The sequence below is a fragment of the Pagrus major genome, chromosome 5 (genome assembly GCF_040436345.1).
Source record: "Pagrus major chromosome 5, Pma_NU_1.0".
NCBI classification, from domain to species: domain Eukaryota; kingdom Metazoa; phylum Chordata; class Actinopteri; order Spariformes; family Sparidae; genus Pagrus; species Pagrus major.
Window position 1 is genome coordinate 15943080 of NC_133219.1, and position 60378 is coordinate 16003457.

The 60378-nt window shown below is 40.9% G+C and overlaps 2 protein-coding genes across 2 annotated transcripts; one reads left to right on the forward strand and one right to left on the reverse strand.

The window, feature by feature from the left end:
- Nucleotides 1-900: 900 nt before the first annotated feature.
- On the reverse strand, nucleotides 901-5326 carry rnf214 (ring finger protein 214). Its single transcript, XM_073466227.1, has 6 exons — nucleotides 4968-5326; nucleotides 3289-3518; nucleotides 3071-3204; nucleotides 2328-2556; nucleotides 2025-2234; nucleotides 901-1888 (listed from the first exon to the last, which is right to left on the reverse strand). Exons 1-6 carry the CDS (start codon nucleotides 5086-5088, stop codon nucleotides 1067-1069), a joined length of 1746 nt encoding a protein of 581 aa, XP_073322328.1. The 5' UTR covers nucleotides 5089-5326; the 3' UTR covers nucleotides 901-1066.
- Nucleotides 5327-6445: 1119 nt separating this feature from the next.
- snx2 (sorting nexin 2) lies at nucleotides 6446-31651 on the forward strand. The gene is made up of 15 exons (XM_073466301.1): nucleotides 6446-6658; nucleotides 13940-14039; nucleotides 14726-14886; nucleotides 15111-15177; nucleotides 16114-16157; nucleotides 17522-17663; nucleotides 17960-18038; nucleotides 19001-19076; nucleotides 21175-21288; nucleotides 21761-21854; nucleotides 22174-22379; nucleotides 22766-22909; nucleotides 27948-28028; nucleotides 28243-28314; nucleotides 28927-31651. Exons 1-15 carry the CDS (start codon nucleotides 6560-6562, stop codon nucleotides 28975-28977), a joined length of 1530 nt encoding a protein of 509 aa, XP_073322402.1. The 5' UTR covers nucleotides 6446-6559; the 3' UTR covers nucleotides 28978-31651.
- Nucleotides 31652-60378: the final 28727 nt, after the last annotated feature.

The window sequence follows — 60378 nt, forward strand, 5'->3', positions numbered from 1 at the left end:
ACACATTTTCAGCTCTCTGCACTGTGTGTGTTCTGATATTTATTGGGAAGCGACGGCTCCTTTAACCTCGCCCATCGACCGCCCAGCGCTCCCATTAAGGCTGACTGGGATGTCCACAGGGAGAGAGAATGTGAGAGTGTGTTTATCTTGGAGGGGAATCTTTAAAAGGCAATAGGTTGTTTCTTTGAGTGTTTATGGGCAGATCTCGATGTCTGAATGTTTGGAGGTGTGACACTAGTGTGTATGTATTTATAGTGAAGTATACTTCATACTCTAAGTGCAAGGGTGAGCAGCCACAGACTTAATTAAGCTCATCATAAGAGAAAAACTGTTTATTTCAGTCTATTATTAAATATGTCTCCTTAGCTGTGAAGTCTGTTTTTATACATATAGTGCATCATATTTTAGTAAGAAGCCTCTTGTTTCCTGATGTTTACTGTTAATCTTCACACTTCACATGAAACAAACAGTTCAGCATTTGAAACAAATATGCTTATTTTCTGTATTTTGAAGAGTGAATTGAGTAGATCAACATCAATCTCATGTCTCTATGTTAAGTGCAGACCTGGAGTCAGGACTTGGCTAGCACGCTCTGTCAAGAGTGGAAAAAATACACCTCCAAAAGCCTGTAAAGCTCCTGAATCATATGTTGTTTGATTTGCAACACAAATTCAAATGTAAAAACATTTACGTTGTTTGATATTCTTATCTCGCTTTAAAAAAGAAAAAAGTTCTTGATTTCCATGCTGACTGTACAAAGTCATGATAGCAAATTGCGCTAACATGTACTCAGGTACTGTGCCAAGTATAATTTTGAGTAACTGGTATTTTACTTGAGTATTTCCATTCTCTGCTGCTTTATACTTCAACTTCACTTTATTCACCAGCCTTAACAACTGCATTACTTTTCTTCAGTGACCTTTATTATAGGTTGAATTTTACAAAAAAAATATCTATTGCAAAACCACATCTGTTGCAAACAAAGACATTCATTATTTAACATAAGGAAGAAACTTTTGGAAAGGCACAGAGTCGTGGCTGAAACTTCACCACCTGGTTTTGTCCGTCACTTCGCCGGGCAGAAGGGACAGGAGTTGTTCTTGCTGGACTGCAGCCACGTTCTGATGCAGTCTTTGTGGATGGTGTGGGAGCAGCTCAGTGGGTGGCGGCTCTCTGGATCCACGTGGTTTTGGCACATCAGGCAGAGTTTACGGGCCCCGAAAGCCTGCCCTCCACCTGCTGCTGCTGCTGCTCTCTGCGGGGGAGGTGTCGGCCTCTGGATGGGGCCAGGGGGCACGGGGCGGCTGATGGGCCCCGGGGCTGATCTCTCGCTCTGTGCCAGCTTAAAGCCGACCTGCTCGATGACTTCTTCCATGGACATGCCTGCGAGGGTACCACGTGAGCTCTTCACCTGCTGGAGCAGTGACATCAGCTGAGCCCTGTTGCATTGTGGGTACCGAGCCCCGAGCTTTTCCAGAACCTTGTCTAGTTTGCCGGCAGGGGCGGATGTGGCGGCAGCAGCAGCAGCGGGGGGAGGCGGAGATGGAACTACAGGGTGGATGGGCTGAACAGGAGGGGATGGGGAGAGACTGGGAGGTGGAGTGACCCTCAGTGGAGCTCTGATGTGGGGCTGGAATTGAGGTTGAGGCAGGTGGGCAGACTGTACGTACGGAGAATGGGGCTGGGGTGCGAGGGGGAGTTGGAAATGGTGGTGGGGTGGTGGGTGGTGGTAGCGGTGACGGAACTGTGGATGGTGAGGAGGCTGGAACTGTTGCTGGTACGTCAAGTGTGGGTGTCTCGGGAGATGGAGGGGTCGGTTCCCTGGGTGTGGAGGAGGAGGCATGAACCGAGGCAGAGACTGCATGATCTGACTGAATCTCAGGTCAGCCTGTGGGAGAAAACAAGCTTAGTTAAAGATGAGTTGAAGTTAAATAAGTTAAGTCCCTTGAGTCATGACATTCCTTCCAAAAAGGTTCCCTTAAGTAGCTTCAGCTTGAAAAATGATATATTTTTGGGGGTCTTACCATGGGGACCTGCGGCAGAGTCGGCACGTTGATCCTGGGGAGGGACTCTAACTCACGACCCTGCTGGAGCTGCTGCAGAACCTCCTGGAAACGGCTCTGGAGCTCGGCCTTGCTCCTCCGGACCACACCTTCCTTCTTCTCCCACTTCTGCCTCTCATGATGGTACTGCTGCGGAAACTCCACCCTGAGGGCGTTGAGGTACTGCCCCACCTGGGACGGGTAACCACAAATATTTTTAGGTTTACATATAAATTCTCATAGTTGCAGTCACTAAACCATGATCTATTGTTCTGATGTCTGTACCTCTCTCAGCCAGGCCTCGATGTGAGCCATGGCGACGTCTCTCTGCTTTTCCACAGCAGCGATCTCATCCTGTAAGGCCACCAGCTCGGCCTCCTGCGCCTCCTTCCTCACTCGCTCCATCTCCTGCCTCAGCTCGTCCAGCTCCTCCTGCCACCTCCGCTGCTCCTCGCTCTGCTCCTCCGTGAGAGCTGTTAGCTTCCTCTCACTCTCCTCCAGCTCCTTGGCCAGCCTTCGAGGGGGGAGGAAAGATGAAGAGAAGCGTGAGGCTGTGGACTGTATTTCGTTTTTAGATTTCACATTGTTATCTTCCCTCTCTCTATTTCAATCTCCTAATAATCGTGTTTACTTACTTATATAGCTGCAATGATTAGTTGATCAATTAATTAGTTGATCAACAGGTGAGAGGAAGGTGAGAAAATGTAAAGTACACAGAGGTGATGTTAGCTTATAGCCACCTACGGCTAACTTGTTGCGCGATATATTTTTTAAAAATGGTCTGGATATATATTTATTTTTCAGCTGATCCACTTCAATTATCTGATTTTATATTGGCTGTAAATGACTTGATCTAAATATACGCTGGTTTCAATTGCAGTCAACCCAATTGTTAAAAGTTTTGGGTCAACAGCAGCCAAATGTTTCAAAGGTTACACAAAAATACGCAGCTGAACTTCAAAAGATAATATTTGAACACCTTGTCTAGTCTTTTCATTCATTTATTTCCACCTTGTTTTCTTTTTTACCTGTTTTTGTCCTCCTCTGCTCTGTTCTTCTCTGCGGTCATTTCCTGTTTCTTGGCTAAGAAGTTCTTCCTGGTGGCCTTGGAGTTGTTCAGCTGCAATTTAACTCGCAGGGACTCCAGTTTCTCCATAAGAGCCTGAAAACACAGACACAGTTTCATAATAATACACACCTCTGTTTAGGACCACAGCACATTTAACAGTGAGTTTGTGTGTCTCACCTGGTGCTGGCGGGTGGCCTCCTCCTTCTTCTTCTGCCATTGTTGTTTGTCTTTTTCGTGCGCCACCTCCTCATCCTCCTGCTTCCTTGTCAGACTGTCGTACTGCTCCGTCAGGCTGGAGCTGTACTCCAACATGGCCGCCAGCTCTCTCTCCCAGTCCGGGTCCGTGTTGACGCCCAACTCTTCTGTCATGTTGTCCGTCTGCACGGCCTGCACCCTCTGCAGCAGGTCTGGGGAAGGAAAGAAGGAAAGGAAACAAAACCAGGAAATTAGAGGGAACTAAATTAGAAAACATTATAATGATGCCAAGGCTGATTGGAGACAAAAACAGGTTTCATCACATAATTCAATTTGTTAGTGAGATGATCATGTTATTGTCTGATTGGTCACGTACTGTCTCCCAGAAAGCATGTTTTTAAGTTTCTCCCCTCTTGCGTGAGAAATCATTTGCTCTTTCATGCCTCCCTTATGATGGGGACGATGGCAATGTTGTTTTATCTAGAGGTAGACTGATAATCGGCCCTGGGTGATTATCGGGGCTGATATTCAGCATTTTCCGATTATCAGTATCTGTGATTTTTCTGTGAGATTGCAGATAAAATAAACGGATTCAAAAATGTGCTACTTTGGCTCTGTCGCAAATTCCTCTCACACAATGTCCCACGAACAACATCTGCTTGGTAAAACATCACAATTAATAAATAATCTGAATCTGCAAAGTAACTAGTAACTAAATTTATCAAATAAATGCAGTGTGGAGGAAGTATAAAGTAGCAGAAAATGGTTATACTCAAGTGACGTACCTCACTAAACTGTACTTAGGTTTATTTTATCACTGGTTGTTTGACATTTTGACACAAAGAGTCGAATATGAATATCGGTCCCACATTTCCTGGATTTCTAATAATCGGTATGAAAAAGCGCCCATATCAGTCGACCCCTAGTTTTAACCACTGATGACTGAGTGTGATAATGTCCCTTAATGTATATTTTTATGTGACCTTGCATGATGAGTTTAAGCATTTATTTTCCATATTTTTGATTGTAATTCTATGTTAGATTATTTTTATCAATGCACAAAAGCAGACAAGCAGTAATTGGTGCAGCTAACTTTATATTATTTCAGACTTTGCATAGATGGAAATACACTGACTTCAATATTAGTACAGTAATTGATAGCTTTGTTAACTTTGTTTCAGCTAATTATTTACCTTATTTACCTTTAAATGGGCACTATTTAGTTTTGGAGAAGAAAATCAAAATCAAACATCAAAAAATCAAAATCAAACGAGATTTTTCATAGTTACACTATTAATAAGGTAATAATACGAACTCATAAATATTGATCTTTTCCACAACTGAATAAACAAGCGGTCCCAGAACACTGTTTGAAGCTAGAAAGGTGGCAGGGTCCGCCACATATAAACAAACAGTATGAAATTGTGTTGTCCTTTAAGGTCAATTTGTTTATTCGGATTATTCAGTCATAAAAAAAACAAAGAGTTTGTTTATTTAGTTTGTTTAAGCATAAAAAAAATCAGTCAATGAAGATCTCAAACTTTCTTCCCTAAAACTACAGAATGCACCTTTAATGACAAGAACGTGGCTAATTAGATCTCGTTGCTTGATGTAATGTTTAAATCTGCTGTTGTCAAACATCATGTGAACTTCACAGTTACCTTCCACTGTCATGTTTGCTAGCGCTAGCTCCAGGTCCTCCTCCTCCTCCGGTGTTACATACTGGACTTCGTGCTCGTCTTCTGAGGCCATGATGCTCGCTGTTCCTCCGCTAGCGTCCATGCTAACGGAAGCGCAAACATAAACATGAAACTAAACCCTGCTAAGTTGGGTTGTCGGAACACCGGTCCGAGCTGTCAGTACACAGCGTGTTAGCTACACAGCTCGTTGGTACGACAGCAGTGACTCTCTCAGCATATGAACCGTAATTTCAGATAAAAGTGTACCTACGTTTAGTTAGCGATATTAAACTCCAGTTTTACAGTTGCCGCCAGCTGTGATTCGCTTACTACGCGGAAGTGATTGTGTGTCACACAAAATGCGCCCGTCTGAAACGCCGAAACGGCACAAAGATCGTCTATGGCAACTTTTTTTTTTGTAATCAAAAACTTTATTGAACATTGTCGAGTAAAGGAAACGTCAACCGAGCACTCAATAAGATTTCAATTACAGATAAAAGTACAAGTAAAACAGTATTGTTGGAGCCATTTGTTTGTTGTTAGCTTTTTTTGGTAATGATTTTTTGTTTAATTATTCAAGATGTTTGCCTTATGAAGATCTCTTATCTTAACTCAGTATGATATGCTCAGATCAATACAAATCGATAGCATATCTTTTGCTAGCTATTTTTATAATTTAATTATTTCCTTGTTTTGCATGTTTAGCTTTGTCTAGTTAGTATTTTGTTTTGTTTTTGTTTTGTTTGGGAATTTGGGTGACACTGTGGGCCCCCTGGGTTATATAGGTAGAAGGATAGGTGTAGAACCATGATGCACCTGGGTGGGCCTATGTTTTTTAAAGTTTATTTAATTTTTTTACCAGAGTAGGAGCGGGATGCAGGACTCCTGTATTCTTTGTATTCTAGCTTAAAATGTATTAGAGCACAAAGTACAATATTTCCCTCTGAAATGTAGGAGCTTAATATGAAAATACTATAATATGATAATACAAGTCCTTCAAAATTGTACTGAAATAGGCATAAAGTACTTGAGTACATGTTGTGTCCAGGGATGCACATAAATCTTCCACATCAAGTGAGAACAGTTTTGAAGTTGGGAACACTATTAGCTCTTCTTGATTTGTGGATTGGATATTTCCCAAACAAAGAAGTTGAGACCGTCATCTTTTATTTTTCTTCTGTTTTTAGAATAAGCAGATAAACACAAAATCATAGTATCTACAAAATAAATGCGTTTACTGACTGAAAATGAACAGATCAGCATCACTGTTACTGCTCTAGCTCCATGTGTGAGCCCCAATCAGAGAGCGGAGATGTTTAGGTACCGTCAAACTAGCGCTACGACGAAAGAGCGACAGAGTGAGACCTCTTCTCTTTTCCTTCCTCGCTGGCTCCCATCAGGAGTCAGTCCAGTAAGTCACATGACGGAGCTGGGAATACCTCCTGACTCCCCGCTCCTCCTCTCCCTCCCTCGCCCTGTCAGTCGACTGTTTTCTCTGTTTGTCGGTGTGTATGTGTGTGTCTGTTAGCTAGCTGTTAGCTGCCATCACCATCAACCGCAGGAACGACGCGAACATGGCGGACACAGCCAGGGACCCTCCACCGGAGAGCACCGACTTCCAGGAGCTGGAGGACGGGGAGGACCTGTTCCCGGAGCCGGCCGCCACACAGGAGGTGAGGAAGAGGAGGAGGTGATAAAGGGAGGCCGAGGGGAGCTGTGGCAGGCAGGGCGTGATGCTTCTAGCTGACAAGAGATGGAAACTTAGAGGAGGGGGAGCAGGCAGGGAGAAGACCTTTAAAACGGATATTTTTTGAATGGGGTTTGGTGCGTGTGGGAGCTCCTGGTTTATTCATCCCTGCACTGTCATCACTGAGCAGAAGAGCCACTGAAACGCTTTAAACGCTCCGTATAACAACACCAACGGTGGCCTTCGAGGCGACAGTTACAGGAGCCGAGGAGGGTCATATTTGCGCAGAGAGCGACGCAAAATAGGTGTGTTTGCCTGCCGTCAGGTGACAGTCACACAGGTATAGGTGATGCATTCAGGGCGGCCTGGAAAAAACGGAGAAAGTGCAGATCAGCAGATGAAAGTTTCTTGTTTGTTGTGTTTATGCGTTTGTACATGTGGACATTGAAAGACAGTTGTATTGAAGTGAAGTTGCTGTGAGCCATTATATTTTTTGTGGTTTTGAATGATTCTTTCATGGTGGAAGCCACAGGGAAAAATCCAGCAGGTATCGAGATAGTTTGTTAACAGTTTGTGAGGATGACTCTCAAACTGTTACAAGTAAAAAGACTCAAAACAACAAAAGGTGGCCAAATATAAAGAGCAGATTACAGTTAAATTCAATCATTTATTCAATAAACAACAAAGTGACCTACAGCATCAAAAGTTTCTATGGAGCTGAATTACCTACCTTTATAAAACTGAACACTGAAGGCTTCACAAAGGTAGATTTTGTTGCAGGCCTGCTGTACTGGACTTGAGATACAGCTTATAGTCAGTACAGGATGAGTCCTTGGCTTTGTAGATCTATCTTTCATTATGATGATAATCAGTAAACAGAGTTTACAAAGTGCTTTGACAAACAAGCAAAAGCAGGAAACTCAGGACAAACAATATTACAGGACAAACACTCAACAGTCAAGACAAACACAAGGAAGTCGAGTCTAAGGTGAGTTAAGACAACAAGGCAGAACACAAAAGACAATATGAGTCATTACAAGTAAAAGGAATAAAAAACATAAAACAGGAAAAATCACAGGAAAAAGAAAGAGAGAAAAGGGAATAGTAACAGAGATAGCAGCAAAAATAGAGATAAATAAAAGAGTAAAATCATAAATGACTTCATTGCTTTGACAAAGGCAGAAAAACACCTGTTGTTTGACTGTTTTGCTCCGATTTTACTATCTAGCACCGTAGCAGATTGACGTATGTTTGAGGCACACTGTAAAACCTTAGGCACAACCTTCATTTTGTCAAAAACAACGATCAGACCTTGTATGAGTAAAATACATAAATCAGAAATTTGAAAGGATGATACAGATACAAACAGCTAAGCAAATATAAGCAAACTTAAACGTGGAGCTGTTACATACAGGCGAGAGCCAAACAACAAACAATATGCTGGTCAGATTGTTACTTTCCACTGTGTGTGCATGTAGTGTAATAGTGCATAACAGTGTAAGGGATGCTGAATCAAAAACAAGTATCTTTCCAGATGTAATTCACTGAGAGTTAATACATGCAGATAAGAACTTATAGAAATTGTAGTTGTGGATTACAGAGAAATCCTTTGCCAACAAAACCTACAGCTAAAAGTCTTTTCTGTTGATTGCAAGCAAATGGATCTGTGTCTGAAGCAGGATGAAAGGAGCAGCACCTGGTTTAATGCGTCAGCTCCCACATCAAATTTAGAAAGGATGTATTGTCATAGGTGTGATCGGATGTCACATTTGACAGCAGGTCAGTCAGTTCCCTCCAGAAAATATCCATCTGATTGTTCCACGAATGACTGATGTCAGCGTTTTATGCTCTGCTTCATAGTTAAAAGGAAATGAACAGTGGCTTCTGTAAGGAGATGAGACGCGGGCCATGGCTTCCTGTGTCACAGTCACAGACTTGTGTGTGGACATCCCTGTTGCTGCTGCCAGCCATGAAGTTAATGACACTACTTGTGTAACTTTGATCTCATAAGTGCTTTCTAACATGGCGTGCCAAATGTTTAGGTGTACCTATTATATAAATGGTGGTTCAGCTTTGGTAGCTTTACAAATGGTCAATGAGAGGGGAGACACAGAGGCTTTTGGCTTGATTTTTTTAAATCAGAATTTGATTAATTTAATACCAATGAACTGTCGTAAAGGCTGTTCCACTTTTTTGTGGAAAAAATCATTGGGGTTACAGAAGATTTTCCCTGTATGAGCATCATGTGCAGTATATTTTTAACTGATGTGGTATCTACTACAGTCATTTTGACTTTTCACTCATGCAAGCTTCCTTGAGCTACACATGCTTGTTGTAGGACTGAAGTAGGACTTTTGTCACCTGAGCACTGCTGCAGTTTCTGCTTTAAGTCAACGCTTCCTCTTTAAACACTGTTTCCAGCTGAGCTTTATTGATTAGACATTTCAGACTTTGTTAATTTCTTTCACCAACATCTTTATGTCTGAATAGGAATAAACAGTTACAGAAAAATACCTCAACAACAGTGTGTGTGTGTGTGTGTGTGTGTGTGTTTGTGTGTGTGTGTGTGTGTGTGTGTCAGCTTACCAAGTTACAGGAGAAAATATTTTGGCATCTAAACCAGAAGTATTATGCATGGCTAGATAGTAGTGTGGTAAATACTTATTTCAACTGTTTATGTGACAATCACATAGAAGGGGGATATATAAAAGATAATAATTATAACTTTCCAGAGCAGTAAAGTTCTGTCTCATAGCGTTGTAAACCTCTGTGCAGTGTTTTGCCTTCTAACTCATGGATCAGTTACACAAACTGGACTTTCATTGTCTCAGTGGTACATGTCGCACCATATATGAACAAACCCTCTCCCACCAATGCAGTGATATTTTTGGTCTGAAATGTGAACCCTAATGTGAGAGCAGTTGAGAACTGTTCCTTCGTTGTCACCGTCCTGCAACACCTTTTGCTTAAATGCATTTCTATAAAATGTTCTTGTTCTTTGCTTTCTTTCATTTGGGTGAACTGACCCTTTAGGAATTCAGTAGGCAGACAGAGCGAAACAGGACTGAGGCCTCTGTCTGCTGAAATATCTTTGATCATCAGTTTGAAACAGTTTCTTATTTGGGTGTGTTGTAACTTCAGCTCAGAAACACCAACACACACACACACACACACACACACACACACAGGGTTGTTTTTCTCTCTTTGTCATGTCAGCACTCTGGATTTCATTCCTGGTGATGATTGTCCTCCTTGAGTGTCACAACAGCACTCTTCAATGACCTGTGTGTGTGTGTGTGTGTGTGTGTGTCAGTCATCCACTTCCCCTGTGAGCAGCTGAATGGCGCTGGGTGTGTATTCATGGCCGACACGCTGCTTCACAAGGACCAATAAACAGATGAAGGATGTTAAGGTGGACTGAGGTTAAGTGGCGTGCTTAATAACCTCTGACTCCTTCTGCTTCCTCCTTTCGTGTCTCAGTTTGCAGGGATATGAAGCTGAGTCTCTGTCTGTCTGTGATATCAGTGTAGACTCAGCTGCCAGTTTATCATGTACTAGCAAGATTGGGGTGAAAAAAAACATTGCTTTATCTATATCTTCGTGACTCTTTTTGAATGATGATTAAAGCCTACTACTACCTAGTGGTATGAAGTGTTATTTTCTCTCACGCAGGTGTAGACCTTACAAGCTAGTTGCCTGTATGCTATAGTTTGTGGTGTGTTCAAGTGCAGCTTTTTGGCCAAGGCGACATGAGGTCAACAGTCAGCCTTGTCGCCACTAATTCTTTAATGTTGATTTGGTGTATCTAGGCCCTTACCGAAGCCAGTTGGTGTAATATTTTCCACAGAGAAAGCCTTCAGTATTGTTCTGTGCTCTTCTTTCAATGAGATAAACTCTCTGAAGCTGTTTCAGAGAGGTAGGATCACTTTGGAGGCTCGAGTTTGTGCTGCTGTTGAACTGACAGATCTTTCCAAGTTTTAGTTCATCATTAGATCTCAAAGTGAGGATTTGTGATTCAAATAGGCCACCAGGGAGCCCCGATTTTTTTTTTGACATGAACTTCCTCTGGAGTGTCCTCATGTTCCCTCTCCACACACATATTTCCTGTGGATTGTTCAGCCATGCTAGCAGCTCCAAGGGCACAGTGTCTGTCAGACTTCCGACCTGGACTTTGTCCTGAGTGGTTGGTTGGTTGAACTCTTGGTTAGATGTCGTTGGTTGTTGAAGCTATTCCCAGTTTGATTTTAAGTGGTCTGAAAAAAATTCACAGTGTTCATCATGTGATATTTAAAAGTATCGGCGTGTCCTAAACGCTGATAATAGAGCTATGATGTGCTCAGATTATTTATTGATTCACTCTTGGTGAATCTAGATCAGTTAGAGGTTTGAACGTTATTGAATGGAGGCCCAGCTCACTCTGTGTGTGTGTGTGTCAGTGTGTGTGTGTGTGTGTGTGTGTGTGTGTGTGTGTCTGTGTGTGTGTGGTATTTCCTCTGACCTCTGTGTGTGTTTGCTGAGTAAGGAGGTAGGAAGCTCCTTGTTATCATCACTCATTTCCTGCTCTCTTCCTCCACACTGTCCTCCTCCATCCTCTGCTCTTTCTATCCATTCAGCTAAAATCTCTCCAACGCTCTCTTCCTCGACGGGGCTGTGAGTATGTTTTTGAAGCCGCAGGTGTAGGTTTCAGTCAGTTTTCCACCTGCTGGCTGTTTAAACCCCCTAAAATGTTTAGTTTCAGAGTCTCTACCTGAAGGCTAATTTAACCCCAAAACGGTCTTTGTGCATTTGAACTCATGCCGCTGTTGTGAAAACGGGCTTGTCAAACTCACAAACATGTGATTTTGTAGTTGTTAACAGACGTTCTGCCATCTTCCCCACACCAATGTCTTGCGAAATCCAAACTCATTGTGACAAGTGTTTTCTCATATTGGTTATTGATTATTTACATTCTCTGCTTTGCAGACGTTGTCAGTGCACTAAACTCAGAAGCGTCTGATGTGAAGAGCTTCGGTCAGCCTTCAGTGAGTCATCACACACATTTACAGCCAATTCAAGAATCAGTTCTTTGATGTCGTAACTCACAAAAAACGTTCATAAAAGCTCTCCAGTCCATAAAGCTGTGTGGGTGTGTGTGTGTGTGTGTGTGTGTGTGTGTGTGTGTGTAATATAAAGTTGCGACACTCTGCACATGTGATCCGCCACCAACTGTCAACTGCTACTGAATGAGTTCCTTAAGTTGTTGTATGAGTGTGGGGTCCGTTCTGTTTTAGTTCAGTTTTTTGTTTTTTTTCCCAGCTGGAAGTTTAGTGCCTTGCTGAAGGGAACCTCAGCTGAAGTTATCGCAGGAGATAAAACATATGTTGCTCTCAGCTGTTCTTGCATCCGGGTTGACATTTAATCTGTCCGGTATCACTGCGTTAATAAACATAAGTTGCTGTGCCAATGAGGGCATGTTGCTACATGAGAGGAGACAGGGAAAGTCCAGTTTGAATAACTGAAACTTGAATCTTACTGAAAACACAGCGAACAGAGGTTTATAACACTATGAGACAGGATTTTACTGCCCTGGATATTTACAATTATTTTATCTTCCATGTATTTGATTGTAGGGCTGAGCAGTGAGGCCTTTAAAGCAACATTATTTCACTTTTTTCACCTTAAAACAACAGCTTCAGAATCATTCTGATGGTACAGTGTCTTACAATATGTTTAAAGGTGTCTCTGTCTCAGCCCCCTAACACTTGTCCCTGCACTATGTAACTTCAGTGAGAGGGTAGGATCACAGTGTTACATACATGTTTACTGCAAGATACAAGTTTTCGACACATAACATTGTTATAACGTAATGATTTGTGTCTGTAGTTAGCACCTACTAAAATTTGTATTAACAACAGTGGTGTTGCACTTTGAAACTGTTGGGAGGGGGGCACAAAAATGCCATTTTCTACTTAACGTTGCTTTAAGTGACATTATGATATCTTTTGGCTATATTGCAACAAACTATATATTTTTTTAAATCTCCTCAAAAGCGCGGATAAATGCGACAAAATCAAATATCACAATATTTTTGACAAATGTTGTGACAATATTGTCCACGTGGATTTAATTTCTTAAGTGGGTAAATATCAGAACAGGTAAGTCTCAGAAAATTGCGTCGCTTTACTGGAATGCAACTTTTAAAACCAGGAAAAGACGACACTTATGCAACACAAAGACCTCCAAAATCTAAGATGATATATAGTATCATATTGCGATAACTGTCTATATATATATTGCCCAGCCCTATGTGACTGTCATTAAATGATAGAAATTTGTGCTTACCGCTACTTTTAATTACCTCTGTATATCTGGAATTGGGCAAAATATTTTAATCTGTTAATTCTGTGCTGTAGCAGCAGCTGCACATTTCAGCAGGCTGCTCAGTGCACCATCCATTCCATTAAAATAAAATGTACATTTTCTACATTTCTTCCAGTACTAAAGCATGAATGTGATCAGTAAATTTCATGGAGATGTGGCCAGTAGTTCTGGAAAGGCAGATCTTCCATTGTGCCCTCCACAGGTCCTATCAGGGCGAACATGTTGTAGGTAGCACCTTTAATCACTCCAACACGATCTTTCTGTATGATTTAACCCACAGACTCTCTGTGCTTCATGGTTGCTGGTTTCAGTTAGCTGCTCAAACTTAATTTGCTGCTTACTCAGTATTACACTCCCTCTGATGTCATTAATGTAGTGTTAGTCACTCATTACTGATCTGAAAGTGTGCGTCTGTTTCCCTGGAAGGAGCTGTGATGTCACATGCTGCTGATCGATCAGTTTTACCTTCAGTGTTTGTGGAGCAGCTGGCTGTTTCCTCACTGGCAGGCAGGAAGTCCTGCGGTTCAGCAGGATGGATGACACAAGCTGCTGGTAGCGTTTTCTTCTTCTTCTTCAGTGGAATATGTTGAGTCTGCACAGCTACTGTACAGATGTGGCCGCGTCTCTGCTTCCACTTTGCTCCTCCGCTACTGTAAAAGGCTGAAAGTTAGGATACTTTGCTGGGACGGTGAAATAATGCAGTTCAGTCACCAGGAGCGGAATAATTTGGATAATGAAGCTTAAACGACAATGTGCGGGTTCATCTACTGTTGAATGTTTAATTCTAAATAGCAGTGCGGGGAATCTATCAAAGATGAATTTTTGTGTGTAATAAACTCTTTATACTGTGTGTGTGTGTGTGTGTGTGTGTGTGTGTGTGTGTGTGTGTGTGTGTGTGTGTGCGCAGTCAGGACCAGCCAGTCTACCTGCTGAAGACATCAGCACCAACTCAAACGGACCCAAACAGGATTCACTGTTTGATGATGATCCAGAGGACCTGTTCGCAGGTAAACACACACACACGCACACACGTGCACGCACACATGCAGAAATAGAGATTTACTGTCTATATCTATATACAGGTATGAACATATTTTTAACAATGACTGTAGGTAAACAAGATAAAAAGATATAGATTGGTTGGTTGATACTATACTATCTGTAGCCGTATCTATACTTGAAATGGGTGGGGCTTAACTGGAAGTGGGTCGGGTGGCTGGACGTTGTTATTATAACCCTGAGGTTGATATGCTTTAATCAGAAGTTGCTTTTTTATTTATTTATTAGAAATCTATTTATAGAACTGCCTCAGATTTGAGCTTCAGATCAATGTTCTTGATCACAAAAGTAAGAGATCTATTAACAGAACAATACTTTTATGAACTTTAATAAATAAGCTTCATTCAGCTACCTGATGAGGATTTTCCTTCATAAAAATACTTTGTTTGTACTGGATACTTATTTCAGCTGAGTACTTGCTCAACCCTAGTTGATACATCGACGTAATGTGTGGCACAAAACAGACAAGCAACTTGTTTTGTGAAAAGATGCTAAAAAGACATCTAAAGACGCTCCTCTGCTGGTTTATGTGTGCACTGTCCAACAACAACTAATGTGTACATCCCAGTGCAAATTGTGGGGAAAAGTGAAGCAGGAACACTCACTGTCTCTCTCTCTGTTTGTCCCGTCGAAGAGGCCACAGAGGAGGTTTCGTTGGACAGTCCAGAGAGAGACGTCCTGCTGTCTGATGGCCCGTCACCTGCCATCACCCCCATCACCCCTCCCACCTCCGTCATCACCCCTCGCCTCGGCCTCGCCCACGACGACATGTTCACACACTCGTCCTTCGACGAGGTGACTGCACTCACACGCCAAGTTATATATACACATCTATGTGTGATTTTTTACATGTTGGTTATTTTAGATTTTGCTCTTTCTGTTGTTCTATCCTGGTTGTCCTGTTTCTCTGTTTAAGAGGAAGGGAAAACATTTATTTTATCTGAAGCCATCATTAAATATTTCACCTTCTTGTTTAGCTGCTGCCTGTAAACCTGATCAATTATTCCTGCTTTCTGTAGATTGAGGAGGAGGAAGGCGGCGATTCATTCGACATACACATAGCAGTGTCTGACCCTGAGAAAGTTGGTGAGTACACACTGATTTCACACCCCTGTAGTCCTGGAATATCCTGGATTATTCTGGAGCGATGAGAGGTGTATTTCAGATTAATTAAGATCAGAGACTTCCCATCGATACCAGTGAAGTTAACGTCAAGCAGTTTCTTGAATTTCATAATATTCATCATTTCCCAGCAAGTCAGTGCTTCTAATTCTCCAAACTAAGACTACATTACCCATTAGCCCCCCCTTCTCTTCTTGTCCTCTCTCCCTGGAGATAATAGGCATGTTGGAGGTGATATTTTACATCAGCTTTTCTCCGTCAAAGCTGCTGTCAGCAGAAACTGTGAAAGGGATGAAGTAAAATGCAGAGCAGGCAGTGACAGTGGCCAACGGTCTGCTCAGTCATACTGTTAGTCATCACACTTTATTACTGTGGTAATGGTTTACTGATGTAACAACACGGAAGCACTGCAGCCCTGCTAACGCCCCCTGCAGGCTCGAATGCGTCGTTACAGACCACAGTGTAAAGTTTTGGACAGGACCAACAACACTGATTATTTAGTGGGCTGGAGCTAAAAATATGAAGTCTGACCTGAGAGTTATAATCCATGATTATCTGAGGTAACTGTACAGGACTTTCATTCTGTAATCAGTAGGTCACGTTGCTCTTTACTCAACTTACTCGACACTCCCCTAATGTAATCATGATAAGGTCACAAAGATGGTAAGCAAAACTGTTTGAACACTCAGGATTTGCTGCAAGAACACACACTTAACCAGTTAAACCAGTTTGATATCTGAGCGGAGTGTGCTCCCGTTTCAAGCATGATCTATTATTAATCTGTTAAGAGTATGAATGCTGTTTAAATAGTGAAGAAACACACATGACAATGTTTGAGTGTGTATTTTACTGCTTGGTGCACAATAACGATGAAGCTGGTGGTGTGTGTGTGTGTTCCAGGTGATGGGATGAATGCATACATGGCTTACAAAGTGACGACCAAGGTGAGATTTATATCAAACTGTATACTTTCATGTCTCTCACATGATGTTATTGATATCCACAAGTAAACTCTGAAAGTCTCTGGGGAGACGAATATGGGCGATACTTCTGATCCTCAGCAGAACAAGTATCATAATAACTCACACACAGACATTAACACCAAGAAGTGTTAGCCATGTGGGCTAAGCAATAATAACGGTGTTAATAGTATTCACTCGCTAAAGTTGCCAGCCTAGATCTTCATGAATGAACACTTGAAGAAAAAGGATTAGCATTCTGTTAAACCTCCCGTCAAAGGAAGTTGCACCCATAATTTGGGCAAGGTATCATGGGACCTAGGAATAAGGTGGATAACAATCCTATTCATCATGTCTGTCAAACTAAAGAAAGAAAAGTAAAACTTGTACTTTGTACTTGTACTTGTTCCTGTGACAGTAAAAAGAAACAAACAAACTGGCACATTAGGTTGTAATGTTCACTACACACCGTACACGTTCTTAAATAAAGCAGGTCAAGCTGTCCTGAGAGTGACACCAGAGGAAAAGCGGTGTTTAGCTAAATCAGAATAGTATAGCGGCTGTTTTTGGACATCTCATTAATTTACTCAGGCTCAGCTCTTCACTGTCAGACACAATACAAGTTTGACTTTGTGAGACTCAGCTGTGATCTGAGTTGAATACTAACAATAGTATGCTAGCTAATGTTAGCATTCAGCTGCCTTTAAGTAAATTATTCATCTCATTTATCTCTACTCTGTTAATGCATCCTTGTGTATCATCTACTGTATTCGAGGAAATAAATAAAATAAAAATAGAACTAAAGAGTACAAAGCACAGCCAGAATTAGCAGGCTGCCTACAATTAGCATGCATGTGAACAACTACTGGAGATAAAGACAATGAGTGGTGGAAAGCAACTTAGTACATTTACTTAAGTACTGTACTCTACTCCATTTCTCGTACTTTCTACTTCTGCTCCACCACATTTCAGAGCGACATATTGTACTTGTGCACCAAAAGCCTTCATCTGGATTTAAACAAGTTAGCACATTAGCATACTCATGTTGGCATCAGTGACAAACTGTACTTGAAGTTGTCGTGGGCTCAAGTGTTATTATATGTAATTATTTCTGTCTGGACCAAACTAATGGTCTGACATAATGTCACCGCCTCTCTAAGCTACTGCAGCCAAAAACAGTCAAAGCATGTAGAGAGCTGTTGCACAGATGTTTGATGGCCAAATTGAAGGATCTCAAGCATCAGTGTGAACACATTCGTTAATCTTCATACAAAACCTGACCATGACCTCAGTTTTATTTACTGCTCTCTTCACGTCTCCCTCTTTATCTCTTTGAATCTCTCTTCCAGACCTCTTTGTCTCTGTTTAAGACTGATGAGTTTTCAGTAAAAAGGCGTTTCAGTGATTTCCTGGGTCTGCACAGTAAACTGGCCTCCAAGTACCTGCACATAGGCTACATCGTCCCCCCGGCACCAGAGAAAAGCATCGTGGGTAAGTAAAAATCACAGTCGCACGCTCCTTCCACTGTAGTCCAGGAAATAACTGTTCTCAGACTGAGGTCCAGGAGTTTGTATGGGTCATTCAGGTAAATCCAGGGGTCACAAATAAAACAGACTTTAGTCAATCTTTTGCCAGATGTTAACACAATTATATTTTAATCTCTTTGCACAGAGTTAATACAGTCTCATTGGAATTTGCTCTGTAAGCTGTCAGTGATACAGATGCTTGTGTTATGGTAATTAGTCGTGACTCGTCCTGGTTGTTAATGAGCATCTCCTCGTCTGCAGGGATGACCAAGGTGAAGGTGGGGAAGGAGGACCAGTCGTCCAACGAGTTTGTGGAGAAGAGGAGGTCGGCACTTGAGAGGTACGATGAAAAGAAATTCATAAGTACACAAAATACAGCAGAAACTAACGGCATTTGTATTTTAACAAATCAAGCACCTGTTTTAGATTGATCTCCTTCCTCTCATACACATCTTTATAAATCAGTTTACTGCAGACAAATAATCCAGCACAATCAGCATGAAGTTACCTTTTATCTATGTATTTATTTTGTCACTGTTACATCATTAATCATGTGGTGATATAACTGTGAGCAGGAGCAGTTCTCAAATCCATCCTCTGTGGTGCCTTCAAGGACACGCTGACATACATCTGAGAATTGTTGTCAGATGCTGAAAAGCTGTTTTTTTAAGTGCTCTCACAACGTATGCGTGTGTGTCTGTGCACAGTCGTTGTTAAGACCAACTTGATCAGAACTTTACAGGCCAAAAGGTCAAACCACAAATATTAGATACATCATCATCACAACACATGCTCATGTGTCTGCGTGTGTGGAGGAGTGTGTGTTGAATACCGAGAAGGTGGGGGAGAGGTGGGCGGGGCTGACATTCTGCTGCCCTTTACTGATGGTGTTTGATTGACAGGAAGGTCAGCAAGTGACAGCTGATGGAGCTCAGAGCTGCAGAACTCCACGCTGATGGACACACACCCACCCACACACACACACACACACACACTTTTCTTAACTTAAATTGTTCATGAAGGTTTTTTGTTTGCTAATAGGAGTCCAGTTACAACACAGTTCACAAATTGTTTATGTATAATTCACATATTTTTCATGTTTTATTTAAAGATCGGATAACTGTCAGTTCCTGAAAAAAAAGTTTTATCTTTGTGATTGGACTTTAGCTTTCGGAATGATGTTGGTTTTGCACCACCATCAAGGAGAATAATCGATCACTTGATCAGAAACCGGTCAGCCAACATGTAAAGTTCTTCCCAAAGTAAAAGCATGTTTTGATTAGTGTTTTTGTTCTGTTTCAGGTATCTGATGAGAACAGTGAAGCATCCCATCCTGCTGAAGGATCCTGACGTCCTGCAGTTTCTGGAGAGCTCAGAGGTAAACGAAAAATTACACATTTTACTCGAAGAACATGAATATATCTGATCACGTGTACAAGCAGGACACAACAAACCTCAACAAACCTGTTATTAACAGACAGTCAGATCTCTGTGCTTCCTTGTTTCTCGCTACATAAGTGATTTAGTTTCAGCAGCAGTTCTTACAGCTGGGCACCTGTTTAATGCCACTGACAAACTTTGAAAGTCCAGTCAGCCTCTAAAAGTGACTACAGTCTGCATTGTCAGTTAGAAACTTCATCTTCATCAGTGCTTCACTGCAGAAAATCAAGAAAACCTGCAAAGTGCAGTTCGGCTCTCTAACCTCAACAACTAAGACCACATTTTCACCTGGACAGCAGCACACAGGGTAGGAGCTAAAAATGAAAGGTGGCACAGTTTATGAGATGCAGTTTACAGTGAGAGTAGGGCAGGTGAGCTGAGGAATAAACTTGTTCTTGTGACACAGTCCTGATTATTTTGAGAGTCTCACTGAAGACACAGGGTGGCACTAGTGGAAAGGTCAGGGTGTCATGAATGATCTGTCCTCTGGGGACCATTAATATCCACAATATTATCCTGGTGATCTGACCAGTAGTGTTGAGATGTCTCACTCTGGACCAAAGTATTGGACATACAGACTGCCTGGCCTAATAACTGATAGACAGTCCTTGCCCCGGCCTCAAATTGGACAAAAAACAAATGACAGATCCCTAAAAGAAGCAGAAAACCCTCCTCCTCAAACTCTGCCTGAGTTTTCTGATCTCTTCGCTTCTTTTCTCAACAAGCAGCAAAAAATGTCCCGACAAGGTCAAACCAACGGGTCTACGCCTGCGAGCCAAGCCTCTAAAAACTGCCTCAGGGTTTAAGAGCCTGCGGCGTTTTCTGTTTCCTCGCTTTATTGTCCACTCCGACTAAATCCTCTGTAACATTTCGTCTTGTTGGTTCAAACTCCCCTCTCCTCCTCCTCCTCCTCCTCCTCCTCATCACCCTTCTCTGCCACCCACCTAACCATTGGTGGGATTATGTTGGGAAGGAGCCGGCAGTTGTTGAGTCCAGAATAAATGGCCTTGTGTCACCGATTTAACAGATGAATCACTCGGACGCTTGACCGAGCGTGTCGGTCCGTCCGGCCCGCTTAATGAAACGCAACCAGAGGAGGGGGGGCAGGGGTGGGACCAGGCTGCAATTGAAAGCTATTTTTACCCCCCGCCTCCACACATTCACCCTCGTCCCACCGTCAGTGATGGCCCCGGGGACCGAGCTGTCCCCTGACTGCTGCCGCTCCTGTTAAATGAGATTGGAGGGTGGGGATTGGGGGGGGAAAATCTGCTCCGGCGTCAGAGGAAAACCCTGTATGTCCGGGGAAAAGTAAACTTTTCCAAAATGAAGAAAAATGAGCCTATTTTCAGATGGACGTCCAGCCGTTTCCAGAGTGACAAGATGGGTTCTGAGTCGGTTTTTGCGGCTGTTAAAGTTGCTCGGCACATAAAGCGGCCGCATTAAATCTGATTGGAGCAAAAACGTGGGAGACATTACAATCAGAGAGGAGGAGAGAAAAGGCCACAGCTGTGATGGAGTTAGGGATGGAAGGAAAGATGGAGCAGAAAAGAGAAAGAAGCAAGAGAAACTGAACACAACAGACAGCAAAAGAAAGTGAAAATCTAAGCAAGGAAGAAGAATCATGAAGGTGAAAGAAGGACAGAAGAGAAAGTGATTCAAGAAAGCAAATAAAGAAAACAAACGCAGTGAAGATTTGAAACGAGATAAACTGACAGCAAAAGAGGCAGAAATTAAGGGATGAAAGGAACCAAAGAAACAAGTACAGAGAAAAAGGATTAATGAGAAACAAAGAGTTAAACAGACAAAACAAACGTGAGACATCGAAAGATATTTCAGCAGAGTGATGACTTGACTCTTTGGTTGTAATGATGGAATTTGCATCAACAGCAAATTGAGATTGAAGGTTTCTCACTAAAATACCATCAAATATATCTTAAAAAAAAAAAGGTATAAATTAGCTGGATATCAAAGCCTGTGTGTTCCCCATTTTAACCACTCATCCTGCTTGTTTGTTTGTTTGTTTGTTTGTTGTCCAGTTGCCGCGGGCGGTCAGCACTCAGGCTCTGAGCAGCGCCGGACTTCTCCGGATGGTCAACAAGGCTGCAGACGCCGTCAACAAGATGACCATAAAGATGAACGAGTCAGACGCCGTGAGTGAGGGAGGGTGAAGAGGAGGAAGCAGGGAAGATGAAAGGTTGAGAGTAAGGATAGATGGAAGAAAAAGAGAGGGAAGAGGAGAGGAGAGAAGGTCTCAGTAAGACTGAAGGATTGAAGGGAATTATGGGAGTAGAGAAGGAATGCAGAAAAGAAATAATAACTAAGGAAGTGGAAATGCTGCCATTGCCAAGAGCGGACTTTGTCAGGAAGGAAGCAAAGGAGACAGGGAAATAAGGATGTAGAGAACATGGAAAGGAAACAAGAAGGAAATATGAACTAAGGAATAATAGGGAACATGGAGAAGATGGGAGACAGAAGGATGAAATAAGGAATTAGGAAAATATCAGATAGAATAGAGAGGATTATTGGATAGTTTAACAAAAGTTTTAGTTGAGAACAGTTCAAAAGTTACGTATTAATTGACTTCTGTGTGTGTGTGTGTGTGTGTGTGTGTGTGTGTGTCAGTGGTTCGAGGAGAAGCAGCAGCATTTTGAGAATCTGGATGTTCAGCTGAGAAAACTTCATGCTAGTGTGGAGTCTCTGGTCTGTCACAGGAAAGGTATGATGCCCTCTGTGTGAGCATTAAATCCATTCGGAGGTAGATGTTATCACTGTACCGTTGTAAATGCATGTGTATGTGTTACTCAGCACGAGCTGTACACCTGTGTCATTTACTCTGCATTTAAACCTAGAAGAGAACAAGAAAGTGTTTGTTATTTTTTTATTTGAGGGCAGAGGAACATAAGAAACATTTTTGCCACTGTTATTTGTATGAATTTTTCATACGAGGACATCAAAAAGCAAATTTTTTGGACTGTGACTTGAACTCATCCTGTTTTAGCACGTCTCTTGAATCCCTCCTGTCGTCTCCTCTCCAGAGCTGTCGGTGAACACGGCACAGTTCGCCAAGTCGGCAGCCATGTTGGGGAACAGCGAGGACCACACGGCTCTGTCCCGAGCTCTGTCCCAGCTGGCCGAGGTGGAGGAGAAGATCGACCAGCTGCACCAGGACCAGGCCAACGCAGACTTCTACCTCTTCTCTGAGCTGCTGGGCGACTACGTCCGCCTCATCACCGCCGTCAAGGTACGAGTCTCTGTAGAGTAAATGAGGTTTTATTTAGGACAGTGAAGTTAACTATAACTGTGTTCCTCTGAATTACTGATCCAACCTGCCATCTGAGCTGCTGGACACAAAACACCTGCGACCAGGTAGGAACGAGACAGGATGTGAAAGAGTAGAGAGAACAAGAGTAGAGTAGAAACAGTTTTAGTGCTGTGTTCTTCAATCCTGGTCCTCAGGCCCCCCTGCTCCGCATATTTTAGATATATTTTATCTGCACTTTTGAAATAAAGTATCCTTCTATGATGCTCGTCATTTGTTTGTCATATTAACAACTATATATATATGTATTAACACAATATTAAAGGGTTGGTGTGTGTTAAACACTTTGTGTGTGTGTTTGTGCGCAGGGTGTGTTTGACCACCGTATGAAGACGTGGCAGAAGTGGCAGGACAGTCAGATGCTCCTGCAGAAGAAACGAGAAGCTGAAGCCAAACTGCAGTTCACCAACAAACCAGACAAACTGCAGCAGGCCAAAGACGAGATCAAAGAGGTGAGACAGACGGACGTACGGACTGATGGAGGGAGGGACGGAGGGAGGGATAGAAAGATGGAAAGATAAATGGATGAATATAGACTGGAGCAGTCATCGAAGTCTTTGGTTCAGTCTTATTTATATCAGATGTTAAACTCATTTTCAAAACCTAAGCTGTCAAATAACCTGCCATAGACTAATAATGATGACAACAACATGTTGTTACTTCTGAATATGTACCTAATTACAGAGTCACACTGAAAAAAGATAAAAACTAACATTCGTGACATTTGAAACAAGTATAATAAACAAGGAAATGTTAGTAAAGATTAGGCGATGCCAGTTAAAATATTCAGAACACAGACATACAATACACAAAGCAAGCAACAGGTACATCCTAATACAAAGAGAAAAGAAATTCAGTTCAAGACCACAGTGAAAGACATGCTAAGTACAGTGTTTACAGACAGACCGACAACAACATTGTGATAACAGGCTGTTCGTGGTTCACACAGGCTGTAATTCAAAAACCCTTCAAGTCAAGATTTAGGAAGAGGTCAGGATACAAAGAGTGCAGAATTCACTCTCAAATGTTAATTTACAGACTAAATACAGCTTAAATGTGTCCATAAATGTGTATACAATGGGAATTTCTTTTACAAATAACTATGCCTTTAATGACCATGGAAAACAATCTGACAATGTGAAAGGTGTCTCGGGGAGTTACAGAGAATTATCAGTGATTACTATAGTGAGTTTCAGCTTATTGTTAAGCTGTCTGACCTACAACTCACTGCTCTCATAGCCCTAAAAATCAGTAGTACACTACCTGATTCTGATTGGCTGTGATGGAAACACATCACCTGAGTAGACACGCTACTTTTCGCTCTTTGTCAGGCGCCATGTTATGATGTGCAGTGAATTTAAGTCCCGCTGGCTTGTTAATACTTTTCCATCCGTCTCCAAAGCTTCTGGATGTAGAGTGATGAAATGTATGATCTGTTGCTTTCTACTGTTCTGTTTTTCCAGCGCATTTCTGAAGTCAAACGAAAAACAAACTTGTCTCCTGGCAGTGGGAAGGGAGTCAAATGCCTGTTTTTAGCGTGTTTACCCATGTTTAAAGAACTTCCACGTAAATGCTACTTTTGGTGAAAGAGTTGTAATAGTGAAGCGTTTAGCGGTTAAAAAGCCAGATATTCTCCTCAGGAGTTTGAGGAAAACCAAAAGTAGAACTAAAAGAGAGGTAAAATTGGTGTTACATTCATTACGTTGACAGAAACACCTCTCCAACAGAATTATCATGTCTGGAGGGTGAGCACCCAAATGTAGCACAGAACCACATTAAAGGTGCACTATGTAGTTTTGGGGAAGAAATTTTAATCAGAAGAGAAAGATCTTTTTTATTTGTAAACAAACTTAATAAACAAACTCTCTTTGTTTTCATGGCCGAATAAACTGAATAAACAAACGGACCTTAAAGGACAACTCAGTGTCAGACTGTTTAACTTTGTTTACATTTGGCGGACCCTGCCATCTTTCTAGCTTCAAGCTGTGTTCTGGGGACTTTGTTTTACCTCATTAAATTGTAAATATTAAAATTCAGAGTTTAAATTTCTTCTCCTAAACTACGTAGTGCCCCTTTAAATCTTGATGTTGCAGGTTTTTCCTTTGACGTCTGATGATTTCATCCTGTAATGATGAACGTTATTTTTCAGTCCTTGGACTTCCACTTCAAACCTTCATGTAAAATAATAAGTGCGCTTGTTAATTTATACAATATAATGAGTATGATAATATATATGTTTATAGACTCTATGGTTCAAGATCTACTTCTTTTCTTCATCGGGTGAAACATTGCTCCCAGAAATAACTCTCCTCTCTCTGAGGCTCTTGGTGTGTCCAGTCAGCTAAAACGAGCGCACCTCCACAGTTCAGTCATGTGAAAACTTTTCTCTTTTTTTTTTTTTTTTTTTTCGGTGTAGAAATCTTTTCTTTCGGTCTGCAGGCTTCACATGAACTCAGTACGACAAACAAGAGCAGGAGAGAGTAGAAAAGTACTTTATTAGAGCATCTGTTGAAGCTGTCACCACACAAATCCTCTCTGTCAGGATACAACACACACACACACACAGTTGGCGTGGTTGGGGGTCTGGTATTAGAGCAGAGTAGCTGTCAGATGTGGGGTGTCGGGAGGAGGACGGGTGAGTTTTAGGGGAGGTGGGGGAGGCTGTCAGAAGCTGCAGACGAGGACAGATCGCAGTAGAGTTACAACCAACATTTATTTGGAGCCGACATGAGTTTTGCCGCCTGTCAGGAGTCGGGTTTTTGGTTCACGCCTTGACAACAGCCAACAGAAAACACACAGCGGCTTTTTCTGAAGTCAAAAAAAGAGAAAAGAGTTTTACTTCACGCTGCTGCTGCTGCTGGAAAACCTGGTGAACAGCTGCTGCAGACAACAGATTAATGCCAGAGATCAGACCGCTTCACACTGTAAATACATTTACAGTCAATGATCTGGAGGAAAAGAGTGACTTTGTGCACATGAACGCTTCAACTCAGAGGATTTTTTTGTAGAAAATTGGCAACAGAGGGAGTAAAATCTGGGAACATCCCCCTCCTAAAATTGTTTTGCTTTCTTCTTTCCTGCTGCCTCGCTGCCGTTGGTGTCATGTAACTTTCCTTTTCCTTTTTCGGACAAATATTTCTGTTATCCTCCTCATAATAACAAAACATGAGAACATTTTTTGGGGGAACATTTGAGACGTGGTCCGCACCAAGTTATTTAGAAGAAAGATGTAAAACAACAAAGGTGCGAGCGCTGAATAAGTTTTAAATAGATACATTTTTAACACGTACATATACTGTAAATATATGCTTGCATGCATTCACGCACACACACACACTCTCACACATAAACATGTATGTATTGTTTTATTTCCTCTATCGTTTCCTCGTTTCTTTATAAATGAGCTTCAACCAGACAGCCTACATCTGCAGCATTTTCCTCCCAAAAACAAAACATATTCCTCTGTATTGGTCGAGAGTAACATTTACTCAAGTACTGTACTTAAGTACAATTTTGAGTTACTTCTACTTTATGTGCTACTTTATACATCTATTCCACCAAATATTTTCCATTTCACTCCATTCACAAGTTACACAGCATACATTAATTCATCAGTAATTAAAATACAATAATTAGACATATGATTCTGCATTATGTGTACTTTAACTTTCAGTACTTTAAATATATTTTCATTCCAATACTTTTGTCCTTTTTACTCAAGTAAATTTCTGATGCAGAACTTTTACTTGAGCAGATTATTTCTTAGTTTTATATTCAGACAGCAAATTAAAATGTTACAATTAGCCTAATTTACTGCTGCAGTTCAGCATATGAAGACTTGTACAACTCAGTGACAACAACACAGTGGTGCTACAGTCTGTCAGATTATTAAACCACACTGCCCCCTGTGGGCACCAAACAGAAACAACAGCCGGAGTTTGAAACACACTGCTGCTGTAAACCTGCTGCTGTGTGTCAGCAGACACTGTTGTGTTCTTTGTAATTACTCCAGAAATTTTCAGGAAAACTAGAAGGACTTTTTTTGCATTCTGGATGTTTTTGGCGTTCTCTGTTGTTTATGCTAAGCTAGGCTAACCACAGTCTGACAGGAGCTTAATATTTAGAACCTGTGAGAGGTGGAGGTGATATCCAGCTTCACATTTCCACTCTTGGAAATGTTGAGCTATTTTTTTTACCACCATATTTTTCCTCAATATACAAAATTACAAAATAAGTATCAGTGTTTAATGTCTAAATGTCTCAACTGCTGTTCAAAAATCTAAATAATATAATATAACAACCACTTATTCCAACGTATAGTCTGACACTTTTTCACTTTTTCAACTTCTATCACAAAAGGTTTTGTTTTCAGCTGCGGTGGCTTTACAAATCAAAATACTTCATCTCAGGTTTAAACCAGCTTGTTTCATCACAGTATTCGAGTGTCTCAGGGAGGACTTTTCCTTTTGGTTGGTGATTTTGTTTGCTCATGTCTCCGGATCTTCCTCTATGATTTTGGAAGCTCTGAACATTTTTTCCTGCCTCTTAAATTTTGTTGCATTTTCCCTGCCATGCCTTCCTGCAACCAGGAGATTGAGGAGGTAGGACCTGCCCCGTCTGTCCGTCTGTGTGTCCGTCTGTCTGTCTGCAGCTCTGTCTCCACCTGCTTGACTGCCTGCTTCGCACCTTTTATTTGCCTCATTGTTTTTTTTTGTTTTTTTTTTTGTTTGTCCTGCTGTTAAACAGTCACATGAATTAGTTTGTCAGAGTAGGTCAGATCCTCTCAAAATCTGCCTTTTGGAATAACTTTCTGAAAGTGTTCATTCTGGGTCCCAAATTTTAGCTTGAAACTGAAGACAAACCCGTTCATGTGACAGCTTAGATCACCTAGTTAAACACAGTGTTTATTTGTATCCACATGGCTCATAGAGCCGAGTTCTTAAGTCTGTATCCATGAAAACTTCATCCAACCAGTGAATTAATCTAATTCAATTCCATCATTATTTCAGTCTTTTAAAAACTCATTTAACCAGCGGTTAATGTGTTAGTTCAGTAAATAACAATAACTTCAGTTAACAAACTTCATCTAAACTACACGTATCAACACTGTTCAGCCAGACATGGAAATACGTACAAGTTAAAGCAGTTCATTCAAACTATATAATAGTTTTTCAACAGTCTATTTACCGCTGTTGTAAAAGAAAGATCAGCCTTGAAAATCCACTTTCAGTCGGGCAATCATCAGTAGAGTCATACACTGTGGACAGTTTGTGTTTTTCACTGTTGCTGCCGTTTGGCTAAACTGACACTTAAAAGTCCAACATCTGTAACAATCTGAGGCTGAGAATTTATTCTTCAAGTCATCCAAATGGGCCAACAAGGTTCCTCGCCTGAAATGGGGAAGCAAAATGCCGATTTAAACGAAATCATAAACGTTTTCTACCTTTTCGTCTGTGTCTGTGTGTGTGTGTGTGTGTGTGTGTTTTTCAGCTGGAGGGGAAGGTCCAGCAGGGTGAGAGAGACTTTGAACAAATCTCCAAAACTATACGCAAGGAAGTCAGCAGGTTTGAGGTGAGAAGATTTGACGGACGGATGAATGTATAGATGAATGGATGGATGGATTGGTGGCTGGGTGGGTGGAAGGACAGACAGAAAGTGAAATAAGGATAAGGATGGATAAATGAAAGTTCTTCTGTTAATGTGAGATAAAGCCTGAAATTCTCTGTATATTCAGAAATGATGTGTCAGACTTTCATCCTTTGTTTTTGTTTTGTTTTTTCAACAGAAAGAGAGAGTGAAGGACTTTAAAACGATCATTATCAAATATCTGGAGTCACTGGTTCAGACACAACAGCAGGTAAAGACAAGGACATTATTATTATTATTATTACTGTTATTATTATTATTATAAATAAGAACTGATATTTTAGGAAAACTACTGTTGTGTATAATTTGGCGAATAATTCAATGTGAACTATTGTAAAATTTAATAACTTATAATATCACACAAATTATATGGTCTTATAAGTCTATTGCTGCCGATATTTAAATCTAATATTTGAATTAAATTGAACTTAATTTTATGTTTGTGTGTGCATGCATGATTTATGACAAAATAAAAATGAAAAAAAAATCTAAATCCGATGAAAATAGAAATTTTCAGGGCCATTTTTTCCATTTTCGGATGAAATTAAAAGATAAATTTTTCATACATAATACAAAATAATACACAGGACATAATGTGTACTGTTTGTTTTCATTTGCGAGCAACCTGAGAGACATATGTCGCTGTAAAATTCTTCTAATTTGAATTTTATTGTATTTCTTTTATGGCCATAATTCAGTTTTAATAGTGGCAACCACGTATTTCCATACGTTTAGTGTATATATACATTTTTTGTTTGTTTGTTTTGTCTTTGGTTTTATTTTTTGTTTGCTTGTTTACATCTTTTTTCTTTTCCTACTACAGCTGATAAAATACTGGGAGGCCTTCTTACCTGAAGCCAAGGCCATCTCATAGAAACCACACATACACAACAGACAGTCCTGACTGGTTCCGGTCAAACTACTCTACCCATAATGCACCTGTCCTACCGGCTCACCCTCATCCTCCTGTTTATGCTCAGAGTGACGAAGAGAAGGGAGGCACGCATCAGATCGGAGTAACTTTCCTGCAGTTAAAAAAAAATCAACAACAAAACAGCTCACCATCTTCTGGTCCTCTTTTTCCTTTCTTCTGAAGTCAGTGTTGCGTTCAAGTCCTGTCAGAGTCATTTTGTTCTCCTGATTGTTGCTTTCACAGTTAAAATGACATATTTTCACTCCAATTTGCTCCAAATCTGAGCTCCCATGTGGGATTTTTTTTTAATAATTTGAAATCTGCAGTGAGTGTTATTTTTAAACCAGATGCTCATTATCCCATATGACATGAACGCAGCATGAGCTATGACCCACGTGATGGCTCTCCTCTCCAGAGCACTAATATGGTGTCGGGTTTTACAACTGGAGCACTTTGTTAATTTATTTCTTCACCATACACGAGGTGATGGGTGAATCGAGAACTGGGTGGAGGAATTTGACTCTGCAAACTTGTATTTGAATTTATTTTGAAGGATAACCCTGGTGATCCTCAGTAATGGCAGATATCCAGTTTGGTATTTGGATGTATGGAAGCACATTCCCACCATAAAAATGAAAAAGAAAACAATGAAAAGTTCGGGATGATCAAATTAAAGTTTCAGCGAAAGCCAAAATGATGTAATGCTTACGTTACGGTTTTGACTTACCATGAAAATGTTAATCATTCTTGACTTTTCATTTCATTTAGTTTTCCTGGTAAGCAACGGTATCCATACCTTGTCCCTAAATACTACAGTACCCATGAGCCTCTGTGGCAGTTGCTCTAGACGAGCTTAGAAAAGCTGTCAAGTCACAGTTGTTGCATATTCAGAAAAATTTAAACCTCTTAACTACACCCAACCATTTCCCGCCTGGCAACAGAGTCTGGTGTTTTCTGATTGGATGTTTGTTGGATGTGTCTTGCTGCAGGGTTCTCTGGGAATTGTAGTTGACTTCTCTTCTAATGCAGCCTTGAAACATTTGACTTTTTTCAATGAAATAAATGTTTTCAACTGTTTTCAGTGCAGGATTACTAGCTGTTGAATACGATCAGTAAATAAAATGTCTACATCAGATGATTTTTTTTCCCTTTATCGCACTATCAGTTGTTATGCTAACAGAACGGCAGGTATAAATGGGAACTATTCTGCACTAAAATCCCCCAAAACAAACCTTTTTGTCAGAATATCTGTGGTTTAATTTTGGAGTTTGGAACGTGAGCTGTGAAATTTATCCAGAGTCAGTGATGAAGGACGACTCACTGCATCCTTTGCTATTTTGTGTCTTGTTCTTCCTGTCACCTGTTCAACACCTTCACTTTTCCTCATGCCTTTCAAAACAAAAGCCCGAATATTTGTTGCTGTATGATCGTGAGTGAAGGCAACATTTTCTGTTTCTGCCCTCTTTGAGAAGAGTGGATAACGAAGAATCTCACTTTATGGTTCTGTTCACTGCTGCTGTATGATGAACATTTCCAGACCTAGAAGACACACACTTTGACTTTAAGAGCTCTTTTCTTACTGAAAGAGCCAGATAAATACCCAAAGTTAATACGATTAAACTCTGTTTTTCATGTAACCTAAGATGTTGAACTTCAGCAAACACACTGACCCCATTTTCACTTTAACTTAAAAGATCCTGAATGTAAAACTTTCCTTTGGGGAGGTATTGTAAATATGTTAAAAACGGTCAAAATGTGGAAAATGTAAACTGCAACATGTTGTCCAATAGTCAGTAAGAACCACTTTTATTTCAGCAGCTATCAGAACTTGCAGTGTGAACAGAACCTCAGTGTTTTTCTTCCTCCTGTCCGTTGTCCTCAAAGAGGAGACTTTGACGTTTTGAATTTTGGCTTATTAAATTTAACAGGAAATGAAGAATTCAAACAGCATGTTAGCATATTTAGCATTTTCAGTTTTCGGCAGTTTGCAATGCTAACAAGCTGTTTTGCAGATGAAGAATCTCCTGTTGACGGGAACCGAACTGAAGCCAAAATTTTCCGAGTGTCGGAGTAGTTTCAGGTGTAGAGGAAGTGAGTGTCAGGTGACAGAGTGTGTGTCCGTCCAGAGAGCAGCTTCAGACTGTGAGGATTATTTTTACTGGCTGTTTCTCTTCTTGTTGATCAGTGTGAGGGCTGCAGTCATAGATATTTAACTGCAAATTCTACAGAGTTTTCTTGATTTTATTTTGTTGAATTTAAAGCACACTTCATTATTGAAAAAAAAATCCAATGTCCTGAATCAGACAAGCTACAAATCTGAAGTTGAAATTAAAACTGGAATCTTTTTTTTTTAGCCCTCAAGCCGTCTACTTCTCAGTCTTAAATCATATTACACTGTGTTGATTGCTACCTTTTGTATTTTATTCCATGTTCAATCCCGCATTTGTTTGCCGCTTAATGATGTGCAATTGTTGAGAATTTTGGTTGATTTTATTTTATTTTTTTCATTTTCACAGATGATGAAATGCTTTATCTGAGCAGATTTTTTAAACTCTTTTGGTTTTGACGTGACATTCCTGCAGCGCAGCAGAGCAGATGTTTGAGAACTTTAATTACAATAAAGGAATGTATCTCATCCACGGCTGGACTGGGTTTTGATTATTCAGCAGTATTTTATCTGTATTTTAAACAGGGGTGACAGATCGCTTTAACTCATTTTCTACTGAAAATGAAGGCAGAAGATTACTTCAGATAAAACAAACATCTTTTTAAGCCTTTCAATCTGAAAGGCAAATCTCAAATCTAATCTGATATAAATATTATCATTACTCCAATAATGTTATATTATGTATTGTTCTGATCAGTTTTACTATTATTATTATTGTTATTATTAATTTAATTTACCTCCTTGTCTTTAGAGATGTATTTTATAATTTCAAATACTGTTTTAATTACTTTTTAAAGGGGCACTATGTAGTTTTGGAGAAGAAATCTAATATTTACAATACTAATGAGGTAATAATACAAACTCAGAAATATTTATCTTTTCCATAACTGAATAAACAAGCTGATCTCAGAGGGAAATAAGGTCCAGAACATTGTTTGAAGCCAGAAAGGTGGCAGGGTCCGCCAAATAAACAATTGTGTTGTCTTTTAAGGTTTGTTTATTCAGTCATGAAAACAAAGAGTTTGTTTATTTAGTTAGTACAAAAAAAAATGTAATAAAGATATTTCTTCTCAAAAGTACAAAGTGCACCTTTAAGTATGTGTCTCGTGAGATTCTATATCAAAAATAGTGATTATTATTATCATACATATCTGCTTTCAGTGGAATATTCATTATTTAAGCAAGTGACGGTCAAGAATCCTGTCCAATTTTATTTTACATTAATTATTGTAAGTTCTCAGTGGACAGCAATTTGAAAATGTTTTAAATATTCTTTCCTTGATTTTTGAATTAAAACTCATGACACCAGATATCATTCACTTATTTTTGTAGATCAAATACAAAACAAGTTATCATGTGATAAGATGATTAGTGTTGAAAAAGCTGTTAAAATACTATTTGTGGACACAAATCTTTGTCCTGTGCACAAGATAAAAACACATTTTTATTTAGTACTTGGGTGGCTGCAGAAGCTCCGCTCGTATCACATGCTCTCTGCTGATGTAGCTCAGGGGCGTTTGTTGACCTCCGTTATATCAAAACTGAAGATTACGAACAATTGTTCATTCTTGGATCTTGGAACACGTCTGTAATTGCAGAAAATCACATTTTTACCTCTAGGCAGCCAGTCCTTACCTGTCCTGACACCTGTCCTCCATCACTTTAATCGTCTGTGTGCTGTGTGAGACGTGTGCCTCATATCCACCTCTATTTTTCTGTCCAAAGAGTCGGTCTGTCAGAACCTCAAAGTGATAATCAGAGTGTTGAGACTGAAAAAGATTCTCCCAGACTGTCAGGAGGCTTCACTTCAGCTCTGCATAAACCACACACACACACACACACACACATAGTGAGCATATAGGCAGAGTGCTGTCAGAAAGTGGGCTGTGCATTACTTTGCATTGTGGCTGTCACAGAATCGACTAGCTGTCATATCCTAGCTGCAGGTTTCTGTGGAGGACGAACAAATTCACATCTGACTTCATTAAGAGACGCCAGAGCAATATTTAGTGTGTGTGTGTGTATGTGTGTGTGTGTGTGTGTCTGATGGTAGCCCCCTCTTTGTAGACATTGCTCAAGGAGCCAAGTCCAAACAGTTTGTTTTAACAAAAATAAAAAAAATAAATACATTTACAGTAATATTATGGAAAAATACCGTAAAAGAAACAGTCTGCTGGATGAAAGTCCTGTGCTTGTTTAACCCGACTATCCATCCCAGACCTCCTCCCTGTAAGGACTTTTCACTCTTTATACTACTTCCCCTCGCTTCCTCCTTTGCAGCTGTAATAATCCCTACAGCAGCTAGAGGTCGCCGCCTAACAAAAAGTGTAAATGTCCTGTATCCTGTTTTTATTTCTGACCTATACGGTTGTTTCTCTGATGAAGACGGGCTGTATATTTCCTAAAGGCAAATGATGGCACAGTCTGTTGAGATTTCTCTCCTTTTTGGTGAGTGGACACCATTTGGGAATCAAAATCAAATATTGAATTTTTTCAGATGAATTCTGAATAAAAAGTGACAGCCCTCGTAGCCTTTGCTAGTGTGCACGAGGCTACAGTTCACCCTCTGGTTTCGGTACGCTCCCTGTAAACTCTCCCCTCGTCTTTTCCCTTTCAGAACATACAGGACCATTTATATTAAACAGCTCACACACTGACTGCGGTGTCCCTGTCTCTTTCAGGTTGAGAATAATGTAGGTAAACCTGCATCCTTAACCTCACACTATCACTTAAACTGAAGAGTAATGGTGCATCCACTTTTCCAGCCTCACCTCCACCTCTAAGATTTTCACTCTGACTCCAGAATAATGTATCTGCATCTGTTTTCCTCGCTCACTCTAACCTCTCGCTCTCACATGACTCCAGAATAATGTAGACGTATTTATTTCCACACACTCTGGCTCGACCCCGGTCGCTATCAATCTGGCTTTAGAATAATGTAAGCACATCTGTCCTGCTCACCCTCCTAACCCCTCAATTTCCCCGCCACTTCAGGATAATGTAGGTGCATCTATTATCTCGGCTTACACCGGCCCTGCTGTCTCCGACCCGGTTTTTAGAATAATGTAGCTGCATTTACAACCACAGCCGATCACCCCACCTCCTCCCAACCTCTCACGGTATCGCTGCGTGGTCGGTAAATAAATAAAACACCTCACGTGTGAGCTGCAAAGTGCAGCTCTGCTTTAAGCTTCAAAATCACGCAGAGGTATTTATTATTCCAGCTCATCATTTACACCAAATCTACCAAACACACTCAGGTTTCCACATTCTCTCCACCGGCTACTTTAACTTTCTCCTCTTTTCTCCGGAGACACAAACACAGACGAGGTGCAGGGAGAGAGGCGAATGAAACAAAAAGCAGTCGGTAGCAGATAACAGTGTTGTTGCGGCGTAACCCCCGGCTTTTATTTATCATATCTCCAAATGGCGGTGTAGCTGTTGTGCTGTGGTCAGGATACAGTGACCTTAGTTGATCAACTACCCCCCTCAGCAGCCTGATAAGAGGGCTAATATAACAGCGAGCGAGGGGGGAAGGCCGTACTGTAATTATTTCTGCGCTGTCAGAGGGGGAACAGACCGCGGCCCCCCTACCGATTCAAATCTGAGGGGAAACTAAAAAGAGGAGGAGGAGGAGGAAGGAAGGGCCGCAACAACAACAACAACAACGCCAGTGAGACAAATATCAGCCGGCTGCCGCGACACGCCTGAAATTGGACCAGTTTGTCATGCACAGGGCTGCCACATACACACACGCACACACATCCGAGAGGCCGGACAAGACTTAATTCAAACTTTACTGGTTACACACACACACGCGCGCGCGAAACACTCACAAGTAGATATGTTGGTGGGAATAGCAACATGTCATGTCAGTGCTCATTTGTACACTGAATTAAATGCAGTCAGACCAAGAATGAATACTTTAAATTTTACACCTAAGGGTGCCAAATTGATGTGGACTCTATTTTGTGGTTGCTTGGTCTTGTGGTGAAATTTCAGCTGAGCAGATGCTACCGATCCTCCTGGTTTGGGTACGGCAGGTCTACAAAGGGGACGGCGTCCCCCTCAAATTGCCTACTGCTTAGAAGAAACGACTGATGTCACATACAGCGGCAAGAGAAAAAAGCAAGCAAACAGAATGTTTAAAGGATGGCAGTGACTGTTTCATGTATTGTCAATAAAAAGTGTAACAAATAATACTCAAAATGAGTTGTAAGTTATCTTCCTCCTGACAATGTAAATCTCAAAGCTCCCAGATTTATAGTTTTATTTGAAAAAAGGTTACAGCATTTTTTTCTGTAGTTTTTAGAATACAGGAGGAAATAGTGCATTTGTTGAAGACTATTTTCTGCAGTGGATTAATCTACATCTGGTGCTCTAGTGAGTATTTGGGGCAGCAGGACGGTGTAAAAGGGATTGAATCAACATAAACTACAATGTGTGTGTGTGTGTGTGTGTGTGTGTGAGGAGGAACCAGTGTCCATAAGTGTAGGTCGCTGATGTGTTTTTAATAGTTTTCGGACAACAATGAAGCTCAGTGACACAGAGGGATAAGATACGTCAGGCTTTGGATGCCACCACACTGTCCCTCTGAAGCAGCGCTGCTCACTCTTAGTCCTGGAGCCACACACTACCTATTTTCTACTGTAATGCGTTATTAATAATAAAAGGGACTTACATGTTGACTTGAACTCTGTATACAACTTCAACGCTTTGGCAAACAATTACTGTCAAAAGTAGTCATTTTACGTCTCACATGTGCAGAGTAGCAATTTTAGAACGGCCAGAAAACAGGTGAAACTCTGCCACCTGTAAAGTTTGGCAGTTGCTGTCTATAAGCTATAGCATGCTAGTTAGCTGAGCTCACGTGTTGTTTTTGCTGTTGAAATGATGAACATAAACTGGCCTTCCATGACATTTAGATCCACTGAATGGGAGCGTTACGGTTTTCCAGTTAGTTACAGAGAAAATGGACAAAGATTAATAGATTCGCCAAAAACTGTTTACCAACATTGTTCGACTGAAGTCAGGTTTGTCTGTGGAGACATGCAAAGTCATTTACGTCGTGATTCGTCACCCGATTGTGTCGATAAGTGGATCAAGACAGAAACGGACTGAGTTGCAAGTCCGGTGCTATAGAAGCATTGTGGATATGTGATCACACTCTGTTACAGTGAATACAGGATTGAGGTATACGGTCAAAGTGCTGGAGCTCCACTACAATATGCCTTCATGTACTGTATGCATTTAGTCTGTCCGTTGTGCCTGCCCTGTATTAACAAGCGAATGCTGCAGTTGTTCGGGAATTATCTACTACACCGCCACTTGGCCGATGGAAGGAGCTTTATGGCTTCAGAGAGCCACTTAACAGTGACTGCCCACTACATCACTCCCGAGTGGGAAATGAAAAGTCCGGTCCTGTAAACTGGCCCCATTTATGAACAGCATTCAGGCGTACATCAGGCAGAGAAACTAAAGAAGGTAGTATCAGAGTGAAAACTAGAGAGGCCAAGTATTGCAGTCCAAACCAGTGATGCACAAAATATTGTCAATAACCGCTCGCTGGAGTGTTTGACATTATGGAGCGTTACTTGGGACAGCGAGCTGCAGAAAAAGCGCTCGAGAACAAAGACATAGCTAATACGACTGACTAGGATGTGAGAGTGGTAGAGGATGTGACCGAGGTCTATAAACCTCTGAAACAACTTCAGTTTTAATGACTTTTTAATGACCTCACAAATCCATGATCCTGAAATCCATGGAACCAAATGATGGAGAAATCAGAAATAAAGACTGCCATCAGTGAGAACCTGCAAAACAGATACTTGATCTGCCTTTGAGGACCCTCCCTCCCATGGATCGTGATTTGTCTGAGGAAAAAAAACCTGAGAGTTAAACTTGAAAATAGTCCTGACTGACTTTAAATGTTTAAGGCACACATAACACAAAAAGTCTCCTCAGTCCTCCAGTTATTCCCCCAGTCTTCCTCTCTTTGTTTTCCTCACTCACCTTTCTCTCAGCTCTCCCCTGACATAATGTTTCCACGTAAATTCATGTTTTTCTGTCTCTGATCTGTGTGTATAAAACGTAAACTGGTTGGCAGTGCGCTGCTTCAGCATCATTGGCAGGACTCATTTTGAGAATGCTTCTCTGCTCTTGTTCCCACACCTTCCTTTTGTCCTTTTGATGCATCAGAAATAATCCAAGTCAAAATGTACACGTGTAATTACAGACAGCTGCAGGTGATTTATGAACGGCTTCAGTAGCTCTTTAAAGCCATCTGGAACTTTTAAATCCAACCCAAGTTTGTTTGACCTTGAAAGCAACAAACAAGAAACCCAAAGCTGCTTTGTAGCTGCTGCAGCAAATAATTGTTAAGAAACCAAAAAAAAAGTGTCAATTGTGGCTTTTATTGTGAAGCCGGGAGGATGTATGGGCCGGTGTCGCCCGGTGATAGATGACACGATACCCAGCTTTCCTGATTTCGCAAATTTCTATGAAATGTGTCCTGAGTTCACGAAGGCGAGGAGATAAGAGGCTGGAAGAGGCTCACCAGCCAATAGGATTCATCCATTTCTGCCTCTTATCTGCTGATAGAGGAGGACCCTCTCTCTCCTCTCCTTTCTCCTCCTTCTCTTCTCTTCTTTGAGCTCATTTCCTTTGCTCCTTCATCACCATCCTTTACCTCTTGTCTCCTTCTCACTCCTCTCCTTCTCTGCTCTTCTTTCATCTCCTCTCCCTTGTCACAAATCTGTTGTTTTTCTCCTCCTCCTCCTCTTCTTACCCCTCTTGTTTTTCTTTATCCGTCTCCACCTCTCATTACTTAGTACCCTTTTCGTCTTCTTTTGTCTCTCCTGTTGTCTTCTTCTCTTTGTCCTTTCCTTCCTGTTTCCTTTTCACTTCTTTGCTTCTAATCATCATCATCATCATCTTCTTTCATGTGTTTTTTAAGATACACGGAATTTAGTAAGGACACAGCAATAAATATTTTAGTGTTTCGATGGACACAAAAGTTTAAGAATACAGTGTTTTGTAGGATACTTAATTAGCATACTCACTTAGCATTTAGACGTAATAAAATCCAGTCTTTGGCCAGAACAACTATAAACAGTTCAAAACTTAAGAAAACAACTGTACAGGGCTTAGCTAGGACACAAAGGTGACAAAGGGGACGATCTGGCTTGTTTGTATTTCTTTACATCAATCAGTCGTCTTGGGCGGGGCTAGGGGCGTCCTGCACAATAGTGTCGGGGTGAAGTTCAAATTGCTTAATCCTCCCAACAGAAAAGGTAAGAGCTGCTAGCTTGTTTATGTTTGTACTGTTAGCGACTAGATTAGCAGGAGGGGGGGAAACGCGTCCTGAAATAGGCACCAAATAGAGTGTATAGTTTGTAGTCCTAAAACCCGGAAATCAGTTAGCATTTTTGCACGTCAAGTTCCCTCGTCTCAAAGTCTGAGGTTTTTTTTTAACTGGTTTTCAGTTAAATGCCTGAAATAATGTCTGCGGTTTCCACAGGCTTAAGATATTAACACGTTTTGTTCTACAGCATAACATACATCATTAAATGTCTCACAATATAATTATAAAGCACTAGCTAGTCTTAAAAACAGCGGTTGCTAACAAGTGGCTAAATGAGACTACAGAAGTTGACATGGACTCATCTGCTCACTAGTCCGTCTTTACAGGCCGACTTCAGTTACAAACTGTTTTAACTTTAACTTTACAAATTTTATTTTCGGCAATATTCAAAAATCCAATTAAAAAAAATCTATGGGGCTTTTTGTTGCAGGAGCCAGGTAGATGCTAACCACCGGGTTAGCCTACAAATATATGTCATCGCTACACCGCTCTATGGCAGGCTTGTACAGCCTTAACAGTCTACATCCACTGAGCCGGACGAGAGGTGAAAAAACAGTCCAGCTGTTAAATTTGAATGAATGACATAAGGGAAAGAAATCGCTCCACTTTCTGCCTGAACAGAGAGCAATGTTTAGCTGCATCACCAGTTAGCTTAAGACACAAAAATTAGCCTGAAAGCTACCTGGAGTGCTTTAGCTGTGTCACATGTGCTAAAGGTTTTGTTGAACATGTTGCTTCATTTAAAACAAGTGTAGGCTAATATCAGGATTTATAATATAGCTGCTAGAAGATTAAAATAAATATATGACACTATATAATAATGTAGGAGAATTTAGTATTTTCCTGGATGTTATCTTCAGTGGTGACTTGCAGCCTGATAATTAATGTTGAAAACATGGAATATTAAACAGTCACTGAACAGATATTGTTGCGTAAAACAGGCACAACAACGGTATCTGAACATCTGCAGTATTTCCTCAGTGTGTTGGCAGAGATCTCCACTGATTCACTCTGTGTGTTTTACTGAAAAACAGGTTCGAAGTGTTTGTCTTTAAAAACCTCAGAGGCCCTCTGCACTTTCCGTTAAAACTGCCAGCGCTGCCGTTTGTCTGGCTGAGACACTAGATCTTCTTTAAGACACTTCAACCCTTTTTTTCTGTCTTTTTGTTTTTTTAAGATCCCTTAAAACAACATTGATTGTTTCCCAGAATGACTTTCTGTCGCCGTGGTAATGATTATGCAGATGTGGCACAACCTTTCCGTTTGACGGGCGGTTCCCACGGGGGAGGCGGTGACATGGCGGCTGTAGCCACGCCGACAGGCGACCGACATGCCCCTTCTCCTCCACCCGACCCTTCTCCTTGTGCTTAGTTTGGCCTTTTCCTGGATAGCGGACGAGATGATGGAGGAGTGGTTCTGTTTAAATCAACACTGGAGATGTTATCTTAAAATGGTCATAATTTTATATCTAAAAGTCCGTCAAGATTGTATTATCATGATTTCATACATCAGAACTTAATAATTGAAAATTATACTAGAGGATATATTATTTAACTCTTTAGATCAATTATAATACAGATTGTTTTTCAAATTTAAATTTAACATTCGTACTGAAACCATCCCACAATACAATATGGCAACCACAGTGTATAATATTACAATGTCTTTGCAAAATAAAAGAAAGTTAAGTTATTTTGCAATAAGACTTATTTTGCATATTTCTTATATTGAATCTTGACATGCGAAGTATGCCAGACAATTCCAGTCAGATACGTTTATGTACGTCCATACATTTTTGATTCAGAAAAACAGAAAAAAAACCAGTATGACACAATAAAACATTATATGAAAACGTTGTGACATTCATCCGTACATTTTTGAAATATGTGATTTTGACCATGTAGTAGAAGCTGTACACACGAGTAAACGTGTCATATTCAGGAAGATTTGTGTCAAATGTGAGAAAAACTTTCCCTACTTCCAATGTAAAAAACATATTACGAATCCAGTCATGGTTCTCGCCTGGCACTTTGAGACACCTGATCTCGCTCCTGTAATCTGAAAAACTGATTTTGTGAGAAAAAAAAAAAATGACACGTATCAAGTAAATGTGGATTGTGACGGAGTAAAACCTCCTCTCGTGTCTCTTGGTTTCTCACTGCTATTCCCTCCTCCAATGACAGCCCTGCACTGATTTATTCTCTCTGATGATTGGCCTTCTGCCGTCTCATTGACAGCAAACCTTCTTCATCATATCTCCACTTTTCCTCTCCTCCTCCTCCAAATCATTTTTCCTTTCATATTAAGTTTTTTTTCCCTCCCTCTGCTCTGCCACTGGATTTTATTTGACAGGAAATATTCCAGGCGATGTGGTGTGGTTGTAGATCTCGGGCCGTGGCAGACAGTATTGATCGGGCTGATTTGCATACATAAATCTATTGGCTATCTGACACTTGCCAATATTCTGGGCAGCAGGGAGTGGCGGTGCTGAGTCGGCCAGGTCACATTATCATTGGTGATGGAGCTTTGATGAAGTGTGACAGCGCTGCACAGCTGCTGACTGACTGGCTGAAATGGTGCACTCTTAAAAATGATGTGCAAGTTTAACAGGAGTGTGTGGCTTTTTAGGGAGATATATGTCAGCACATATACATATGATAATGACATAAAAGTATGCTTTTAAGACAATTAACTAATAAAATATGTTAATAAAATCACACTTGAATGTTATTTCATATAAAATACCATATATTATATCAGAAATTGTTCATTAAAATATATGACAAACTTTTCTATTTAACTCCTCATCAAGTTTTGTTTGGCGACATCAGTGGGTCTGTCCCCCATTTTGGTCCATTTGGAAAATATCTCTTAGACTATTGGATGGATCAACTTTACATTTTTTATGGACATTCATTGTCTCTAGAATATTGATCCCAATAAATTTGGTGATCCCTTGATATTTATTAGACTAAAAAAGCTAAGAGAGCTAAGCAGCAAACTAGCCGCTTACACTCCCAGCTGGCCAGCGAGAGCTGCGGCTTAGTCGGTGTCGGTGTAGTCAAGTAGTGCAGGTTAATGTGATTTGGAGGAGTGGCTCTGAAGGGACGCATGAAGGAAGGGGCTGGGATTTTTTGGGTTGGATACCTTTAAAATTTTACTTGCTCTTGTTGGTTTCTACAATCTTACCAACTCCAGCTTTAAAGATTGTGACAGGACAAGTAAACTGTTAACTGGAGGGTAGAAAGGATGCATATTTAATGACTGGTTAATGACAAATAATGAGTGAATGGATGAATGAGCAGATAGATATCTGACTTTATTTTTGAGTAACTGTGTCTTGACTTAGCTAGGCCATTAAAAATATTGTTTTTATTCTGACTTTTAAGTGGCATCTTTTGAATCAGAGATCAATAAAAGTGAGAATACTTTTTTATATCTAACAGGCAGAACCTGATGTGTTGCTGTACCTGGCAGTGAGCCTAGAAGGTAACAAACTCCAACCTGACTTAAGGACAAATTGGGCTGTTTTCTCAAGCAAAAACACAAATCTCCTCAGCTTGAGATCTGCTGTTGAGCTGCACAGAAAAAAAAGACAGGGTTTTCAAATTTGTTTTTTTTTTTTATTTAATCAGGAGGGAGCTTTTCTTTTCACAAACCTGCCCATCTGTTAGAAAGATTGGTCACTGAAGTCACATAAAAACAGATTTGGCTGATTAGATTACCTTTAGATACCTACGGAATCAGCTGATTAGATTTTAATGGTTACTCTGACTTGTGACTTCCACCATTTAAAAGATAAAATTCAGCTGTAGTGATGTAAACCTTAAACTACAGGTGAGGATCTCTTCAACAGTCTACATGAGTTACTTTATAATTTCAATGAAATAACAGCATTAACCACAACCAGCTGTGGTAGGCAGGTGTTACAACACATTCTCCGACTCCCTCTGAAACATTTTTTGTCATTCTTAATCACATATTCTTTATTTTGCTATATTTAGTGGACCTACAAATGTAAAGTCTGAAAGGTTGATTCTCTGGGGGAGCACGGATGTGGGCGAGAAATTTCATAACAAAGATTCAGCTAAATGTAGAGATGTCTTACTCTGGACCAAACCAACAGACCAACTGTCGACAACAATCATTCTTGTGACCTCTTCAAAAAAATGTCTATCTGTGCCCTACAGATCAAACTGCACGAGACATATAAAAAAGGACATACTTGCAGGTTGTTAACCACTAACCTAAACATACATATCGTTCTTAAACTTGTAACGATATTAACAAATATGTTAGAAATCATGGTTCATGTTTTGTGGGTGTGTTTTACAGCATGTGTGTGCACTCTCTTTTTTTTGAGTGAATGGATTTCTGCATCTTTGTGTGTGTGTGTGCGTGCGTCGTATGTGTGTGTGTGTGTGTGTGTGTGTGTGTGTGTGTGTGTGTGAGTGTGTGTACTTGTGAAGCAGTGCAGCCTCCAGTTTCTTTGTTTCTGTCGGAGGAAAAGGTCAAAGCAGCAGAGAGAATTAATTGAAGAGTGAGAGAGCACAGCTGGCTCTGTCAGACCAACCAGGCCTCTGTGTCCGTGTGTGTGTGTGTGTGTGTGCATGTGTGTGTGTCTGTGTGTGTGCGTGTACAGGCGTTTTATGAGCTGCAATTGTAAAACTTCAATTTCATAAAGACAAAATAATTTTTAAAAAAAAGGTATTTACAGAGAAATACAAATTGTGTTTGTGGTAGTGTAGATTTGTGTCTTTGCTTCAGTGTGTGTATTTGTATGTAGGTTTATTTTTGTTTACTGGATCCATGTGTGAGCTGGACTTTTTTGTGTGTGTGTGTGCAAGGGCTCCAACTACAAATAATATTTGATCATTTATATTATATTTTTTAATAACCATGATTTAGATAATAATAGTCACATTTGATAGTAGATATCCTTCACATATCACCTATAAATAAATAAAAAGATTAATTTAATGATTTCTTGATTATGAAAATATTTACAGTCAATAATTAGTTAATCAACCTTTACCACCCACCTGTCTGCCTGTGGGATGCAAGAAGAAGTTACATGGGCTGCTCGTACTTGAAAAAATTGACCTGAATATGAATATGTAATATTTAAATCAATACATTAGACTCTTGCATTTATGTTAATTGATTGCGTTTTCAAGAGGAAAATGCTGAGGTAAAAATATATGGCAGAGTGAACAAGTGGAAGATTAAAAAACCCTTTCCTTCAAATAAAATACATTTGGTCAGTTTATTTAAATTCAGGCGAACCATGGGCAAAAACGGGACAGGATGTGTTTTCAAAGTGTGTAAATATGTTTGTCTGCGTTTCACGTTTTTTTATTTTTTAATCAATCTGGCTGAGGTAAGAGATACATACATGTGCATACACCTTTGCTTTTTACAGTATTTTTTTGTATTTGTGTGTATAATCTGTATGTGTATGTGCTGTTGACTGTATGTATACATCTGCGTGTGTGTGTACTCCCTCATTACCTGGCAGTGTTCCCGGTGTTGTGTCGTCGTGGGAATGTACCGTGACAACCTGCTGCTTTCGTATGCAGGAGAACAGCACTGATGGCGGAGCAGAGTTAATAGCTCTTCTGTGGCGAAGCTCTGATCCTTCAACAAACCCCCACACACGCCACCCCCTCCGCACAGTGATACAAACACCGAGTGGCACAATTTAATGAAGTTCTGTTCTTTAAAGCAAGTGGCGGTTTGCAGGGATGGAGGGATGGAGGGGAGGTATGAGAACCTCTCTGCTCCTTCAGCTCATCTGTTTCTTTGAATAGTTTCCACAAGCCGATCGATGCGCCGGTTTTCTCCTGGCCTTTCAGCGCTGTCACCCGTCATTGAGGGATGCAAATTCACGTCAGAAACTGGCCTGACACTTTTCCTGTCAGGGCCCTGCGCTCGAAAACGCCGCAGCTCAGCAATAAATGGGGTGAAGGCCTCGTTTCTCAGAAGGCCGACAGAGAGAAAGAGAGACCTTTTCCATCAAAGTTTTCTCTCTCCGTCTTGACAAGATGAGGATGTGAAAGGACACTTGGTAAAGTTCATCTCTTTCTAGATGGAGAAGCAGCAGAGTCAGAAAAAAAGGAATACGTTCTCTGATTGCTGACTGTTGAGGTGGGTTGAGGTGAGAACTGTGATGCTATTAAACTAGAACCAGAACTATATATCTTGCTCTGCTTTTGGCTGCTCCTCATTACGGGTCGCCACAGCGGATCGTGTCCGCTCATTGTCTCCATGTCAGTGACAAACCACGCCACTCAACCCGGCATAGAAATCTGATTCCTATGATTTTCCTATTTGATCCCTATTGCAACCCTGCCTGTTTATCCGGGACTGGCAATGGCTTGGGAACAACCCCAGGGTCAGTGTCAGGGTCAGTGGGGATCCAACAACCAACCCTCTGAACATAAATATGATCAAGAGTGTGTATATTTAAAATGTGTTTATCTTGTCTAGCTTTGTCAATTTAAGATCACACCTCTCGTGAGATTTCAAAGCGAGACTTGTGTTTGTGGCTACAAAAAGATCTTACCTTTTAACAAAAAGCTCTATTGCTGTAGACATCATTCCCCTAACCTTGTCTGACACTTACAATGACATCCTCAGCCTATGAGTGGCAAAAACAGGCACTTTTAGTGTAACTATGACAGTTGGAGTTGCCCCAAAGGACCGCATTACAGCCATTGCAGCCGTGTTGCGGCTGCCAACTCTACTGGATGATTTAGAAAACTTTCGGTAAGTATGAATCATTTACACACCAAAATATGTAGATCCAGTGCCAACATTCAGTATCAATGCAGGGAGTTTGTATAATGAGGGAGAACATAAGGATACAGAGGTTGGGGCAGTGGCTGGGGATGTAGTTTGTCTGATTTTGAGCCAGGAGACCAGAATTATTTCTTTTCCTAAACCAAACCATAGTTGCCATGTGCAGATATTGTGGAAAGCGAGAACTGGAAAAACATTAGATCATCATTGCATCACTAAAGGTAATCTGAATCGTCCAATATCAGTGTTCTTGTCTGGTGTTATTGTTGGGCAGATTTGCAACACAGGATTCAAATGTTCGACAGCTACGTTTACGTTCGGTGCTGCTGGTACTGACAGTCACTGTGCTTTGTCAGAAATTTCTGCAGAGAAAAGAGGGAGAGTCGGAGGCAAAAGACAAAATGAAAGTGAAAGACCTTTTCTAGAAAGTTTGGTCAGTCGATCCTGACAGAATGAGAATGTGAAACAGCTAAAGTTCAACTCTGTCTGCTGGGGGATAAAACTGAGAAACACAAATTAGGAAAAAAGTAAAAAGAGCAAAAGAGGAAAAAGAGAGTAAAGAAGACCTCATAGTCCTGGTAGGAAACATAGTAACTCACCTCAGATAGTCCCACTGGATATTTGATTTCATGACATTTAAGTGCTTCAAGACCTAGCTCAAGCTTTATATTTCACTAGTACCACTGTACTCTTTAAATTGCTCTCTCCCTCAATGTTGAGGTTGAGGCTGAAGTCTTTTTCACAGGACCAGTATACCCTGCAGACCAGTGTAACAACTGCAGAAGTTGACTGTGTTCCTAATACCACTGTAATCCACCTCATATTACCAACCATGTTTCACTGAATCATGAGATCCTTAGATAATATCCTTCCTATATGCATTCCTTTTAACAGTTTCTTGTTTTTTTGTCTGCTTTTTCTTTTTCTGTGTTAAGATCTTTCGTGGCTGCAGTGGAAACATTCAGGGTGTGAATTTCGGAAACTCATATAGTTGCTCGGCATGGAGAGGCAATCATGACCACAAATCCACCAAAAACGAAGACACGTTTAAGCATTTGGTGAGTAGTACATCAGCCTGACCTCACCAGATGGACAGCTGTATAAGTTGTCTGTGCAAGTAGTTATGACCCATATTTATGTTTATTGTTAGGCAGTGACCTCTAGGGGCTGTACTTATTATAAGCGGAGCAAAGGAGGACATCAGAGGAACAAAAGTCACCGGTGAGTTCTTTCTTACAAAGCTTAATCATGTTAACCCAAACCATGATCGTATCCTACACCAAACCAAGTAGTTTTGGTGCCTAAACTTAACAAAAATAGACAGTAAAGGTCCTGTCTGGTTCACTTGTTGCTGGTACTCTACAATGATCATATGTCTCAATTTTCATATTGTTGTTGGAACAGTAATATGTTGTCTTGGGAGTTATTGGCAATCAATCATTCAGTCATTAAGTATGAGGAATCTTTTTTCATCCTTAAGAATATGGTATTTCTCTGAGGATATTCAGAGAGGATGTCGAAATAGTTAATTTGCCGCTCTTGATGAATGCTGTTTCCTCATGTTCAAACCTGTTCAAACATCTGTATATTGACAACAAACTTAAAGTCCAACCAGAAACTTTCAGAAACAGTGATCCAGAAACTCCTCTATCTGACCCCCTTTGCCTGCACTCAGACTGATATCACAGTTACATGACACCTTACCTTCCTCTTATCCCAGAGGAAATAGGATGCAGGGAGGACGTTTTGCTCAGTGTACTTTCCTCATCTTGACCCACTTTTGAAGTTGTTTGAAGTGAAGTTTGAGAAATATGCCACCCAGCTACTGTTACTGTCCTGCACATGTTGAATTGTTGAATGTAAAGAATAAAACCTATGTCAGAAAGAATCTTAATTACTTCCATCAAATGTGACCCCCTCTGCTAGCGGTTGAGATATTTCACTCTGGGCAGGAAATCAAGAATGGCCACAGCCAGGGTTTTTCCTTTGTCACCAGTTGTTTTCATGGCCAGATGCAGCTGGATACTGGACTGTCTGGTACAGTGGCCTCAGAGTTAAATCTCTACTTTTTGCAGATGATGTTGTTCTGTTTGTTTCATCAGACTCTGACCTCTGGCACACTCTGAGGTGGTTTGAAAATTAGTTTAAAGCAGCTGGGATGAGAATCAGTAAGTAAGATAGACAGTAAGTTAAGCACTTGAATTACTTGAAAAAGGTGTATTGCCCCTTTTTGGTTGAGAGTGACTTACCACCACAGTTGAGGGATTTATGTGCCAACACTTTAGTGACTGTAAGAATTAAATAGCGGCTACAGGCTCCCAAAATGAGCTTCCTTTGCAGGGTGTTCGGCCTCAGTCTGAGGGACGGGTGAAGATTAGGATATTAGGAACCTGTAGATGAACCGGTGATGGTTTACTTTTTGAAAGGAATCACTGCAGGTCTTTGGATATCTGTCCCACAAGGTACCCTTTAGTGTCTGTGTGCGATGTGAAAAGCCTTCCTGCCAGAAGAGCCATAGGAACATGTGGTTCACTTTACATTGTAGTAGGATGAGGCACTAAACCACTTGGTTAGGTGTAGGAGTGACACTGACATTTGATTTCACACGAGATGCGAACCCTGGTCTCCTGGGTGAAAGCCTGACCTCCACCCCTCTTGGGAATTGTTGGTCTATATGTCGGGTGGAGCAGTTGCTCTAAACGCTTTATATTGCTGTGGATTGGTTTAAAAATTGGAGTTAGTTTAAAACCAGATGCAGAAGGTACCCTTTAGCATCTGTTTCAGATGCCTGGTGAGCCTGACAAAACATCTGTATTTGATGCTAAGGTGTTTATGGTCAAGACAAGTGGTTTTAGGGTTAAGCTCTATATAAAGCATATAAATATAAAAATGAACTTGGACCACCACGTGCCTTTTCTGATATTCTTCTTCTGGCCCAGTTGTTACAGTATATTTAGACTTTATCAGAGTAGAGGAAGTTCTCAGCTGGAACTCCATGACAGCCGAGGCTGCTGGGAAATTTGACCCTGATGTGTTTGAATTCAAATCAGTGTGTGTCCATACTAGTTCTCAAGACCTGAGAACCAGTTACCTCTCATGTCCTTTCTCATCCTTTCCTCTGTTTTTCTTTCTACTTCTCTCTCTTTCATCTCCTCATCTTCTTTACTCACTCCTCCTTTCCTCTCATCATTACTTTTCTCGTCTCCTCTCATTTTCCCTAATCTCTCTGGAAGCCCTTCAATCTTCACCGTTACCTCCTCTTCTTCTTCCTTCTCTTTAGTATCTCATCATCTCCTACTCACCTCTCATCTCCCCTCTATTTTCCTTTCCTTTCTAGATGTTTTACCCCTTTTCTCATCTCCTTTATTCCTCCCCTTTTCCACTTCTTAATCTCACCTACTTATTTTCCTTTCCCTATTAAGTCATCATCTGTTCCTCACCTCCTCTTCCCTCTTCTTTCCTTCTCTCTCTTTTCCTTTCTTGTCATCAGCTCCTCCTCTCTTCTTCCTCCCTCAATCATACTTTTCTTTTTCTCATCTGCCCAGGTCGTTTTTGTTCTCTTATTCTCTTCTCTTTCCTTCTCTCCTCTCACCTCACCACCTCTCATTCCTCCTCTTTTCCTCCTATTCTTTCTTTACTCCTTTTTTGACCTCTTCACCCGCCATCTCCTCTTATGACCCCCTTTTATGTTTTCCCTTGCCTCCTTCCTTCTGTTGTCAGCTCGTCCTCACCTCCACTTTCATTCTCTCTTCACTTCCTCCCCTCCTCTGTTTTTACCTTGTTTCCTCCTTCCTTTCTCCCTAAAACATGCTTTTGTTTTTCTTATCTCCTTGCCTCCTCTGCTCTCCTCTCCTCTCTTCTCTCCACTTGCCTCTCTCTCACACCTCACCTCCTCTTAGTGCTTATCTCTCCCTTCATCCTCCCCCTCACCTCCCCTTTCTGCCTTCGGCTTATTAAGATTTCAAAGATACAAATGGCGGTGGGCTGATTGCTTTCAGGGAATCTGCCTTTAATAATTACAGGTGGAGAAGCTCGGGGTAACGTTGGCGGGGCAGAGACTAATGGAAAACTAGATTTTTTCACTGAATTAGAGTGAGGAGGGGGTGTTGATCCATATATTGACAAGCCATCAACGGGCCGTAGATCAGGAGAAGTGCTTCGGACTTGTCGGAGAAGGCGCTGGCAAACTGGCTCTGATGCTCCGTGGCATCTCGATACGCTTCCTGCAGCCACCGCCGGGCTGCGAGGAGGATCAAACCCTCCTTCATCTCCAGGACCAGCCTGTGGAGGGAGGACAGGATGGAGGAGGAGGAGGAGGAGGAGGAGAGTTAAAAGGCCGCAGAGTTAACCTTTTTTTTCTGATGACTCCCTCCTCCTCCTCTTCTCATGGTGGACCTGAATCAAAATGTAAATGCTGGAGCCTCTGAGGGAGCCGCGCTATGGGATCTGCTCGTATTGATTATATGAAGTGAGTCGGAGTCGCTCTGTTCAACAACCAAATGTGTTTTCCCCCGATGCTCTGTGACAGGAATTACCCAGAGTTCAGTTGGCTTTGGGCTCTGTTGCTAATGATATTTCTGATTTCGGAGCGCACACACTCACTTTGGCATGAAATTCAAGGACTCTTAATGTTTTTCACAACCCTATTAACCTAAAAAAAGACTCTTTTTTTAATAACTTGATGTGACAATTGTCATAAGATTCAATAATGATTATTTCAACACTTGACATATTGTGGATTTGTACGTACAATGCCAACATTTATTTTGGCAATCTGGTTGGTTCTGGTGTCGGTGTTGCTTTAAGGCAGATCTGAGAGTCAAACTGTGTAAACTTGGAATCAATTAGGTTTAGATGCAACACACATATCCCTGTTGCTGATAGCCCTACAAAAAGTTATGAGTGACATCAGTTGTAAGATCCAGGAGCCTCTTTTTTTTCTTTTTGAGTAAACACCAAAAGCTGAAGCCATGACCATGACCTCTGACATCTGTGCGGGGGAGGGGAGAGAACAGAAGGGTTTCCCTGCAGAGATCAATGAAGGATCATATCATTACAACGAGGCTTTCATCAGGTTTACTAACTGTCACATTCAAGCTCTATATCTGATATATCTGATACATGAAGGAAAATTTGTCATATCTGATCTTGACAATAAAACACAAGTCCACTCAGATTTTTTTTGCACTTAAATAAAGTGAACTGGAAGTGAAAACCACCATTATTTGACAGTTTATTAGTCTTTTAGTGTGTGTTTATCGACTGTATATACGTGTATAGTTGATGAGTTGATGATTTTTCTTTACAGTTATTTTAAAGATGTTGCTACTCAAAAGCTTTTTCTGGCCATCAGCTGATTTCAGCTGATTAAGATTTTTTAATGAGCTTTCATGCTCAGATTGCTAATATAATTTCTAACTGATAAATGTAAAATTGAAACTATGTACAAAATCACTGTACCTTCAACTAAAATTAATGTTTTTCTAAGAACCCAAACCCTCACCATGTCTCTCAGACTGCACTGCAGCGGCAGTAAAAACCTCTCAGCCTTCATTAAACCTCAGTTTGCAGAGCAGCAGGAGGTCTGACCCCCTCAGGAGTTCATATATTTCACTGCAAACACTGATGTTAAAGCTCAACTTTACTGCTTTCTTTGGGTTTTTTGGTTTCTGTCCCCCGAACGGAAATTAAATTTTCACGCTTGCTGCTGTACAGTAAACACACCGTGTACAGGACTCAGAGTTTGTGTATTTTATAAAGTCCATGTAAAGTAATTTTGTCATCTAAGTGTGGGTGGGTGAGGAGGGGGGGTATTTCCTGCCAAAACTCTTGATTTTTTCTCATTTTTTGGGTGGTATGATGTGTTGTGTTGTGAGCGCTGTGTGCTGTAGCGAGACGATGCAGCTGACCGATCCATCCATCATCTGCTCGTAGTCTCTCTGCTGCTCGCTCCTCAAACTCGGTTTTTGTTTGGAAACCATCCATCATATTCCTGAGCATGACACACTGGCCAAAAGACATCCCAACCACAACTCTGCGTGCGTGTGTGTGTGTGTGTGTGAGAGAGAGAGAGACAGAGAGAGAGAGAGAGTTTCTCCTGGTATGCTCTTCAGGGTGAAGTTTAAGATTCTGTAAAGAATATTCTGTATTTTGTCTCTATGATCAGTAAACGTATAAAACCTGGCTGCACTGGTGCACCAGTGCATCCATGTTCGCAAGTTGTTGTGCAGCTGGCCTTTGTTCAGAAGTCCATTTTCAGTTTTAGAAGGGCTTAAAACTTCAAACACCAAAAACATTTGGCAACTTAAAATATCCGAGGTAGAGAATGAGACTGAATTTGTCTGTTTACAACATGGGGGCTCAGTCAACCGGCCTCCCAGTGAACACGGCTGGACACCACCACACAGCCCTGAGTCTGTTGGTTGGTTGTCAGTAGGATTACGCAAAAACTACTACTGTGAATGAATTTCGACATTTTCTGTTAATTTCTCAGGGAATGATGCGCGGATACTGATTAAAAAATCTGGTAATTTGCGTGGCTGGTGTCTGTGAGTGAGTACAATTTGATGCAGATCTTAGATAAATGATACAGGGCTACCGAGGACTGTTGGGCCTTGGCAGAGGTATGCACTCTGCACTGCGGAGTACCAATCTAGTTTTTTAAAAATGTTTTAAACAAAAATTCTGGCCAAAACCTTAAAGGGGCTCCTTTAAAATGACTACTTCCTTAATGTGAGTGGACCACTGATCTCATATTTAAAAAACAAACAAACCAAAGTTTAAAAAACAGGAAGCAAGTCAATATCCAATACAAGCCAAAAGAATATCCAATATTATTTTTCTCTCAAAATACAAACCCCAAAGTCCTGAATATCTTGCACGCAAATAAAAAATAAGTTTATACTTTACATTTGACAGAAGCTGAGAAAGAAACTCGATTTTAAACACCAAGACTATAATTTACTCTCAAAGAAATGGAGCAGAAATTCAGACGCTGCAATTAGTTTTTTTTACCTCCAGACAAGACAAACCTCTTATTATTATCTAGGTCTCTCTCTCTCTCTCTCTCTCTCTCTCTCTCTCTCTCTAACACTGGCCTGCTTCCCGTACATCTGCGGACTCAAAGCTACAAATGATGTGATTATGATATATCATGTAACAGAGAAAGTCTCTTTGTTTCTGCCGTAAAAGAAAGAAATCAATACTGGGGCGCTGCGGAGCCTTCAGGGGCCACGGCGTCTCCCCTGGACTGACCAGGTAAGGGTTAGGCCCGGCCGGGGGTTTGGCGGGCTCAGAAATGCTGATTCTACATTTAGCCTGACAGTGATGCATGCCTCGGCCTCGGCGTCCGGTTAGCCCGGTACCTGAGGGTCCGGCCGAGGAAGATCAGCTGCAGACCAGGACGAGGTTAAGGATGGAGGAGGAACAGAGGGGGAGGCCAGAAACCCAGAATTATTTTTAGAGCCGGCAAAGTCTGGGCGGGAGGAAAGATGGAGGAGATGGAGGGAGTATTTTTTATGAGGGTGCGAGACAAGGGAGTTGAAGAGAGGAGAAACAGATAAATCTGTGAGAGAAGGAAGAAATGTTGAAGATTTCAAATGAAAGTCTGAGAGTTTTGGTTCTCTTTATTTTGGGGACATCTTTAGTGAGCAGCAATAAAAAAAAAAGAATTTGCACGTTATCCAAACATTTTAACATAATTAACCCATTTACCAAAAACAAATCAGGATCTAGTGGATTGAAATATGTTTTATTTGATATTGGATTAGGCTTGATTGAATTAAAGAGGGACTGCTGGTCCTTGGCAGAGGTATGCGCTCTACCGAGTGCCATATGAGTTTCCATATAACCAGCATTCCCATCGTGTTCACACGTGACTCTCACTTTGAGGACGGATTGTGAACTTCACCACTCAAACCACAGTTGCTATGAAATTAGGACTGCTAGATGCACAGCTAACTGAGCTAACTAGCTAATTGTAGCTACAGCTAGTAGCAGTTAATGGTTACTATGGTGATGTGCTGCCCCCTCTTTGTTTTGAGTATGCATTTGACAGGATGCTAATTCTTACATATTGCAGCTTTAAGTTAATTTTTATTTTAATTTCCACTTCACCGCTGCTTCCCCCAATACACACACTTACACACACACTCACCACCTCCTGTTTGTGATGTTGACCTTTGGCCTCTGACCTCTCAGTGGAGCGTGTCGAGGGTCATCATTAGACTGGTCTGGAGCCTGTGGGAGACATCCAGCACACACTGCTCTGACTGTGTGGATAGGAAGGTTTGATGGTTGGATACTAGTGTGGGTCGATGTATTGAATTACCATTACTGTCTGTTCTGTAATTCACTAGCTGTTTTATGGACAAAGAGAGTTTGGTTTTTAAGTCAGTGATTTTACTAATCAAAACACACTGTGTCTATGCAGGAGGTGCACGGTGAGCAGCAGCAGCAGCAGCAGCTTCGGTCACCTGTTTTAAGGTAATAATCATGACATACTGTTGAAGATATTAGCTAAAAAATTCTAAATTGCACTGTAAAAACGCAGCATCTAGTTCACCGCTTATAATGGCTAATGTTATATAACGGTAATGGTATGTGGCAGATCGTATATCGGCTGTCGCTAAATAATGTTTATTCTGTGAGTAACTGACAGAATTAAATGGGTCTGTTGTCATGTTTGTGTCTGTACTCGAACAGACAAAATGTCCTTTATGTCCAATAAGTTCAAGCCTAATTCTGATTCATTAGTTTTGTTCATCATTTTTGTCTGTAATGATAGGATAATGCTCACCAGATTGATAGTTGAGTACTGTAAATGCAGTGACATCACTAAAATGCAGATGGTTTTAAACAAAACAACAGTTGGTTTCAACTTAAATGGAAGAAAACTGAGGTGAACAGTAAAATGACGTCCTTAACTGTTCGTTTAAAACAGCCATCACAGTTTATGGACCCATTTCCTGCTTCCACTTCGGCCTACTGTGCTTCCTGTAGTCACGCTCACAGTTTTCCTCTGCAGTGTAGGATTATTACCAACATATAAGCTGCACTCACTTTCACTTTGACCTCCAAATAAAGTGGTTTAGATAAGACTTCTCTTAAGTGATGTCACCATGTTGCCAGAGCTCAAATATTAACTTGGATATCTATTACTGATAGTAATAATGACTTCTAGAGCCATATCTCAGAGCCTCAAACCGAACAAGAAATAAGGGAGAATTAAATCAGGTTGGGTCCACACAGTCTTGCAGTGTTGGAGTAGAATTACTCTGTTTCAGGTTAAAGTCATGCATTAAAAAGTTAACTTCAGTAAAAGTACAAAAGTATTAGCATCAAAATATACTAAGAAGTACATTACCATTAATATGTTCATCAACTGAAACTGAATACACTGCCAGCAACTCTCAAAACGACAAACATCATCACCAAAAAAACATGACCATGCAGCGTACCAGCAAAAGGGATACTGGACCTGCATCATACACTCGCTACTTGGTTAGGTTTAGACAAGAAAAGTACTTGGTTGGGTTCAGGGACACATCATGGTTTGGGTTAAAATAACTTAAGTTACAAATGTACCCAGGACGCGTGAGCGAATTCAGTTACGTTATATATATGATGAACAACGTTATTAAGTTGACTTTTGGTTTCACTCTGGACATGCGGTGCCCTGGTTGAAAGTCCTGTGCTTGTTTAACCCGACCATCCATCCACGACCTCGTCACTACACAGACTTTTCACTCTTTATACTTCTCACGTCCTCCTTTACACCCGTAATTATTACGAGAGCCACTAGAGGTCGCCACCTAACAACAAATATAAATATGGTTCGTAATAAGCTGCTTTCACAGTTGAGCCATATGGGTGTTATTTCTGATTAGGAATTGCTGACTGTTGAGTACCTTAATCAATAATAATAAATCTACATTTATTAGCTGATTTATATATGTTAATATAAATTGGATAAGTAATACAGACTGTACTACTGTCAATTAAATGTAGTAGAGTGGGAGTATAAAGCAGCATAAAATTGGCTAAAATTGATTAAACTTGCCTTAAACTCCTGCAGTCTGTATCAAAAGCTCTGTCTCCGTTTGTTTATAGGCCCGCAGAAAAGTTGCATAGTGCACCTTTAAGTTACGTACAAGTAAAGCTCTACCCCAGTACAGTACTTAGGTAAAAATACTGAGTTATACTTACCTCATACTACTTATCTCAATACAAGAAATATCCACATTCGGACAGTTTTCTCATTATTAAAAGGGTTACATCTCTTTTGCAGTGTGCTTTCATACAGGGAACGATATCGACAAATGAACAATGCAGACAGGAATGTGTTTTCAATAGATAACAACAACCAAAAAAGTAGCATTTGTTAAGGAGGCTAAACTGCTGGCAGACTGTGCAGCTGGCCAAAAGTTAAAAATAAGGCCGAGGTCCAAACAGAGAGCGTGTAAATCCTCACACAGGATGGATGTAGCTGTCGTTATTGCTGTTGTTGTTGTTGTGTCCACCATTCCTTATAGAGACAATGGTGTTAATGAGCCTCACATATCAACCACAGCACACTCCATCCTCTGTGTGTGTGTGTGTGCGTGTGTGTGTGTGTGTGTGTGTGTGTGTGTGTGTGTGTGTGTGTGTGTGTGTGTGTGTTGTGTGTGTGTGTGTTGGTCAGGGGCTGTATATCTCTGTGTGAAGTGTTGGTTCTGCTTGTATTTGTCTTCAGATGTCTTTTGAAGCAGCTTAGGCCCAGACTGAAAAAAACTATTCCACACTCGGGCAGATGAATTGATGATGAAATGACAGCTGATAGCTCAGTGTTGGACCAGCTAGCTTAGCCTCTTAGCACAGAAAAAGAAATTAAAACAAACATCTTTAACCAATTTAAAAACTCTCCTGGCACTTGATGGCAGAACAAAAGAACCCCCACACCATCAGGATAAATCTCAGTCCCCGATGACTTCCTGCTCACCTCTGATCATCGGTCCGGCAGGTACTTTGCTGGAGGTGGGTGGGGCGTAACGGTGCGTTCGCTGTCTGTCAGTGGCAGGATGTGGTAGAAATTCTCTGTTGGAGTCAGGCTCAGGTTTGCCATCTGTCAGCTCTGATGGCCCGACTATCGATCCAACGCTGGGGTCACACCAGGACCCTGACCCCCCACATCACTGCCTGACACACACACACGCACACATACGCAGAGGCAGGTTTAGGTATCTGACAGTAATGTGACAGTCATTTTCCCATTGTGATGGCTGTCAGCGTCAGCCTGCTGAGCAGCAACACAGCCGTCACTCCTAACCTTTTTATCCTAAACACCAACCCGGATCAAACCCCAACAACCTCCGTCACAAGTTGGACCACATGCTGTGTGTGTTTGTATGTGCGCGCTGCTCAAGAAAGATGAGATTAGATGTAGCTGCAGTGATTCACTGTGAGGGAATTTGAAAAACATAGCAACAACTAGAACAAATAGCAGTGGGAGGCCAATACATACAATTCTTCGAGACCTCTTGATATTTAAAGGTGCACTATGTAGAAGAAGTTTTTAAATTTTAATCAGAAGAGAAAGATCTTCATTGACTGATTTTTTTTCTGCCTAAACAAACTGAATAAACAAACTGACCTTAAAGGACAACAGTTTCATATTGTTTTACTTTGTTTATATGTGGCGGACCCTGCTACCTTTCTAGCTTCAAACAGTGTTCTGGGACCTTATTTTCCTCCGAGAACAGCTTGTTTATTCAGTTATGGAAAAATTAAATGATTTTATATTATTACCTCAATGTTGTAAATATTAAAATTCTGAGTTTGAATTACTTCTCCAAAACTACTAGTGCCCCTTTAACCTGATCTTATATCTTGTCTTGGTCACCAGCACTGAAAACCAATCATATATTGGTTATTTTAAATGTCCAAATGACACTATAATGATTGCAAAACATTATAAATTGATATTTACAGATCACTTATGCACCCAGTCTGTCAGTAACTTTCTGCCAGCCTTGTTGTTGAATTACCTTTGGTTGCAAATAAGCATTTAAACTCTGCATAATCCTCATTAAAAGCTGCCGTAGTGAAGAATTTGGCTGTTTCTTTTGTCTTGTTTTGCAGTTCTGTGAGATGGATGATCGTGGTTTCTTTTCTCTACTGATATGCCCTCTAGGTCATGACAGGTATGTACAGTCATCAGGAATAAATCAATCCAGGTTCATCTAATCAGTCCTGCACTTGTGTTTAAAGAGCCAAAACAGTCAGATACAAAAGATCAGGCTGAACAAAGACGATACACATCACTTTATCTTGGACTGGTTGAGTGACGTACGAAGAATGGGGCCCTGGATTTGTCAGTATGTGCTCATATACTTTGTACTACATACTTCTGTGTACTACCACTCTAGAAACACTTCCAGGGCTCCTTTCTGCCTGCAGTCAGCTTTCAGGGTTCGATCCAGACTTTGAAAAACACTTAAGCAGATCAAACGTCCCGTCCTGCAGCTGGGATGTCCAGCAGAAGAAGCAGCAAACAGGAGCACATTGAACTGGAATTGATACTCAATTAGGGGTCGCTTTAATGAGCAGAAAAGCTGTTTTTTCCTTTTTCCTGTTTACCTTCAAGTGCAGCTGATCTGTTCAGGTTACAGATCATTGACAGTGTAAGGGTAATCTGATTTTTCACTTAAAGTTTAATACGCTATATTTTTTAAATAAGAGAGCTGGTGTCTTTGCTTCAGGTGTTTCCATAACTGCAAGGTTGCAGGTCTGATCCCTGCAGCGTCTCTTCTATCTATCCCTGTCGAATGAAAGGAGGCTCCGGGCTGACCTCTGACCCATGACCCCTCTGGTGCAACAACTACTGTTTATTAAGGTACTCTCTGTTTTTCCACATGACTAATGATTAAACTCCTCCGCAACAATAATTAGTTTAAAATGCAAGACATTCTCTAAGTCATTAAACATTCACATTATTTAACTAGTGAACTAAAATATCTCCAATGAGGCAAATATTGCCTCACTACTTACATTCTGTTAATACTAGACACAAAAATTCACCAATATGTGAATGACAAACATACGTGGATAATATTTATGTTTGGGCACTTCACCTGCATAGCCTAAATATTATTGCAAAGTCCTTGATCACTTGATCCACCTATTGAACACAAGTGTGTCTAACAGTGATAACATTACTGATTTGGCACAAAAAACCTTCAACCAAAACCAATATTGACTAAATAAGACACAATGCAAACATTCTCCATGAAAACTGTGCTAGGAAAACAAAATCTCTCAGGTGAAACATAGGACATATAATGCCAATGAAGCTTTCCATTGAAATGAATACAGGAAACAACCAATGCAAAAAGCTGAAGCACAAAACTCAATACAGTTCTCTTAATTGGTCAAAAAAATTCTCAAACACAAATACTACAAGTTTCCTCCATTGAAAACAATGGCAACAAAATCTGATATTGAGAGAAAAACACTAGTGGTAAAGAAGTCCATCAATTAATGATAGTGAAACTGATTTACTGTCAGTTGTTTGCCACGAAATTCGGTCCAGACATTCATGTTCATCAAAGAAAGAAACCTGCTGACTTTGGTGGTCCTCTTGTATTTTTTTAAGCTAGCGCTCTTATCTGGTCACAGATTGTATGTTACACTCCAACCCACCCTAACCACTGAGTTGCCATCACTGACTCTCCCCGGACAGCCAGCTCCCAGTTAACAGGGCCGGACTGGGACAGAACAGCACAGACCAATTTGACGTAGGGAATACAGTTCTGAGGTGGCTTTCTCACCAGGTTTGGCTCCTGGCATCCCAGGCCTAAGTCAGCAGGGAATGCTTACTAATGACAGCTAACAACATTTAGCAGCACTTTAGCAACAAAGCTACTGGTATCTGACTACAAGGAAGCTTCTCCATAAAACATGACCCAGTTCCATCTAAATCACGGAAAAAAGTTATAAAGTAGGGTTTTTGCACAGACGCCGTCCTCCAGCCAGCTTGTTTAGTAACATTATATCATCTCGATCGGTATATGTCCCTCTGACAGCCTTTTTGTTACCCAATCTAATTGGGTGACAACATATGACGTTGGTCATCCCATCGATCCGTAGAAGAACCCAAATCATCTTTACACCATTCCTCAGTGCTTGCTCTATCAGAGACTCTAATATTGCTCCGATTGTCAGTTTGGCAGCATTATTTTCATTGTGGTAATGAAACTGATTGACTGCAAGACACTCAAACTCTCCACTGAAATAAATACAATACACAATAATTCTCCATCAAAGCTGCTTTTAATGAACTACTTTTTCGGCAACGCACTCACACATAAACAGAAAGTGAGATGAGTAAAATAAAAATCTGAACACACACTCTTTCCCTCTCTCCAGCTGGAGGACGAGGCAGCAGGAAGCGGGCGGTCCAGTTTTTCTTCTTCATTAGTGTTTGTGCCTGCAGGTGTTAAATAATATTAATGACCTCCAGCGTCACTACTTACCTCCGCGCTCGGCCTCGCCTCAAGTGATTTTATCGACTCCCGACTCCTCAGTCAGTGTGTGTGTGTGTGTGTGTGTGTGAGATTATTCTGCGGCGATATTATCAGGAACTTTAATAAGTTGATTAGCAGCGAGGCGCTATCTGCTAACTGGATCTAGATGATGATGTTGATTGGACGGAGCGCAGCGCCATCCATCTTTCTGATTGGCTAATAACTGAAATCCATCACAGTTTCACACGGTTTTGGCTGGCCCCTGTGTGTGTGTGTGTGTGTGAGTGTGCATGCAGGGGTGAGTGTGTCTTGTTCCCTCCACTTTATCTGCCGTGGTTCATTTTCTTCTTCTTCCCCTTTCTTGTTCTGTTCCTTCCTTTTATTCATTTCACCTTTCCCTTCTTCTACCTACTCCCGTTTTGCTCTCTCTCTGTTCCTACTTTTAAAAGTATTTTTCTCTTTTCTTTCTCTCTTTCTCGAGGTTTGGAGAGCAGGGCCTTGTAATACAGGACACACACACACAAAGTGGG

Bases quoted from the DNA above. Each gene is read 5' to 3' on its own strand.
- rnf214 (XM_073466227.1), bottom strand. From the start codon at position 5,088: ATGGACGCTAGCGGAGGAACAGCGAGCATCATGGCCTCAGAAGACGAG. The intron at 3,519-4,967 runs GTAACTGTGAAG...TTCCTTCCCCAG, and splicing joins AGCAAACATGACAGTGGAAG to ACCTGCTGCAGAGGGTGCAG. The intron at 2,235-2,327 runs GTACAGACATCA...TACCCGTCCCAG, and splicing joins TCGAGGCCTGGCTGAGAGAG to GTGGGGCAGTACCTCAACGC.
- snx2 (XM_073466301.1), top strand. From the start codon at position 6,560: ATGGCGGACACAGCCAGGGACCCTCCACCGGAGAGCACCGACTTCCAG. The intron at 14,040-14,725 runs GTAAACACACAC...GTCCCGTCGAAG, and splicing joins TCCAGAGGACCTGTTCGCAG to AGGCCACAGAGGAGGTTTCG. The intron at 28,029-28,242 runs GTGAGAAGATTT...TTTTTTCAACAG, and splicing joins AGGAAGTCAGCAGGTTTGAG to AAAGAGAGAGTGAAGGACTT.